The sequence below is a fragment of the Cinclus cinclus genome, chromosome 23 (genome assembly GCF_963662255.1).
Source record: "Cinclus cinclus chromosome 23, bCinCin1.1, whole genome shotgun sequence".
In the NCBI taxonomy this organism is placed as follows: Eukaryota; Metazoa; Chordata; class Aves; order Passeriformes; family Cinclidae; genus Cinclus; species Cinclus cinclus.
In genome coordinates this window covers 8,356,052-8,425,243 of record NC_085068.1, presented here as the reverse complement: position 1 = coordinate 8,425,243, position 69,192 = coordinate 8,356,052, and the positions used below count along the sequence as shown (strand labels likewise).

At 43.6% G+C, this 69,192-nt stretch overlaps 5 protein-coding genes across 11 annotated transcripts in view; 2 read left to right on the top strand and 3 right to left on the bottom strand.

Annotated features, from left to right (window-relative positions):
• Positions 1-17,802, bottom strand: part of UBE4B (ubiquitination factor E4B) — a 33,772-nt gene extending 15,970 nt beyond the window's left edge. The window contains exons 1-11 of one of the 3 annotated variants that reach the window (XM_062507496.1): positions 17,688-17,802; positions 11,407-11,593; positions 8,534-8,669; positions 7,939-8,026; positions 6,589-6,733; positions 5,547-5,775; positions 4,683-5,090; positions 3,708-3,821; positions 1,379-1,520; positions 778-878; positions 1-110 (exon numbers count right to left, since the gene is read on the bottom strand). The exon at positions 1-110 is cut by the window's left edge and continues 5 nt beyond it. In XM_062507496.1, coding sequence (XP_062363480.1) covers positions 1-110; positions 778-878; positions 1,379-1,520; positions 3,708-3,821; positions 4,683-5,090; positions 5,547-5,775; positions 6,589-6,733; positions 7,939-8,026; positions 8,534-8,669; positions 11,407-11,593; positions 17,688-17,711 — 1,684 coding nt within the window. In that variant the 5' untranslated portion in view covers positions 17,712-17,802. The remainder of the gene's footprint in view (positions 111-777; positions 879-1,378; positions 1,521-3,707; positions 3,822-4,682; positions 5,091-5,546; positions 5,776-6,588; positions 6,734-7,938; positions 8,027-8,533; positions 8,670-11,406; positions 11,594-17,687) is intronic. The other 2 variants (XM_062507497.1, XM_062507498.1) reach the window with 2 other exon arrangements.
• A 2,912-nt stretch (positions 17,803-20,714) lies between these two features.
• RBP7 (retinol binding protein 7) lies at positions 20,715-22,191 on the bottom strand. 2 transcript variants are annotated; one of them, XM_062507663.1, is made up of 4 exons: positions 22,119-22,191; positions 21,433-21,611; positions 21,069-21,170; positions 20,715-20,765 (listed from the first exon to the last, which is right to left on the bottom strand). In XM_062507663.1, the coding sequence occupies exons 1-4, from the start codon at positions 22,189-22,191 to the stop codon at positions 20,715-20,717; spliced, it is 405 nt and encodes a 134-aa protein (XP_062363647.1). The 2 variants fall into 2 exon arrangements, with proteins under 2 accessions (XP_062363647.1, XP_062363646.1); XM_062507662.1 differs by lacking the exon at positions 22,119-22,191 and having other exon boundaries at positions 21,433-21,699.
• A 1,958-nt stretch (positions 22,192-24,149) lies between these two features.
• On the bottom strand, positions 24,150-27,077 carry NMNAT1 (nicotinamide nucleotide adenylyltransferase 1). 3 transcript variants are annotated; one of them, XM_062507550.1, is made up of 4 exons: positions 26,912-27,077; positions 26,276-26,459; positions 25,963-26,108; positions 24,150-25,589 (listed from the first exon to the last, which is right to left on the bottom strand). In XM_062507550.1, exons 1-4 carry the CDS (start codon positions 27,033-27,035, stop codon positions 25,180-25,182), a joined length of 864 nt encoding a protein of 287 aa, XP_062363534.1. In that variant the 5' UTR covers positions 27,036-27,077; the 3' UTR covers positions 24,150-25,179. The 3 variants fall into 3 exon arrangements, with proteins under 3 accessions (XP_062363534.1, XP_062363536.1, XP_062363537.1); XM_062507552.1 differs by having other exon boundaries at positions 25,978-26,108; XM_062507553.1 differs by lacking the exons at positions 25,963-26,108; positions 26,276-26,459.
• Positions 27,078-29,215: 2,138 nt separating this feature from the next.
• LZIC (leucine zipper and CTNNBIP1 domain containing) lies at positions 29,216-37,015 on the top strand. Of its 2 annotated transcripts, XM_062507518.1 has the most exons (7): positions 29,216-29,254; positions 29,949-30,090; positions 30,463-30,598; positions 31,093-31,191; positions 31,845-31,940; positions 33,705-33,786; positions 36,584-37,015. In XM_062507518.1, the coding sequence occupies exons 2-7, from the start codon at positions 29,990-29,992 to the stop codon at positions 36,664-36,666; spliced, it is 597 nt and encodes a 198-aa protein (XP_062363502.1). In that variant the 5' UTR covers positions 29,216-29,254; positions 29,949-29,989; the 3' UTR covers positions 36,667-37,015. The 2 variants fall into 2 exon arrangements, with proteins under 2 accessions (XP_062363502.1, XP_062363503.1); XM_062507519.1 differs by lacking the exons at positions 29,216-29,254; positions 36,584-37,015 and adding an exon at positions 34,723-35,123 and having other exon boundaries at positions 29,699-30,090.
• A 17,703-nt stretch (positions 37,016-54,718) lies between these two features.
• On the top strand, positions 54,719-62,794 carry CTNNBIP1 (catenin beta interacting protein 1). Its single transcript, XM_062507639.1, has 3 exons — positions 54,719-54,814; positions 55,284-55,374; positions 60,850-62,794. The coding sequence occupies exons 1-3, from the start codon at positions 54,719-54,721 to the stop codon at positions 60,906-60,908; spliced, it is 246 nt and encodes an 81-aa protein (XP_062363623.1). The 3' UTR covers positions 60,909-62,794.
• The last annotated feature ends 6,398 nt before the right edge of the window (positions 62,795-69,192 follow it).

The following is a 69,192-nucleotide window of genomic DNA, read 5'->3' as shown; positions in this document are numbered from 1 at the left end:
TGAACACCTCTTCATCCTGGTAAGTTGTTCTCACTAATTCAGGAATGAAGCCAGATGGGAGATTCCTACACAGCATATATGGTACCAGCAAAGACTGCTGCTGCAATGACCTTAATTAATATTTAAAAAAAAATTAAAATATACTGCAGTGGTATTTGCAAAAACATCAGAGCAGTCACATGCAAGGATGTGTCTGCAAGCACATTATCAACATCTGGATACACCTATTCCTTTCAGAAGTAACTAATCTTGTCTGCTCAAGTTACTTGGGGAAAGGTTATTCTCAAACACATGCTGCTGCCAACATCCCATTTCAGTTAACAAGGCTGGGAGAAAATAACAGCTTCTCTGTAGTAATTGGTTACTCCTTCTACCCCCTTTAATAAAAAAAAAGCAAACCCTTTGTTAAACTCAACTGGTGAAGGAACATTTTTTTACACGAGTTTTTCCAGATTAAAAAAGAACATAACATTTGTCTTTTCTGAATTAATGCAGTCATTCCTTTTAACATCACTTTTATCTGCGCCTTAGTTTGGAAGAAGTTTCTGTTCTCTTCTCAGTTCCTGATTCCCCATTTAAACTGATTTTACCCAAATGCAGTTAGAAAGCACTCAAACTGCTCCCCACCAACTCATCACTTTTAAAACAACAAACTATTCCTCTGGCACATAATTCTCCTGCTCCAACAACTGCCCTTAGTTTTCTAATCTAATTCTCAGAAGAAAATAAGGATCCTCTGACAGTCTAACTCTGCTGATTAATATCAGCTGGATTTACCTTGGTTGTGTTAAGGATCCCTGTAGCACCAAAGCAGCGTGTGAAATGCACTGGGATCTGATGTTGCTCAGTAACTGGCTAACTGTTGGCTGGCTACACATCTGATAAAAATAACTTCATTTTAATACAAGTCAGAAATTAAATACAGAACACACAGGAAAGACTATAAATTTATTTGTGCAGTATAAATGTAATATGCAAACTAAGATTAGAACTACTCCAGTTAAAACCTTCCAGATTATATATAGATAGTGTTGGTTGGTTGGTTGTTTTTTCCCCAGAAGCAAAAACTTAAAGTAGAATACAGAACACTACAGGCAGCTGCTCTCATAAAAACGTTTTAGCTAGAATAAACTTGGATAAAATGTAGTAGATCAAAAAGGGGATGATGAGTTGTAAGAGTGCTCATTTAAGAGATATAACGTATATGCATCACTCAAATTTGATGAATTACCAAGAGTGAAAGGACCCCAAAAAATTCAATAAATCTATTTCTACAACGAAGTCATCAAGAAGTATCATTACCACCAACTTTCCCCACTTATGAGTCAGAGGAGTGTTTGTGACAGCACTGACACCACCTCACTCATCTCAAACATACCTTTGGTGCTTTTCTCTCCTCTATTCCAACCCTGTCAAAACACTCAATGAGGTAGTTCAGCATCTCTGTCTCCTTACAGTTTTCAATGGTGAAGTGGTCACTGCAGGAATCGGAAACACTCGAGCTGCCAGAGCCCCCCACACTTTAAAACACAGAAAAAGCAGAAACAAAGCATTAGGTAGAGTTCTTCACTTCTGCACAGTCAAACAATTCATCAACACTCCTCTGTCAATGCTCTGAACACTCCATCCCATCACACACATGGTCAGTGATTCAGGTCATTTCTGTGATCTGTGGAGAGCTCTCCATGTAACAGCTTGGCCAGCCCTGGAAGTTCAGAGCTGCAAATGCCTCATTAAATAAGTGCCTGAAAGGACAGCCACAAGGTGCATAACTCTGATGCCAATCAGAAAATCCTGGTCTCACAATGCAGCAGAGAAAACAAACAGCCTTTGAGTGGTACCTGACACTCAGGACACTACAACCCTTCCATGTCACCACTCAGACTGGCAGAAATGTCAAAATTCTGTTACCACCAAACCCCACTCCCACAGCTGAGAAGAGACCTGGGCTGACAGACAGGGCTTACACAGAACCACTTCCAGTGCTCTTAAGGAACAAGAGTCAGTAAAACAGAGGCAATGCATCCAAGCTGCTGCTGCTGCTTTTTACACTCCCTCATTCAAGATAATTTCATTGCAACTCAGTTCATTTCAGTTCAGTAAATAATTTCATTAAGTATCACAGCCTCAGTGGGGAAAACACTGATATTGTAAACACAAAAACTAAACCCACAAAACCAAAACCATCCTTGAGATGGGAGAAATTGAACACAAAAATGAGAACAGACCCACAACTGTGAATCTTAGACTTGTTATCTCAACAAAATCCTTCCCTACATAACAGCTTGACAAAACTAATTAAAAGCAACATCCTCATTTTGCAGAAGAGACTAAAGACATGATATAATGACTTTATGTAAGTGAAATCTAATAACCAGCAATTACTTTGATGGTCTGCTGCAATTCTCAAAGAAAAGTCTGTGCACAGTCAGGACAGATTTGAATGAAGACCAATTTATAAGCCCCAGATCTTAAACTGGAAAATAAGACTACAGGTTTCCTTAAACGCAGGTTTTTAAAATCATATTTAAAACTACAAACCGTCAGAACTGGAACTTCCTTTAAACTGTAAAATAATTTACATTTCTATAATTGAGCCACACAAATCTACCGTGCAAACTTTACAGTCCAACAATGAATCCAGGAAAGGTTATTACTGTTCACATGCTGAGCTACCAGATGCTTAAGAAACACAACATGCTAATAGCAGCCATCCCTGTTTGCAGAGAGATGTTTTCAGTTATTCAGTTAAAACTAATCCATGTAAAACACAGCTCTATTGAAATAGTGTTCAGTAACCACAAAATCATGCACATGGGGCTTCTTAATGGTCTCTTTTTTAAACCTCTGGACTTCTCACATCCAGCTTAAAAAATATTCTTTTAAGTACATAAATTTATATGAAATCCTGCTAGACCTACAGTCATTCTGTTGAAGATTTTACTGCAGCAGTAACTCCATCTACTCTAACACAAAGTTCATACATCCTTCACACACACACACTGAATGCTCTGATGTTTTCAGCATGCCAGTTGTTGCAGAGTTGTACAGCTTCTGTGTTTATATTCTAACAACTTACTGCTGTCTGTAAAATGCCAGGACACAATAAACACACTACAAGCCCAGAAGCACAGCAGAAATCCTATCCAAAGCTTGGCAACTCAATCCAACATTTGGATTGAGTCACCAACAGGATAAAAACTAAACAAAACAGTGGGGGAAATAATCCTAAATTGCACATACACAAAGCTCTCCTAGAACTGTGTTATCAAGTTCACTCTCCTGAAATCAGACTGGAGTAGAAAAGAGAAGGTGCTTGGAAGGAACACATTAACCCTTGCCCTCATTTTCCATATTTTCCTAGGAAAACATGCACATAATGTACCAGGGATTTAAAATTACAGCCATGGGTGAATACTATTCCTTCTACTCATACAGCCCAAGAGGAGCTCCACTCAAACATCATCTCAGAACCACGTTCATTAGGCCTAGAAGATTGTATGATGAGCATTTCCCTTAGTCATGTCCAAAGGAGAGCTGACTAGCTGCACTCATCACACATGTTTACACACCAACGTAACGAGCCAGTCAAGTCACATCCTCAGCTTCAGCTGCTCCCCAAATGACTTTGAAGATCACTTGACACTACACAGGCTGTTAGTTCCTAAACAACCAAACATGCAGGTTACATTCTCTTTCTCCAATACCTGGACCCAAACTGGACACAAGAAAAATCATCATCTTCATTTTCTTCATCACTACTGTCCTCAGACACATCAGAAACAGCAAGAAGGAGGAGGGAGAAAGGGTTGTCGTATAAACTACCACAACAAAAATGGAAAAGGCCATCAGATTTTTTTAAGCCATAAGAAAAAGTAAATGCTAGCTTTTCTTTTAAGGTCTGTCAAAATTCATCTTCTCTAAACATGCAGACAACAGGTAACTCCATGTTAGTAAAACCAGGACCATACTAACGTGCTCTGTTACACTATCACAAGTCATTCAGGTATCATAAATACCACACATTTACAACCCCAAAACTGGAAAAGAATTGTTGAGAATCAAATAAAAATTATGGTTGAAGTGGAATGCTTAGACATGCCTGAATAATTAATATTACAATTCTAAGCTAATGACTTTCAAGTTGTGGTCTCAAAACCTTGTGTCTTTGTTTCTCCCTCCTGCAGGAACAAGGGATGTCAGGAACAGCCAAGAGACGAAAAGCAGTGGTACTTAGCCTGGCATTCTGAAATATGCTGATCTGTAATTTAAATCTGTGCACCAGGGAATCAAATCCAACCCAGCCCAGCAAGTAACAGCATTTAACAAATTAGCTAAGGCCCTACTAAGAAAAATGATTTTGGAGCAGGAGTTTTATGTGGTTTACCATCCAGCAGCAGCAACTGAACAGAGAGCTTGTAGTTTGCCTGGAATTGGACTATGAAGGGGAAGAAATTAAAACCATATTGCTACCTTTAAAGTAATTACATCACACCTCAAATGCACACAAGCGGGTCAAAGACACCTGGTTAGCAAGTCAAGGTATTAGCACAAACCCAAACACAGAAATCAACTCAGAGTGAGTAGGGTGAGCTCAGCACAAACATAAGCTCTTCCATACTACAGGCTGATGCCACACCCTGCAGAGCACACGGCAAACACACTCTGCTGTTGTGCAATACCTAGGAGGAATCCTGCTCTGAAAGGAGGGACGCCTGCGCAAGGCACCGGGTGAAGCAGGAAACAAAGGTGGACCCATGGCTGTGGGCCTGAGTCTGGATGTGATGGCTGGCATGGCTGGAGGGCCAGCAGCCACGGCAGGAGGACTTGGAGAACTAGATGGGATGGCAATGCCCAAGGAACGAGGGATGGCAGCAGCAGAGCCTCCGGAATGGGCCACGGTGTAGGGGTGGTACCGAGGAGAGGAGGGCTGTGTCCACCAGGGGCTGCCTGCTGGCAACTGAGAGCTGACAGACATGGGAGCCACTGCTGGGGTGGCAACTGAACTGGCTGGTGGGGTAAGAGATGAACCAGTCATTGGTACATAGCTTGTGAAATTGGTAGGAGGAGCTGGACTAGTCCCATAGAGACTAAACCAGTTACAGGGGAAAAAGAAAAAAAAAAAAGCAACAATTTAGGATATGCAGAAAAAGGGTGAAAAAGATAAAATGAGCAACAGAAGTTCTTGCCCTTCTGATGACTCTTCAGCAATATTTTTGCAGCTCACACACATCATTCTTTTCTACTGTTGTTGAATAAAACTACGTCACAATCTAGACGCTTTTAAACATCACTGCCTTCGTGATGCAAGTTAGGGATATTTCTCAGCAGAAAACAGTTACATGGCTTGAATCTATCAAATACATGCCTAGCTAGGGCAGTGTAACCAAAAATGGTGAAATGAAGGGGCATTCACATGAAAAAGTGAAAAACTTTAAAAATCCATTCTATTTATTGGTCTTGGGACACTTTATGCCCTTTTCTCTCTTCTAGTCTACCAATCAGTATTCAAGTGAAATCATCATTCAGTTACAATCAGAAGTCACCTGGATAACGAGCTGGAACCAAAGGAGCCCACATTACAGAACATGGGGCTGCTTCCAGGGTTGGAGCCCATGTTCAGGATGAGGCTTCTGTCAGGAGAGCGGGCAGCTGCAGCAATGGGCTGGGAGGTGGCTGTCAGGCTGGCAAAGGGATTCTCATCCCTTGCCTGGGTGGACATCATCAGTACTTCCATCAAAATCTGCCCAATCAAGTCCTTAAAATCTGAAAACACTGTGAAGAAAAGAGAATCAATATCCTCAGCTCTGACTTCATCTACACAGGAGTCAAGTGTAAACATGAGCAGAGAAAAAAGGACAGAAGCAGACTTCTGTGAACTGAGTGCTGGTTTTAGCAAAAACAACCCACTGACACACCTGTAATTATCACTGTCTATATTAACCTAAATTCTGAAATTACAGCTACACAAAAATACAGCCTTTATGGAAAATACAGGAGATCAGAGATGACCTAGTGCTCCTATAGTTAGTTATTAAAGTTGTCTTGTGGGTTGCACTCATATTTTCCCACCCTGCTGTTGAGCGGGGCAAGTTGTCTCAAAGAACTGAAAACAAAACGTGCACATACCCCACACAGATAAAATAACAACTGTTTTGGTCATATCTTACAGCTAACATAGAATATATAGTCTGTAATATAAAATAATCAGGATTTTTTGGCTTAACAAATTAACTGCTAGATGTCTACTATGATGCAAGACAATCCTTTAATTCACTTAAGTGTTTCTGAAGAAATAAACTGAAGCAGCAATGTGCTCTGGATCAGCACATAAGCTTGAGGACTAAAAACACAACCAACAAGAGAGCAATTGATTAAAACAGGAGCTATGAGCCATCAGTCCCACATTCCTGCTCCAAGATTCCACTTCCTGCTACATCTGCTGACAGCAGATGTTGCAATTGAGCAAAGACCACAAGTAGGTGGCTCTGGTATTGCAGCAAAGGGACAAAAAGGTAAAAATACAGAGTGGGAAACATGCCACTCAAGAGAAACAACCCTGCCAGTGCCTCCTGCTCAGGTACCCACCTTCCTTTGGGTTCTGCTTGAACTGGGCAGAGAGTGAATTCAGGAAAATAACATCTCTGTCTCGGTCCTTCCAAGAGACCCTGAAGATCTTACAGACCAGCTGTAGAGCTTGTTCCTCTGACACTTCTGATCCCGACAGAGGCTCCTGGGGGGAAACAGAACAATCACCACCTGATTTGCACTTGTATTAGTCAAAGTACAATCTAGTTCAGATCTTCATTAACAGGCTTCAGCTTAACTCATAATGGCAGATTTTGTGTAATCATTTTCCCTGACTTCATCACTCTATCAATATTCCACAGGTTTCAAGCACTGCTACCTCCTGCCTATTTCTGCAAAAAAAAAAAAGTTTCATTAATGACATCATTGGCAGTGCACACAGCCAGGCAAGAAAACATTCTGCTCATGTATGAGGACAACGTTGTTTCCCATCCACTTCATTTCTGGCATTTCCAAATGAGTAAGAAGTATCAAATCAGGCTGCAAAGGTGTGATTTCCTTTCCCTGCTGCCCCCCAGCCCTGACTGGAGGAGTGCCCTCATGCCAGGCTGCTCAGTGCCCAGGAAGAGCTGAGAGTGCCCACTGCAGCTCAGGATGCCTGGAGCATCCTGGGGCAGCACTGCAGCTCCAGGCCAGCCTCACCAACTGACCTTATTGCTGACAGGGCAGAACAGGCAGACACATCTAATGAGCACTGCAAGCTCTGTGCTAGGAACTCCACTAAACTGATGTCCCATTTCTTTATGGCTCTATTTCACATAGGCCTTGAAAGCAAATAACAAAAAGGGCAATTTGAGGAGTGGATTAGAGCCTTGGTTTTTATTTCTACTTTAAAGGGCTCTACCATCTCTCTCAAACTTGATAGCTAATTCTTACAAATTTTCTTTTAATATCTAGAACACGTTATTACACAGCATTGCTCCAGCACACATAACATACATTTGAAGCAGCATTTTGTGAGTAGGCCACCACATGCTATACAAATAAGATGCAACCATCTTCAAAGATGCTTAAAAAGTATTTCTTCAGGCCTACTCTGTATTAAAAAAATGAAGTGGGCATTAATAGTTCACTTTGTTGTAGGATATAAAACAAATTATTTTTTTTCAGTTTTCAAATCTCTTTTGCAAACCAATTTGAGACATCAAAATGCAGCTTTGCTATTTGACGCTTTGACCTTTTTTTTTTTCCTTCGTGCAAATTTTAATGAAAAAATGCAATGAAGAAATTGTTTGCAGATGACACCTGAGGGCTGGCTCCAGGATTAGTTCCAGCCTCTCAAAAGCACATGTTCACTATCTGGAGGTAACTGAGCTCATAGCTCCTGCAGGCAGCACCACCCAGGCTCACCTTGTCCGTCAGACTCCGCTTCTCTCTGCGGTCGTTCTCATCAACCTCCATGTTCTCAATTCCTGAATCCACATCTACCTGGGACATGCTGGAAGTGCAAATAAGAGAAAAAGCCCATTAACCTGTAGAAAGTTGCAGAAAGTCCTCTGTAAGATGCTGAGGGTCACCTTAAGCAGATGCAGCAGAGAAAGCAATGCACAAACAGCAATTAAAATCACCGATATCACTGACTGATGAATGTTTCTCAAATAACATTTGAGTTCTAAATTTCTTCAGCAGGCAATACAAACTACACAGCCATCACATCCCACAACCTTTTCCTTCTAAATAGAGTAGCTGAATTATTCCCACCAGACATGCTCATCTCTTAATGTCCAAGATAATGCTTTGTCTTTTATCACCTTAGTTCAGGAATTCCCATTAAAACCAGGCTACAAAAAACATTACAGTGATTTAAACAGTGTATGGTTTTTAAGCATTAACCCTACTGTATTAACACAGCTGGGAGGGAGAAAGGGCAGAGCCTTGTCCTGGAAGAGGTCTGAACACCAGCATTGTGCCATATTTGGCAGCTGTTACAAGCTGCATTTTTTACCTTTTCTCACAGGAGACACTATCAATGTCCATGCTCTGGGACCGAGAGAGGGACTGAGATTGGGTTTCAAGGCTGTTTGATGGAGAACTGCTGAGGGAACTCACTCCTTCGCTGCTCTGGCTTCGGTGGGCTACTCCTAAAGAAAAGGCACCACCAAGATTACTGCTACAGCAGTGAGAAGGCACTACACATCATTTGGATGGAAAAGGACAGGAAATACTGTTTTTCAATCCAGCTCTTAGCTATTCTTAGCATTGCATTAGGAAATAAAAGTTAATAACCACATTTGACTACAGATATTCACATCTTCTACCTCCCCTTGCAGCAGCAATGTAGGAATGCTTACCTGCATTAAACAAAGACAAACTTGCATCCATGAAGTGCTCAGAGATTCACTTCTATAAAAACTGTTCTAAGATTGCTCTACTACCTTAAGACATTGTCAGAGCCCCTCTAAAGACTGTCCTATCAGAATAGGAATTAACACCGGACCATTACAATGGAGTTACAACATCAATTATAAAGGGGCAAGAGATATTCCTTGAGTTCTTCATCTCTCCTCCTCCACCTTCCCTAAGAAAATCTAGCTAAGTCAGTGGACAAAAGAGACCAGAGCAAACAAGACTCACCAGGGCAGAGGTCTGCACTGTTCTGCATTCCCTTGGGGTCTTACTCTTATAGCCAGGAAAATGTACTTTAAAAGTGATGCTGCAGCATTAACATCATTAACAGTCCTCCTCAACCCCACCTACCATCTTTTCACACAGATCTTCCAGAATTTACTTACATCTGTACTTTGCTAGATCAGGTACACAATAAAATACCTGACAGCTTAAGCTCCAGTTGTCACTGATAACACTGGTTTTAGGTTCTTTGAGTTACTTTCAAATCACATACAAAATAATGATATTTTCCATGAAATTGATCCCTATGTCTGATTTCACCGTGACAGGCAACTCCTGAGAACAATGGATGCTTACAAGGACACTATTCTACTGGAGCTGCTCTCTGTGTGTCCAAATGAATTAAAATCCTCTGCAGCCACTTTAGTCTGCTGCTGAAAGGACTGCTGAAAACCACACAGCACTAGCTGAGTCTTCATTTATGCTACATAAACACACAAGATAAACTGTTATGAATACTTTTTTCCTGATCCATTCTCCAGTTTAACCATATCTCTTACCCTCATGTGAAAAAGACACACATTATTAAATAGCTGCACAAATGGCACTGTAGAAAGCAAACACTAGGAACTCCTGCTTTGGCTCATCAGCCAATCCAGCCAGTACAGTCAGGTACTGTCCTGGGGAATTCTGAAAACAGAAATCTCTAAGTTCTTCACTGCTGGAGTACTTCAAACCACGCTAAACCTGTCTGCCAATACCTGAACATTTCTACCTTCAGGTACACATTTCCACACCTCCCACTCTGCTAGCAGTATTGCTTATCCAGTTGTGCCCTACATGGATCAGCACCTCCTGTTTGAAAAGTAAACATTTACTTTTCTTGTGTTAGTTTTCACTTGTATTAAGCCCACGATCCCCCTCACCACGCAGCTGCCACAGACAGCAGAGGAACAAATACTCCTTTCAGCAAGAGTCAGAGCTCAGATGGATTAAAAGAGTCATGCAACCCCAGGCTGAGGGAACACAGCAAGTGAACTCTGCACCATTCTTCAAAAAATGAAGTCACCTCCACCTCTGGGTTGCTGTCTTTAACAATGAGGACAATTCAGAGTGTTGAATTCCATCTGCAATGAGTTTATCTCAGGAAATGCTTTTGATAGCTTTTCTCTGTCCTGCTTTGGATGCAAGGAAACAAAACAAGCAGGAAGGAGTCACTGCTAGGTATTTCTGAACAGCACTGTAATTGAACTACAAGACTTAAGCTTATAAAATACTCTACCTGCAAAGAGAAAACCAGAAAATTCAAGAAGCAAATAGGTAAATGCTAGTGAATTCTGCAAGCTCATCAAGGAGTACTGGGAAAGCGTTATTTCTATTAAACTATTAGAAATCATATTGAAAACCTGGTTAGAACCACCTTGACATTTGTTTTGGGATGGTTTTGTGACCCTCTCATCTTAGTAAAATAGCATGCAAAATAATTTAATTTTTCGGATATAGATCACAATACTGGAAAACATGCAAATTTGTCCTGATTTCTAAGTCAGATAATTTGAAATCAAAATTAATTTCTGCTAGCCAAATGTGGTATAAACACATTAATTTTTTCTTCAGCTCTCTATAGAGCAAGCTTCCCAACTTCCCCTGCTTGCTGCATTCGTATGGTTTTAACAGATATTTGTCACATCTTCTGAAATAAATACAATTTCTAAATATCTTGCCTGTATTCCCTTCAGTAAATAGTGAAATTGGAAGAGTAATACAAAGCAGAAAGCAAATACACTCTCACATACAATGCCCAGTGACAGCTTGCTACTTTTAATCCTGCTGAATGCTAGCAACTGAAGATCAAAAATTAACTTGAGACTGATTGCTAAAATGTACCTAGAAACCAATCAATAGAAACTGTGTTGCAAGACTTAAGAGGGATTTTCCGGTCTCCTTGACACATCTTTTCCATAATATTGTGAAATAATAAACTTTATTACAAAGTTCTTCAAGCTTTGGCAACCCATGTTGTAAATGCCATGAGTTTACTCATACCTGGAAAACAGCTGCAAACTGAAAATATGGAAAACCTTTTATTACTTGGAAGATGAAAACAAGAAGTACCTTCATTCACCGTTTTGCAACATTTGTTTCTGAAAATGATTTTCAGTAAGATCAGCAGCAGCAGCGCACTGCACAGGAGGAGCTGTGTAAGGAGGGGCACGGACACACCACGGGCACCAGGAGCTGCCAGCCTACCTGATGCCCCGATGGGAGAGGTAGCTGGGGTCATGCTGTGCACATTGAGGCCCAGGCTGTGCGAGGGTCCCGGCGCGGGGGCTGCGCCCGGCGGCCCCGGAGGGGTCTCTCTCTGCGGGGACGTCAGGGGGGTGCTGGGCTGGGACGAGGAGCCTCCTGCCAGCCGTGCCAGGCGCCTCCGACGGATCTGCAGGGAGAGAAGTGAGTGAAACCTCTGCCTGGAGAGAACTGCAGGGAGAGAAGTGAGTGAAACCTCTGCCTGGAGAGAACTGCAGGGAGAGAACCCGAGTGAAACCTCTGCCTGCTCAGATCTGCAGAGAGAGAACCCGAGTGAAACCTCTGCCTGCTCAGATCTGCAGGGAGAGAACCCGAGTGAAACCTCTGCCTGCTCAGATCTGCAGAGAGAGAACCCGAGTGAAACCTCTGCCTGGAGAGACCTGCAGGGAGAGAAGTGAGTGAAACCTCTGCCTGGAGAGCACTGCAGGGAGAGAAGTGAGTGAAACCTCTGCCTGGAGAGACCTGCAGGGAGAGAACCCGAGTGAAACCTCTGCCTGGAGAGAACTGCAGGGAGAGAAGTGAGTGAAACCTCTGCCTGGAGAGACCTGCAGGGAGAGAACCCGAGTGAAACCTCTGCCTGGAGAGAACTGCAGGGAGAGAACCCGAGTGAAACCTCTGCCTGGAGAGACCTGCAGGGAGAGAAGTGAGTGAAACCTCTGCCTGGAGAGAACTGCAGGGAGAGAACCCGAGTGAAACCTCTGCCTGCTCAGATCTGCAGAGAGAGAACCCGAGTGAAACCTCTGCCTGCTCAGATCTGCAGGGAGAGAACCCGAGTGAAGCCCTCGGCCAGTCCAGCAGGGCTGGCTCCTGCAGAGACAAACACCGAAGCCTCACCTGAAGCCTGCTCAGTGCAGCTGGGCTGCCTGCCCTTCCTTTGCTCTGGGCCACAGCACTACAGTACCCTACACAATCAGATTTTAACTATGTATTTGCTGCCTTGGAAATCCATCTGCGCTGGGAATGCTGCGTGTGTCCCTCGAGGGGTTGTGTAAGACCAGTTCAACGTTTACTGCTCAGCAATTTCAGAACCTGCAGCACTCCTCCCCATTTACTTTGGCATTGACAAACCGCATTAATGTGATAAAAGGGACAACACGAATGTGACCTTTGCTTTAATTTCACACCACATGACACCAACACACCCCTGCTAAAGAAGGTCCAGTTGAAAGCTATTCAAGACCACCACTGTCCAAATTAACCCAAAACAGAACTGCAACTCCAAAACCGTGCATCCTGTGTGCTGGACAGAAGCACCCTGACAAGTAATGACAGGGTAAAAAACATCCTCCCATCACCTAGGCATGCCATCACAAGGAATTTTAAAAACAGTTTTTGCATGTTACTTTTAAAACACTGAAGCATCTGCCTTCAAAATCCAACTACATAAAACTGTTACAAACCTACTTCTTAAAAACTGCTTGTGATCCCATAGTACCAATCTTATACATGAGAAATAAACAGACAAAAGAAAACTTAGAAAACCAGATTTATAATGCCTCACATAAACAAAAATCAGAAAATAAATTTATTATCACAGGCTGTCTCACAGGATCTATGCCCAAAGCTAACATCTCTGACCTGAAATAGGCCCAAAATAAAACTATCCTATTTAAGGATGTCAACTTCCTGCAAAATCAGCAATTCCTGTTATTCTCTTTGTATTATGACACTCAAGCACTGCACACAACTTAGAAGTTTTCACTTCTGCTCATAGCCCTAAAGAACTGCCAGGCAACTGAAAGAGTGAACAAAAGATTTGTGTCAAGTCAATGTCTACATTACATTGCTGTATCATTTAATGGCCCGTGAAACTTACTCCAACAGGAGGAAGAACAGATCAAATTAAATCAGACTTCAAAAACAGTGGGAAAACAGTGCCTGGAACTACATCTCCCTCCACGACAGGTGTCACCACATGAACATGGAAGGCAGCTAGAATTTTTTTTAGCACTCAAAAAAATAGCTATGAATAGAATCTCTATTCCTTCCTCCTTGTCAAGCAAAATAGGGGAGCTTAACGCAGAAATAAATTGTTAAGTAAAAGTAATACATATTAGGGTCTCCCTCTTCTTCATTTTTACCTCATATTTCAGTTTTTCAGTTTTCCATCCAAGTACTTACCTGAAAAAACCTCCAGAACTTCCTCAGCCCTCAGAGGTTTAACTGGGAAAATGCCAGCTACATGTCCCATATCTGAATCCAAGTGTTCACAGCTCACAGATACAAAAAATACACACACAAGCACTCCATATACACACCAGTGTCTGAAGGAGAAAGATGGTTTATTTTTCTTGCTTTTTATATAATTAATGTGATCTGGAACTCTTCCACAACTGTTCACATTAATGCTTGCTAGCTAGTTCCAAATCAGGTGTAAGGAAGGAGATAGATGAAGAGAAAAAGGCAGAGATGATACCCCATACTTTTATTAATTAATTCACAAGTATAGTCCAATTGATTACTCAAACAAGGACCCCTCTTCATCCTCTCCCAGGGTCAGGCAGATAACTGAGGACACTGGTGGCACTTGGCATCCCTTCCCTTCCCTTGCTAGGCAAGATCCATGCCCAAGTCACAACAAATCCACCTGCAGTCAGCACTGCTGAAGCAGGAGGACACAGATAAATCTTCTGCCTTGCATTTGTCACTCTCAGTCCATCAAGCACCCATCTTTCTTAGGGACCAGTCCCCCAGACTGTAACCTGCCCTGCAAAATAGTCTGAAGAAGGCCTAGAACAAGGAATCTGCAGAGACACTGGGCTGCTTTGAGTTAAGAGATTGCAATAAAAACTAGTGCAGTATTTTTCCCTGCCCCTTTAAGGATGATGGGCAAATTACACTCACTTACTGCTGAACAAAGTGATGTTAAAAAATACATAAACTCTGAATATTTTTACCACTGACAGATACAGTTTTCACAACCGACGATACATGGAGCACGTTAAAGGACCAGATCTGGTTCTTGGATACCCCAAGCTGTCATATTCCTCCAGGTTAATATAAAATGATTACAGGAATCTGAAGTTTGATCTGAAGACTAAGAAGTTTTAAGTAAGAGACAAAAGAGGAGAAACATACTGTGCTAAAAAGGCCAAGCACAGGCTGAAAAAGGTTTGAAAAGATGGCATAAAATTGGTGGACACATTCTATGCAGTTAATTCCCTGTATCTTCAGGCTGAACAGCAGGGACAGGAGGGAAGATGGGCTTTATGCTGCAGGCACAGCTGGGGACTCAGAAGACACAGTTTGTTTGCACAACACAAGGGACAAACGAGACCCCAACCTGCTGCCCTCACATAACACAAATACCAGGTCAGAAGTGTGGGAGTTCCCTCCAATTAACCTGCTCCCATTTCAAACTGAATGAATCCCCAAATTACCATGAAGCAGCACAAAACTGGGGGCTTTAAATAATGTTTTAGGGAAGTTGAGGGTATTTGAATAATCCCCAACCCTTGATTTCAGACCTCAGCCAGTGACATATGACAAAGCTGTTATGTGTCATTATGTTACCTAATAGTGACAAGGTTTTCAGCCCTGTTACATGGGCATTGCTTGCTCCACAGCCCATCTTCCCTGCAGAGCACAGCTCCAGACAGAACACTCAGTTTAAAAGCCTAATTTAGAAAAAAAACCCTAACTGACTGAATGGGAAGAGCATGTTGCTCTTCAGCTAGTACAGTCTAGTACAGTTTTTGCTGGACACATCTGGACAACATCTATAAATAGCAGTTTCCAGAAATACATTTTTGATCTAAATGGACTTCTTAAAAGCTGTTAGCTATATGCACCACTACATAAAAAACGTAAAAATAGCACCCTGCTAAAGATGGTTGACTGCTAATTTAATTTTGCAGCAGGTAATAAAGATACAACCAGGAAGGCTAGTCCCTCAGGCTCACACATTCCCAGTTAAAAAGAAAAACTGTATCAGTATCTGCTACAGTGGCAACTGCTTAGTGAGACTCTACAGAAATTTCCTATTCAACCATAATGGAGAATAGTTCCAAATCTGTACAATAAAGGGCAATTTGAATTGATAGCTTCATTTTTCTTGCATTCATTAAAGAATGTTAAACTGGTTTAAGAAATGCTTCATTGTTCTGGTGATAGTGGTCATGTTCTATGCTCAGAAAATGCCACTCAAAAGTCACGTATATGTTGGAAGATAACAAACTCATATCATTCTTTCCCACTTTATGCTACGCTTAGCTGGATTCTGCTTTTTTTTTGTGAAGTCCCTGTTCTCATCTTGTGCTATCCACTGTGCTAAAACATACTGAGAAGGAAATTTCTTCCCCCCCCCGCCCCCAATGATTTTACTATGGTCTGCAATAAACTACAACTTCTGGTGCATTAAAGCAAACACTGAGAAAACGTCAGTGAGAGACACTGTTAATAGGAGGGGAAAATATCTTCTTGAAACGAAAATATATGTATGATCAATTGTGTATCTCTTCTTTTTAAACTGCAACCGTTAGTGTTATGCTTAATTATGTTTGATAACAGAAGATAAGATTATCTCTAAGAGCCTTGCAATTAAACTTCCGTTAACTATTTTTTCACCTTCAGTCACTGCCTGTAAAAAAGTGGAAATCTGAAGAAGCCACACATAGCATATTTCAGAAGGTTATTTTTTACTATAGTCTGATCCAGGCCCACCATGCCAAGTAATAGCAAAGTGTAGATGCGGAAGAATATTAAAATCTACTTGGCTCTGACTTTTCAGTGAGAGATCCATTAATAACAAGTGACACCATGACTTTGTTAAAATGATACAAGATTGTCACAAGCAATCACCTAAAAGACCATTTGGTTTGGTCCTTGCTGCACTGGACAAGGACGTGGAAAAGTCACTCAAGACAAACATTTGGCCAAAAAAGGTGGATGAGTCCTCACTGGAGAACTCCTTTCCTGCAGCCTCAGAACCATGATGCAGTGGTTTTGATGATGTCAGTAATGTGCTGAGGCAGTGACACAAATAAGCCTACATAGGTTAAATAATTCTGAAATTAATCATTAAACACCTCAGGATTGGGGCAGTTTAACAATGAGAAGAACTACATGTAAACAAAGCACTCATGAAATACACCTGTAAAACTGGAGATCCTTTTTCACAGCAGACTTACACTACCAGTGTCCCATCCCACCCCTCCAAACATGGGAAATGTTCTCAGTGCCTCCACAGAGTATGAGGACCTTCAGCAAGTAAACAGTACAAAGTATTTTTTTCCCTAGTTCATGATGCAATACAGCAGGATTGCTAAATCGTGACAGACAACATCAAAAACACCCCAACTTTTTGGAATACAAAGCCAAGTGACAACAGCAGCCACCCTGCTCTGCTATCCCACTATAAGATATAGACAGAATAAAAATAACTTCTTTTGATCCTCCCTGGAATATAAGTACAGCATTGAGCCTGTATTGCAGCAGGTCCAATATAATACATTTTGATTTCAGGATTACACTGGGATAGTGGGAAACTCCCTGGATCCTGCTATAATACATCCAGGATATGATTAATTTGGAAATCCTCTAATATATGGGCAAAACTTAAGACCTTATTCTATATTAAAAACCAAACAAAAGCAGCATTCTTTGAAAGAAAGAAACAAGGAAGAGTTCACCTTATTCTATGTGAATAGAATTTATACATTATAGATAGATGTTTGCCAATTACAGCATAAGACCAGAATTCTTCAGTGAAAGATGAAGAGCTGGAATAAAGAAAAGAAAATCAAAGGAAACACTGGAAAATTGACAAGCCTGATTCAAGCTGCTTCAAGAAGAAATCAAACTACATATAAGACCACGAACACACCCATCTTGCCTCTCAGCAAAGAGTCTAGGAAGCAAAATTTTAAAGTGTTTCGCTATGTTAAAAGGTTGGGTGTTTCAAATCACACACAAGGAACGCACAAACGCCTAGTATTGGACACAGAGAGGGAACACGCTGCAGACAAAGGCTACCTAGCAGATGGAAGCGGAGAATAAACAACCAGGAGAGCAGCAACCCAGCCCCACGGCCCAGCCGGGGGCTCGCAGGTCAGGGACAGCCTGGGGACAGAAGTAAAAACACGGAGCACAGACACGGGGCGAAGGCAGAGCATTTCAGGACCGTTCCTTGCACACCCTCGGGTCCGAGCAGGGCCCGGCACAGCCCGGCGCCCCCTCCCCGCGGGGCCCACCCGCCCCCTCAGGCCCGGGCCCCGCGCACTCGCCTCGTCCGCGCTCAGCTCCTCCATCGCCTTCCTCTTAATGGTGCCCGGAGAGGGGGCGCGTTCCTCCGCCCCGCCGCGGGGCCGCTCCGAGGCAGCGCTCTCCTGCCGCCGCTGCCCCCCGGGCCGCCTCACAAGGGCATCTCCGGGGCGACCGCGCCGCGCCTCGCCCGCCGGCAGCACCGCCGCCCCCGGCCCGCTCCCCGCCGCACGCCCGCGCGCCTGGGCTGCCGCCGCGGCCCGAGGGGAAGCCGCCCACCCGGTGCCCCCGCGCCCCTCAGAGCTCTCGACCCCGGCCCCCGCCCGCCCGCGGCCGCTGCCCCGCGCAGAGATTATTCATCAAAACAACAGGGCGGCGGCGGCCATCTTGGGGATCACGTGACCCAGCGGGGGGCCGGGCACGCCGGGGCCGCGCGCGCGCCGCGCCGACCAATGGCAGCGCCCCGAGGCGCGGGAGGGGCGGGGCCAAGAAAGGCGGGCCCGGGAAAGGCGGGGCCCTGGGGGGCGGGGCCCGGGCTCGTGAGGGCTCCGGGAACGCGGGCGGGAAGGGGCGGCTGCCGTGAGTGGGGCCGAGCTGCTGAAGCCTTCCCTCTCCAATGGGTCCGTAAATATTAACCCCTTCTCAGTGATGAGGGATTGGGAATTCACAGCTTTTCTAATTATCTACACGGTAATCTAATTATCGCGAGGTGAGTAACTTACCAAGGGAAAAAACCAAGATGCCAACTCTCCGTTGAGCACTTGGCCTCGGCCTTTCCTAAGTGTAGTTTGAACATGAAGGTTTTTGTTTGTTTTTTTTTCCTTATTACAGACTTTTCTGCACCTAATTCCCTCATTATACCACAAAATACTATGTTTGTGGAAGACATCAGTCTTTTCCCTCACACTCCAAACTCAGCTGCAGAACAAAGGCCCACTGACACTGTAAGTACACTGGAGACTCACCCACAGCTCAGCTTGTTTAAGCTATAATACACATAGATGAAGGAGGAAAAGATTTTTAAAAGTTGCTCCTTTGGCAAAGGATAAACCAATTGAGAGTTGCATCAACAAGTTTTTAGCCTGGAATGAACAGTCACTAATAATATGACCTGAACAGTAAGCTGTGCACGGGGCAGTGTGATTTGAGTCAGCAAGGGAAGGAATCTTGTAAAATTGTTCTTCGAGCAGCTTTGAACATGAAAAGAATGTTCTTTAGATGGAACTAAACTGATCCACGTGAGCTATTAGGATATATTTTCATAAGCGCTGCAAATAATTATAGAGCAGTAGAATTGATCCAATTTTTAAATGCATGGATGAGGCAGCAAGGCTATCTGGCCTTGTGTTTTTATATATATATATCTTTAATGTACTTTATTGATCTAAATATTTTGATGACTTAAGCAGGGTGCTCAGAAAGGAAACCAAGACTTGGATCATAATATATATTGCCAGTCTTTTTATAGAATAGATGTATATTGTTACCTTTGATTTTTAGATTGCACTTCATTTTGTGTTTATTTCCTTAGGATTTTTTTTTAAGATAATTGAAGTGATCTCAAACACCTTTGAATAAAACCCTTCAAGTGCTTCTCTGGGGAGCTCTGTTCTCGTCCTTCAAGGTCATTGCTGCCTTTCTGTGTTGCGTCTCAGGGCGGTTTTCCTGGAGAGCGCCGCTGGAAGCAGCGGGTTGGGAATGCCTGCGCTGCTCGAGGCTGGAGCCCTTGGCCCGCTGGGATCCTGCCGGGTCCAGGGAAGGAGCAGCGCTGCAGAAGCGCCATCCCCTGGTGCAGGAATCTCCGCCTGCTGCTGGCTTTTATTACCGGGTGAGAGCGGGGCTGCTGCCCCAATTTGTGATTTTTACTAACGTAGCACTCTAGCCGCAATTTTTTCAAGCAAATGAAACCACTCAGTTCCAGAAGGAAGGCGCTGTCAGGATCCATAGCATAAACATGAGGCATTTTACTTCTGGGCCCCACATTTCCCTAACTGTATAAAGACTCCTGGTCCTTTTCTCTTTCTTTTGGAAAACAGATTAAATTTACACAGGTTTAGTAATTAGGGGAGGGCGTCAATCTAACCAAGAGCCCTCCATGCTTCAATGGATTTTGTCTAACTCGGATGGTGGCTTTAAGCATTTTGAACCCATAAGAAGTATCAGAAAGGTGGTGCTACTTGTTTCAAAATGTCAGGGATTATTTCTTTCATATGAAGTAATTAAGCTACAGTTCAAGAGTATGCAATGAAGAATATGCAGCAACTCATTTCATTTGTAACTACCTAGTTTATCTTACATGTTCACACAAGAAAAGCTTTTCTATGCAATACTGCACACTGTCATAAAGAAAAATATTTAATCTGATTAACAGTTGCATGCAAACAAAGCTTAACTGAAGCAGCATTGCTTTCCCTCTGTATAGGTGCTTACAGAGTTCAATTATTTTGAATTGGAATCTTCATGGATCACTCAGACCCATCTTCATAGTTCTGGGATTTGACCACAGGCTTGTTTCCTCTGGTATCTCAACTTAATTATTTTTGGGAACAAGGCAGCTCTGGCACAATATGGGGCCTCACACCACAGTGTGAAAGACACAAGCAAGTAAAGTAGTAGTCTACACCTTAAAGAAAAGCATTTTGAAAAATAAATCCATACTTTTTGTTGTTTTCTTCATTATTTGCTATCTTCCTTTCTCCATTAGCACCCTACTCCCCCTGTTTTATTTGATAATGACACACCTCTTAGAATTGGCAGGTTTACTTTTAATTGACTTTTGATTACCTAGAGACCCTAGAGGCCTCATCACTTATGTTTTGGGTTGGGTTTTTTCCCCTCCAAAAGCATATTCAAAAGCAAGGTACTTAAGATTTGTTTGGTTTGGGGCATTTATTAGCAAAAACTAGATCTTTAACACTGGTAACAGCAGACTTATTTCTGGAGCCAGAAACTTCAGCTCATTCAAGTTAATAGGTACAGGAGGCAGTTCTTTCCCTTCCTGGACATGAGGCTCCCGTGCAGAGCTGTCCCTGGCAGGACCCAGCACAGATTCAAGCTCTCTTGAAGACCTGTTTGCATACTTGATTCTCACAACGAAGCTCCTACCAAAAACAAACCAACAGAAAAACAGAGTATAGATACATGTAGTAATCAAAGGAACTGCTTCTAAAATTGAACACACATCCTTTGCCACCGCTCTGGCCATGCTAATTACTCGTGCTTAATATTCCAAATTTAACTGCACATCACAGTGAAACAATTAAGCTGTTTCAAAGCAGAACGTGCTCACAATGTACCATCCATTACACATCCTACAGAGCTACACAAGACCTGTGCACACCATGACCACATTACAAATCTAATTTTTGCCAAAGATCTAATTAGTAGAAATCTGAAATCAATACCAGGTGGAGGTCATCCCCTTCAAGCCAGTGAGTCCAGCCCCTGTTCTTCTTCTCCCCAGTCTGGACACACACAAGTTTGTCATTTTCCCAGGTAACGAGGCTCTGTAGAACAGGGAACAAAACTGTGTTTCTGCATGTCTGTCTCATACTTGTATGATGTGGAAAATACTTGAAGAAAATGTGAATTTTTCTGGACAGAAGAGGAACTAGATAATACTGAGTGAAAGTAATGCTCCTTGCTTATAACTCAGGCTCCTACTGCTGTCTTGCAGTATGAATACTACTCCTGAAACATTTTCAACTCAAGTATCTGGATTGATCATGGCACCCTAATTTTGTTACCACCTCATATATTCACTCTTACCTTGCATTTTCTGTTATCCAAGCCTTTATTATCTTCCTCAAATTCTTCTCCAACTTTGAATTCAAGCAGATAATCTCTGAATGTGCTAGTGGTATGGATATAGAATGAATCACCATCTTGTTTGATCACTTTCTGAGGCTTCAGCATTTTTGCTATTTTGCGTGTTGCAAAATCAATACCTTGGACAGAAGGCAAAAATATCAGAGTTTTATTTATCAGCAGCCATTCTGGTAGCCAGGAATTAACCTTTATTACTACCAGAAGCATTTCTTTGGTAGTTCTGACCTTACTGCTATGCAGCATTTTGTTGTTTCATTGGAACCTTTTGTTTGATTTCAAGCTTCATCTTGCACAGATTAAGTTGTCCTCTTCTACTTTTTACTCTTTGAAAACCAGTTTACTCAGCTGTTGTACAATTCCTAAGTAAGATTTCCAGGACTTTAAGCCAGAAGACTCCTACAGAGAATTGGCTTCCCCCACAGAGACACCCAAACTTGGTTTCAGACTTCACCCCCACTTAGCACGTGGTTAATGCCCATTCTCATCCTTTGTCAGAGGAAAGGCAATGAAAGAATTAACAGGAACTGTCTGCATTCTATACCTTGAAAATGAAGAGCATTCCTTAAAATTTAAGCAGACCCTTAAGGGAGAAGGGAGGAAGGACAAAAGCAGGCATTTTCACCTACCTAAGGCCACCATATAACCTTCAAAGTTGTCATTGCTGACAAGGCTCCAGGTGCCACTGAAATCCACAGGCATTGCCAGACAGTAGAAGGAAGATCCAGACAAAAATGCAAGTGTGGTATTCTAGCCAGGCCTTTTATAAGGCAGCCCATGGGTGGGATTACATCCCACCCCTTTCTGCTGGAGGGGAAGGGTGCTACTGCTGAGCCAGTGGGTGAGAGGGTATTTGCAGAATGGCTTCAGCTGTGTTGGAGGGAAAAGTTCACCGTGTCTGAAATCTTTGTGTGGAGCAAATGTTAATAGCCCAAGAGCCACAGTGCAAGCCAAAAACCATTTTAAACCATTTTATCCACCTTGTATACTTTAAAGGGACTGATTTTGTCATTACTAAGATTTCCTGCAAGTTTATTAGATCTGGGGCTTTATGATCTGAAATCCAGATATTTGTTGAAAAGGTGATGTATCCCTGTAAAGACATGCTGTACTGGAAGACACAGATTGACTGTTAAACTGTGGATTGTATTATATCAACAAACTTTAAAGCAATACTTATGGCACAGAGGTAAGAAATATGTTGGTTTATATCTGGAGTGAAAGTAATCTTATGTATTTAGGAGATGTAGCTCCTGCCTTTGCTTTCTGTTCTTGACACATAAAGGAAAGCTGATACAGGAGCTGTTCCCACTGATGCTTTATTAGATGCTACACATTGCAGCAGAACAACCAGGCAGTAGAGCACATGATGCAGCAGATCAGCTTCAGTGTTGGACTTCACCTTCAGTAAAGAAGTTAAAGAAATCTCTGGTTGACCCAGCACTGTGTTTTGAAAAGCAAATTAAAAAATGCTTGTCTTTGAAGAGAAAGCACTTAGTGAACTTGTGAGGAAATAAGTAAATAGAGGTAAGGAAACACACCTATACCTACATTTATTTATTTACTGACTTGTGTTAGGCTGAGTAAGAAGGATAATATTGTGCAGAGAAGTTTCCCCACAGTTTAGTTCTGCTTTTGGAGCTGGCAGTCTGATCCATATGACTCACAGAATCATGCAAGTAGGAACTCAGGACGTCAAAGCTTCTTTCCTGTTTGCAGCTGGATATTGTTCTCTAACCTACACCAAACCAGGAATGGCACAGAGAAATTGAAATTACTGTTTCCTCTCCACTCAAACAGTAACACTTCACCCACAATTTGGTGTTCTGAGGTTATGGTAGTAAAGCACTGTTGCAATACTCCTGACTCTTGCAAGCAAAGAGAAGTCAGTACTTAGTAAGTCCTGTCAAAGTCCAGATATGGTATTTTAATTTAATTTATGCAGATAGTCTGGGGTGTGGTCATTCTTTCTGCAAATTGGTACTTAAAACTCACACAAAGTCCTCTAAAGGGCACCAGGATTACTGTCTAAAGTCTCAGCCACAGAATTGCCTACGGAGCTCTCAAGAACTGCCTATTGCCCTGGCCACATCCTACGATGGTTCATTCCTTTCTCCCTTCAAATTTCTTATTTTATTTTTGTGGAAATACTTTTTTCCATTTCCATCCTAGTTGCTGTGAAGCACTGAGCATCTAACACATTCTCTTGGGATGTGGCTCAATTACAGAAGCAGATCAAGTGGGTCCTGCTGCTGCTGCAGCTTAGTTTGAGTCTAAATGATGTGTGGTGACAGGGCCCCATGCTCTCTTTAGGGTCTGACAGGAGTCCACTCCTGAAAGTTTTACCTGTCTGACATCCACAAACAGCCCCAGCACTGACTGTGGTGTTTCTGACTGACTGGAACAGGAGATGGCCCGTGTGCAGTTACTTCTAGTGCTGTAACAGGCTCCTGGATCCTGCCAGAAAAGCGAAGGCTCCACAGCCAGCAGTCAGCCAGCATCATGGAACACGTCCCTGTTCTGGCCTTGCCCAACAGCCTCTTGGCTTTGATCTGAAAAACGTGACCAGAGTCATCCTGTGGAGCTCCCATTAAAGAACTGTTGACCCATGCGAAAGTGGCTTGTAAACCTTGGCATTCTTAATAAGGCACATACTCCAAACAAAAATGAGATAGCAACAAATAAAGGGAGATAGAATTCCATCACCACAACAGTCACAGTGCCTCTCAGCTTAGGTTCATACAATACAAACAATACACTGTTAGATTCAAAATCAGATTTCTAGCAAAGAAAAATATTTCACTTATGGTCAGTATTGATATCCTACCATTTTCTCTCTAGTAACAGAAAACAATTCTGGCTATATATAATTATATTCTACTTATGGCTCAAAAGTAAAAGATACTTTATTATATGAAATAGATGTATTATTTGTAATAAAGGGACAAGTGTCTGAGAATCAGTGCAATGACACTATTATTAATTTCTATCTATTAAATCAATGGCTTTAAATCAGTTCTTGAAGTAGGTTTGTCCTTCCATCAGAAACAATACTGAGCTTAACATTACAGCCCTGGAAACTTGAATAGAAAAGTCAAGTACAAGACATTTCTGGAAGCAAACTGCACAACAGCAAACAAGCAGCTGCATATCTCAAAGGCAAGCAGCTCAAAGCATGCTATACCTAGAACCTCTTCAGCCAAGAGGAAATTCTTCCTTTCCAGGATAGAGCTAAATAATTTTTTGGGGTGAACCACATGCTGACAATTAAAAAAAAATTTACATAGATTTACTCCAAGTAAATGGTACTTCTTGAAACCAGGTAACTTTGTTAAGACACTAAGTTATTAAAAATATTTGTGTTATTGTTTTATAAACAACAAAGTAGTCTGAGTTAAAACTAATCAGAACATTTTCATTTGTTTTGCTTACACATTTGCAATTTTCACATACAAACGTGAATTCTTATACTCATTTCAGTGCACTGGGACAAAACATTAAAATGTGAAAATCTTACCACCGAACTTGAAAAAGGTTAGGTAGGTCCAATCACTGAGTGCACCAAACCTCATTACCAACTACACACGTACACAATTAGCCCACTACGTACCTAAGAAAAACCCCCAGCCAAGCCCTGGAAAACACAGTTTGTTGTTCTGAAATGCAGCTCTTCCCCCAGCAGCCAGCTGCTCAGCGCCTGCGAGCCCCCGGGTCACTGGCGTGTTTCTGCAGGGGCGCCAGGAGCAGCCCTGCATTCCTGTCCTCGCTCTCGGCGCCGTACAGCGCGTTCTGCTCGATGTACGCCCGCACCACGTCAGGCACCAGGTAACGAATGCTCTGGCCCCTCCGCAGGGCCCTCCGGATCTTGGTGGAGGAAATGTCATTTGTGATCCACTCCTCCACCAGGTGGATGTTGTTCTTATGTCTCCACAAAATGTCAGACTCGTAGATGAATTTCTGGACGTTGTTTCCAGCCCTACTGATGCACACAAGGCCGTGTTTTTCCACAATTTCGGCGATGTCCTCCAACTTCCACAGATTGGGGACCCCAAAAGATTCCAGCATGTCACTTCCACAGAGCAGTTTAACCTGTGGGACACCTTAAAGAGAAAATTAAATGAGAAATAAGCCTTGATTTAGGGCTTGGCAGATTTTAGCAAACTTGACAGGGACATTTAATTACTTGGCTCGCTCCCTCTGTACCTTTGGTTAAGATGAGACAATGGAATGGAATTTTTAAAAAAGATTCAGAGAATATAATTGATAATTAGTAGCCATCACACAGGATTTTTCTGAATAAAGGTTACAGGAGTCCCTTCATTAAAGGGATCTAATGCCTTATGCTGTGGAATTTAAGGGAATAAAGTTACTGAGAGACATCAGAACCAAGAGAAACCATAAAAATTACTCATCCGTGCAATTCTCTTGAAATAACAAGGATCATTAACCATTTCATTTGCAAACAGACTTAACTTTTTACAGCTGGACTCTGACTTTTCTTTTTAATGGGCTCGTGCCTATTTGGTTCCTGTTTTCTCTTCCGTCCCAGCTTTGTTATGGGTACAGCATCCTGCAGACTATTACTGACACCAGCAGATAAAAGCTTTTGATGATGATGCCTGCAAAACAGATGTATTTTAGGTATTTTAAAGATGTAAGAAAGAACTGGGATAGCATGGCGTACCAAAGAACCCATCTCTGCAGTTATCCCAACTCGTTGGAGTTAACACCATTCCTAATCCTTCTATAGGTTCACGAGACATTTTAGAGGTTGGCTGAAGAGTACCTTAAAACCTTTACTGTTTCCAGCCACTCGCTCTGGCAGCTTTCCCAATCATCAACTTCCACCCAATCTGAGTTTTTTGTAGCCAGTTTTGCCATAGCCACTCGGTGATCTGCACTGATCAGACCTTTCTTCTTATATGCATCACCCACTGGTGAAATGATGCCTTTGATTACTTTGTATTTTCCTGTGGAAAAAAACACATCACACAAGAACATGACAAGTGGTTGAGCAGATGTTACTTCCCCTGCATTGTATTTAACCTGTGACATAACCAGTATCCAATGCAATGGCAACTGATAGCCAGCCCTGTGGAAAAATACAGGACACTTCTGCACTGTCAGGGCAGCACAATGAAAGAGTTAGTAAGATGTATCAGAGAGATATATTTCTATAAACTATAGGCCCTGTGCTTTAGCTCATTAAAATCAGTAATAAGCAACACCTATATGAGTTCTCTCATAATGGCCTATTCAGTTTTGTATAAGACATAAGCACATATCAGTTTCAATATCTGATTAGCATTTGCAAAAATATCTGTCACTGTCAAACAGGCATTCACAGACACAAAATATTCACCCTAACATTTAAGTGTCTGGTTACCAAAGCTATTCCAAACAATATAAATTACCATCCCACCTGTTTCATGGAAGTAGTCTTTAGCCAGCTCAAACAGCCTCAGGTGCATGTTGGTGATGGGATTGAAGGAGCCACAGGCCAGCAGTACCACTTCAGTCTTTGTGTCAGGATCTTCCATGGCCATTCTTCACAGCCACGGAGCCAAGTGGAGAGTGCTGGTGCCAGGTACCAGCCACTACAGGAAATGGGAGAAGAAAGAGTTCTTGTTGCTTACTTGTGTTGCCAATAAGCAGAAGATAAAATTTCAAGATCAAACTGAATTCTGTATTTTTCTTCCATCAACCTGGCCTGTGACTGTTGATGTGACATTCTTCGTCCAATTTCTAAGTAATCAAAATATGAAATCACTGCCCTCTCTGAAAAAAAGCAGCTCATGCCTTTAAACTTCATGTGGAGAGGTTATCTGTCCTGATTGCAGGACAAACTTTATTAGAATTTTGCACCTTTTTTAAGATGACAGTGCCAGTCAACTGCCAGGAGTAACTTCCTTCTTGTGCTTATAGAGAGAACTAGAACATCCTGTGACCAGTCCTAGTCTTTCCACTCTAAAGTGCAGTGAGCCTTTCCAGCATGATTTATAAAACCAAGATTGTGTCACATATTATATTGTATTAAATTCTGGAGGAGAACAGTGTCAACATTTCTTCATTTGTGATTTATTTACATTTTCTGAAATATAAAATGTAAAGGGGGTCATTTATATAATTCAGCATGATATGTGCACTTTCTCGTGCTATGGACTAAACATGAGAAAAGTCAGTCTGCTTTGTGTTGCAGCAAGTGTTAGGTGCACCAGTTGAAAAGCTGAGAGAAAAATAGTAAATTACAGAAGTTTAGTAAAAGCTGCAATGAAATACTGGGGTTTGCCCCCTTTTTTAAAATACAACAGTTCTGTTCCGATTCTGAGCTTCATTTTCAGAAAGCTGTTTAAGAATTGCTGGAAATAATTTAATTAAATTTAAATAATAAATTTATCATTCAATTTCTCCTCACACTTCACTTTCTCCTCGCACCTCACACACGTTTTTGCTTCTGTATTTTTTCCTGAGAATATTCTGGCTTGCCAAGATGTTTTCCCACACGTGGCCTAACAAAGGAGAACTGCAATGGGCTGTTGCTGTTTGCGAGATGTCTGAGACATCCTGAGGTGCACAGAATTGTCTGCTATTGTTTCTACAGCAACATCACCACCTGGAAAAATCCCACAAGGTCACCCTCACATTGTGTCTCCCTTACAGAGCGGCTGAGTGATGTTCACAGCAGCCACAGTCCTGAGACACCATCACAGCCAAAGGGGACTGTGTCCTAACATCAAACAGCTGCCGATAAAAGGAGCGCTTGCAAAGCTTCCTATTTTGTAAGTGCTAGTACTCTTCTGTGCTTTCAATAGCTTCGCGAACTTTTCAAATGTTCTTCATTACTGCAGAGTAGCTCAGCAGTGGAAGGGCTGGTGGTACTTGAAATGCAGCCTTCACGGGGCACGGCTGGGAGAGTTACTATGGGAACAGGGAGGAGAGGAATTAGACTCTTTGTAATGCACAAATGCTACTTTCAAGAGAGTGACTCATGCTGTAAAACTGAAAACGGTTGATTTTTTTCCTTCAAAAAAAAAAATGCAAAAAAATGTAGAAAAATTTAGGATGGAAATATAGAGTGCCTTTTCGGGAGTTAGTCAAATGTCCCTTTCCATGCTGCTAATTTTACAGTTTACAGAAGCAGGCAATCACTTCCTTATAAACTCACCTTGCACTAAAAGACATCAAAATATGCCTCCAGCAGATCTTGGGATGGCTCCGGAGCCCAACCTGCCAGTCGTCTTCCGGGGATAAGCAGGTGAGGATGCTTTGCTCAATCTCATTTATGTTTCAGAGGCAAATATCTGTCAAATATGTTTATATATCAGTATATTTATAAAATACAAGCATGCTGTGGGCGTTCACTAACATCCTCCCGCAGCTCTGTGCCCCCGGGGCCTGCACGGGGGTCCGGTCCCCACCCAGCGACCGCCCCCCGCCCATTCCCGGGGAGCGGCGCTCCCCGTCCCAGCTCCGTGCCCGGGCCGAACCCGCTCCGTCCCCGCTCGGTGCCCTCCGTGCCCGCTCCATGCCCGGGTTGTCCCCGCTCCGTGCCCGGACCGAACCCGCTCCGTGCCCGCTCACCCCCGGCGCCGTCCCCGCTCCGTGCCCTCCGTCCCCGCTCCGTGCCCTCCGTCCCCGCTCCGTGCCCGCTCCGTCCCCGCTCCGTGCCCTCCGTGCCCGCTGCCGCTCATTGGCCCGGGCGCGGCGGAAGCGGCGCCGCAGGTCCGGGACGCGCCCGCCTTGACGCGGCCTGCCCGGCTGAGGGGTGAGGGATGAGGGGGCCCGGGGCCTGGAGGGGGAAGAGCGCGGCCGGAGCCAGGCCTGGAACGGGCAGGCGAGCCCCGGGTAGCGCCCGAGTTCCGCCTTCTGCTCCCCGCAGGCCGCTCGGCGCTGGGCCCTGTCCGGAGCGAGGGCCGCGTTCTCCGTGCCGGCCGTGCTGCGGCCCCTCGGAGCGGCCGTGAGGCCCGCGTGTCCCGTGCCCGTGTGTCTGTCTGTCCGTGTCCCCGTGGGTCTATGTGTCCGTCTTTCCGTGTGCCCATCTGTCCATGTGTCCATCTGTCCGTGTGTCCGTGGCTCCTCTCGGGAGCGCTGGTTCTATGCGGCCGCCGGTGCTGCTCCCACACCTGCAACCCGGGCTGGCTCCTGAGCAGTTCCAAGGGGCCGCCCAAGTGTGGAATCTTGTTTCAGAGAGCGGGGCCTCTAGTTCAGAAATTGCTGCTTGATTTGACACTCGCTTGGTTTTATGTGCTGTGCCTGTTGGAGTTCCTTGCTGAACCGCCTCTTGCTATCAAGATAATCCTGTACACCCAGCCTTGCATTTCTATATTTCCACTGCAAGGATCTCCAGGTGTTGTGATTAAATGTTCCATCAGCAAGATATTGCATAGTTTTAATAGTTAGAGCATTTAAAATATGTTTTAAGCTGTTGATACAAACAATAAAAATATACTTTCTCTTAGGAGTGTCATGTGAAAACAACAGTTTCATATGAAAACAGAAAATGGCTTCAAGAGGAACAACAGAGACCAGTAAACTAAAACAAAACTTGGAGGAGCAGTTGGACAGATTAATGCAGCAACTTCAAGATCTGGAAGAATGCAGGTAATAAAAATAGTTGCTTTCCTCTTATATGGTAGTATTTTTCTTAAGTGGTTGGTAGAAGAAGGTGTACCTTTCAAAAATCTTGGGTGGGGGAAGCTTATTTATTTTTTGTGTTTTGCTGTGGCTTTCTTTTTTTAAATTAGGTAAGATATTGGTATCAGGTAGTAAAAATAATTTTTAAAACTTTTATTAAGATTGCTTTATACGTCTGAGAAAAATGCAAGCCGAAATACTCAGTATTTTCTTTGAAATGTTATATTTTAGTGTGACTTTTAAACTTCTAATAGCTGAAATCACAATTTTGCCCTCTGCTCCATGGGATGTCCCAGGTTAAATCCTGGGAATCAATGTGTCTTCTTGGGTCCTCCCTAGAGAGGAGCTGGACGCAGATGAGTATGAAGAGACCAAGAAAGAAACTCTAGAGCAGCTGAGTGAGTTCAATGACTCCCTGAAGAAGATTATGTCTGGAGATATGACTTTGGTGGATGAGCTCAGTGGCATGCAACTGGTAAGGATGATGTGTTGCTTGAAAAGTTCATGTTCTGCCTGGAGCTGATGAAACACCAAAAAGATACAAGTGAATCACTATAATTTTTATGTGATATGTAGGTCTATGTAACTAGTGCTTTTTATAATTTAATACACTTGTATATGTAAAAAACTTGGATAGGTGTCTTCATTTTAAAAGGGAAAAATCCCATTGATGAATTACTTAACATTGTAGTAAATTAAGACCTGGACAGTAATGAAAAGTTTCACAGCTCTTTCTCAATCTGGTTACATTAACAAGAGGATTATTTAAGCCCTCCATAAAGGTTTTGTGGTTTTGTTTTTTTTTTTTTTAAATTTCACTTCCTTAGTTACAAAATTAAAAAGATGAGCTCTGTGTATCAGATGAGGCAGAGGATACTAATGATTCTCTCCAGCCCTCATTAATCTTGTCCTGCTGCTGTAGTTTGTGATTCCTATTAGTCCTGGTCATTCTTGCTCTTCTCCTTGCAGGCAATACAAGCAGCCATCAGCCAAGCATTTAAAACTCCAGAAGTGATTAGAATGTTTGCAAAGAAGCAGCCGAGGCAATTGAGGACAAGGCTGGCAGAGGTGAAGACTTTTGTTTCACTGCAAAAACTGTTTATTTGAGGCAGACTGGTTTAAGCATGTAGTGATTGCAAGGAAAGCCCTGAGTGTGCTGGAAAACTTGGTTGTAAAGTTCAAAAGAGATGGAGAGGTTCTCTTTCAGAATTTGTTCAGTTTTAAATGTGTATTGAGATAATGGGAATAGCCATGTGGATTTTTTGTTATCTTCTGTCTTTCTGCTTCAAAGCAAAAATGGGATTAACAGAGTGAACTGAGGAAACTGCAAATGGAAAGTCTGTGATTGTGTTGAGGGCTGGAGAGTTGACTCGATGTTTCAGAGATCTAAAATGAAGATCCAGATAAAGTAAAATCAAATGTGGTTCCTCCATGTACCAGTGATGTGTGAATACATAATTTTAAATGATTATCATTTTTTGATAAAAAGAGATCCAAGTTTGGAGAAATCAAATAAGTCAAAGTTAGGGGTAAAGAGTATTTGCTCAATGTTCAGAAAAACTTCACAGATATCTTTTAAATCATAGATAGCTCTGTCCCTTACTGCTGTGGGTCCATGACTACTGATGATATTTTTAGGCTGTTGCATTTCTCATGCTACTGTGTTGGATGAAATAATGAAAAGCTTATATATTTTGACTTTTTTTCCCCCTGGTGTACAGATGGACAGAGACTTAATGGTTGGGAAGTTGCCACGAGACCTGTACACCCAACAGAAACTGGAAATCCTGACTGCCCTCAGAAAGCTTGGTGAGAAGGTAAGGCCTTGGTAGGATAAACAGGTGAATAGAGTCGTCTGCCTATTTAGGAGGAATTAGAAATAATTACAATAAGAAATTACAATTTTATGAGCAAATAATAAAATGTAACTTGCCTTTATATTATATAACATCCTTCCATTTTAATGCCAAATTTTCTGAAGCTGAACATGTATCAAATAGTTTGGTACCTTTCTCTAAGGCTGTTTCTACTTTTAAATACTTCCTTTGGTGGGCTGTATGCATGAATCACACACCAGCTGGTACAAGGTGATGGTATTTATAAAAGCTACAAAACAAATCTTTTACTGTTCATCTAACACCAACTCATCAGGAACTATTCAAGACCTCTGACATGTATCCAAAGACTTCACTTTTACAGTGTGGGTTATGCCTACCCCTGGGTATGAGAGAAAGAAATTGGAGAGATGAGTGATAAATTCATTGTTGCCCCAGTGATCCACCAGTGGCAGAAAAAGCCCTGGGTTTGCCACCAGAGGGAGGAAGAGGAGTTACTTTGTGGATGGTATATGAAGAAAATGGGTTGCTGTGTATCTCTGTACTTAAGCTTTTTTAGGAAATTAAGGAATGTAATGGAAAAGATCAAGTGCAGTACTTAAAGGAGCTGCAATCCAAGTAGTTTCCAAAGCAAAGGCTTTTCTTCACAATATTGTATTGCTTGACTGTCAGAGGAGAAAAACATGTTTTGCAATTATGTAAAGGCTAGTTAAGATTGTGAACTGAATGCATGAAGCTGTCTAATCCTCTTGGATTGGATGAGCTCCTTGGACCACAACATCAATTCACCTCACCACCTCTGACCTATTCTCTTCATCTTTTAAAATGATCAGCAGCCTGCTGCACAGAGGGCTTGCTTGGACAGTAATCTCACATCTGTTCTGGATGTGAACAATGACAGCAAATATTGCATGTTTGTCTGCACAACATTGCAAAGTGCTAAGTAGCTGTATGCTTGCTTACAAAGCCAGCCAAGGCAGGTAAGTAGTATGTTTTACTTCATTCCAACATAATCCTGAATGTCTGTACCTGATTTTTATATTTCTAATAAAAAACTGACGCAAACCCTGTGAAGGGTTTGACACACGTGCTTTGCTGTAATAAAGATGTGTATCTGAGGCTAATTAAATGAGTGACTTAGAATATCTGAACCTTCCAAATGTAGGTTACTGCTTCATTATTGTAAATATTTTATGGGCATCTGTCACAAGGCATCAGAGCACATACATAAAAGTAAAATATACATGGGGAAATGTCACTTTAAAGAAGAGAACCATTTCTAGGTCATTGGCTCTTAACATGGTCAAAGCTGGCAGTGGCTGCTTCTTTTTGCTTTCCTCAGTAGATGATAGGAAGTAAACTTAGATCTTAGTTCATTACTGTACTGACCATGTTACAGAAAAGTTACTGACACCTTGACATAGTTTAGGTACACAGGTACAGTGTGACCTTTTAATAGAAAATGCTCACTGGAAATCAACTTGAAACTTGTGTGTGCAGGCATGTCTGGCACTGCATATGCTGTCCTGCCTGGGCTGACAGGAGCCAGGGAGGGAAGATGCAGTGCTAGGGGAAGCAGCATCTGGTTTTGGTTTAGCTTTCAGTATGGTAGATAACACTGCCACTTAAAAGCTGCAAATGGACAGTTGCTGTAACCTGTTGTAGCTCCTGTGGATGCACAAGTAGATGGTGAGATGTGCACAGTTAAGGTATCAGCTGCACAGTTGTGGTGTTTTTTTTATTTAGCTCACTGGTGATGATGAGATGTTCTTGTCAACAAATGCTGGTACAGCCCTGAGCCAGTTTGAGAGAGTCTCCACTGACCTTGGTAAGTTTTCATTCTCAGAATTTCTGATTCCTTTTCCTGATTGAACACTGATTAATAGAAATATGTCTGGTTCCCCTATGAAAGAGAAAATATGAACAAGAGATTCATGCCATTAAATGTTAATATATGTTTTATTAACCATGAGACTCTGATACACTATCATGAGGAAAAAGTATCACAGTAAATAAATCCAATGCCAAGGGTGCCAGTTATACGGGAGGCCTGAATAGTCTGTCTCAAGCAGAGATGCTGCTCTTAGGATTAAACACAGATCTTTTTTGCATCAAAGACTCTATTCAGGAGAGCCTTGTCCTCTGCTTGATGCAGAGAATTTGTGAGTTTCTGGCACATTGTCAAAATACAGCTTTAAAGCACTCTTCCTGCCATGATCCACAATCATTCCTGTGATTGTGTCAGATCAAGAGTTCAGTTACAAAAGGCATTAAATAAGCACACCAGATCATTGTAGCAGTAGTTCAAACTGGCATGGAAGAGCTATGAATGGCAGGAACGTGCCAGACTAGCTCAGGGTACAAATAAACTGAGTTTCAGCTTTGAGCTCTGCTGCCCTGCCAGCGTGAGCCAGCTGAGAACCCTCTGTTCAAGAGGGGACTTTGGTAGTAGCTCTGTGTCGTAGTAGCTCTGTGTCAGGGTTGTTACCAACACCACTCAGCTACAAACACAACTCACAGCTCTGCAAGGGAAGCTGAGGGAAAGGGAGCTCCATCCAAGCCAGGCCCAGTGCTGCTCTAGCCATAGCTGCTCTAGGACATGACAAGCCCATGTAGGTTTTTATTTTAATTAGCTCAAGTGTTCTAGTTTTCACAATGAAGCTTTGATTTCTTTGGATCTCAAATGTCGTGCTTGATTTAAATTGTATGTAAGGTAAGTCACAATTTCCACTAATACTTACTGAAAATGCTTTTCCCCCCTCAGGATCAGGAGACAAAGTCTTTGCCCTTGCAAGCGTTGAAGTAGAAAAAGCAAAACAATGAAGAGGTTCATGAGGCTTGTGTCTCCAGTTATCAACAGCATTGGATTTTGGTCATACTGCGTTTGGTTTTTCTGTTTCTAGCATGTTGAGAAAAAGCAAAGCAAAACAAAAAACCCAAGTCCTAAACTTACTGGGTCCTTAACCAGAAGATACGAAGTAAACAGCCTTAAGTGCACTTTGGAACCTTGGTGTCTGTACCCTTTAAGTAATACAAGCTCTGAGGCTGAACACTAAGTGGAATTCTAAAACAAAAGCATGGTATGACTGTCTTTGGAAAGAGGCAGCTCTTTTGAACTTTTTCGGATGTGTATTTCTCTAACTATTAAAACTTAATCTTTTTGCATGTGGTTGTAGCAAGCAGATCTTTTTAAGAAGTGGTCCTGATGATTTTTTGGGGTGATTCTTTCACGTTGTCTTAATTTTTGTCTGGACTCCCTGCTAAGTAGTTTGTGCTAGGAAAGCATTGAAGCTTTGGAATATTGATGTAGTTTATTGAAATGCCATCTTTCTACAAACTGTTTGCAGAAGACCCAAAAGGAGCCTGGATGCTGATCACTAGCCCTTGGCTGCTTGTTTGCCGAGCACATGAATGAGCACTTTGTGTCCCAGCCCAGGCTGAGGACAATGGCAGCGCTGTGGGGAGGCTCTGGAGTCGTTTAACCTTGGCTATTGAAAGGACAGGGAATTGATAGGACATGGCAATGAGATGCTCTTTCGGTGGCTCTTCCTTCAGCTCTGGTGTGTAACTGCACGCTGCTGTTATTTCAGAGGGGGCATGAAATAACTTGCAAGTAGAAACAAGTTTTAAAAGCGGGGGGGAGAGCTCCCCTTATGTGATGAGTGCAAGTGTTGCTCAGTCTCAGTGGCGGTGCTGTGGACAGGGAGGCTCTGTGTCTCCACCAGATCCCGAATAAACTTGGCATAGGAGGATTTGAAATCTCATGTAGTTGAATTTTTAGCTCAGAGACTAAGTGGGTAGCACAGACTATAAACAGAAAATTAACGTGGTCAGTTGTCACTTAGAGTGCATTTACAGGGCATAAATACCCTATAAATTAGCAAGTTTGTCTAATTGTCGACTAGGACTGCGGTAGACTAGAAAATGTGTTTCTAGACTGTATTTTTATTTAACTTTTGACATCTAGCATTTAAGAAATGAAAGTATACATGGTATAGACAGCATAATTTGTTTTTCACTGATAGAACTTTTTTCCCTGTTTTCAAAAAGCCTTTATTGAGGAGGGGTCTTTTGTCCATTCCAGCAGAACTATTTTCCTGTCTGGGACAGCACTGTGTTCTCTGACAAAGGTTGATTGCAGCTTCATAGCTGAGAGCAGCTTATTAAAAGGCATTATTAGACTGAAATTATGGGAAACAAAACAGTCTGTGGGGACTGAAGCTGCCTTCTTTTCCTTTCTGCTCATTACTGGTGCTAAGGAACTCTGTCCCCATACTCCCCCAGCCTGCTTGCAGCATTACTATGTAAATTAAATCTCTCAGCACTCACAAAAAGTTTACAGTACAATGGCATGGAAATCTTTTTCCTTGTGGTTTGAGAGGTGTAAGTTTCCAGGAGAAACCTTTTTTAATTGGTTTGTAAATATTTCAGGATTTTTGCAAGTTCCTGTACTGCGGGGAGTTGTAACATTCCAATTAAATTGATCCTTGACTGAACATCGTTCCAATGCTGTGCTGCTTCTGCTCTTGGAAGGATCTCTAGTGGTTTAGATGGACAAGGATGAGACTGAGATCAGTGACCAGTATTGCAAGATGCAGTGTCTCAGGTCAGTCTTCTCTTCTCAGGAGCTGTGAAGGGTCAGAAATCAGAGCTCTACCCGGAGACTGGTTGTGTCCTGCAGAATGCCCTGGCCATAAATGTGATTTAACAAGGAAGCTGCTGCTGATGTGAAGCTATTCATGTGTTGACCCTCACAGATAGTTAAGTAACCTCTTGAAATAGTTAGATTGATTTCAGGCATAGTAAGTTAATTGGTGAGTTGTGCTAAATATTTTTCTGAATAGTCCTGGGGTGTACCTCAACCACCATCTAAAATGTTTCTGCAGGGGCTGGGAAAAAAAGCCCATAATCTATTTATTATAATAATGATTTCCTCAAATAAAAACTGGTAACAAAAGAACAACTGCTAAATGAAAGCATGGGTTTGTGTTGAACAAAAAAGCTTGTGATGTGTGAGTTCCATCCCCAGTTCAGTGTTGGACCTGGGCAGATCACTCATTCTGTACACATCTTTCTTTCCTGGAGTAAAATACAGATTATGATCCTTAAATATTGAGTGCTGTGAAGTTGTTATTGATCATACATTGCTTTGAAGATTAAAAGTGCTTTGTTTTTTGTTTACCATTTTACTTCTGAAATAAGAATTGTAAAGTACAGTAGCTTTAGACACATCAGGAAAGTTCCCAGAGTCCTTTCTTGGCCTGGTATAAAACCTCCTTTTTTTAATCTTCTTTCTATAGAGTGAATTCAGTGATTGTACTGATCTGAAAGAAAAAGTGTTAGAAAATTTAAGCTTCAAATATTCTGCCTCTCTTTCATTCTATCTTTGTCTCCTTGTGTTATTTCCCTTCTTTGATCTTGAATGGAAAAGTAGCAAGTTATCTTTGTGTTGAAGAAAAAAATACAAGATTTCTTAAGAGATACCTTAGTTTCTCATGCCTGTAGAAGTCCAATTCATTTTGATAGAGAGCTCTGTGTTAACAACATAACAACACCCTATGGTCAGGCAGTTCAGGCTGTATCGTTAGTGGCTGAAATGGGATTGATGCATGATTTTGATGGATTTGAATTATCAAACTAAGTCTGACATGTAAAAGATTAAGGAAAGAAAGTGATATTCCAAGCTAAAAACAAGTCCTTCATTGGGTACCACACACATCCTGGAGAGAAAGAGTTTTCATTATTGCTGTGTGTGGTTGGATCCTGGATAATGAAAGCAGGGATTGTGTGTGCAGATGCTGCTGGAAGCCCTTAATGAGAGGGGGATGCCAACAAGTACAGAGGGACTTGGAGGGTGGAAGCAGCGGTGCTGTGAAGGAATCCTGAATAAATTTCAGAGCTGATTAATAAAGAACTGAACATCAGGAAGGATGGGGTGAGATGAGAGAATTTTTCTAAGTCAAGTAGGGATTCGGAGGAAAAGGTTTTGTGAAGTTTTGGGTTACTAGAATAAACAGCAGCCTCATTAAACAAGAGATTAGCTATTGAAAAGAAAAATCCATCTAATCTGATAGATTTCTGTAAAATAATGTCAAGTCTCTATGTCAAAATGTTAGACTTAACATTTAGATAATTAAACTTCTAACATTCCCTTGCTGAGGGTTAGGTGTGATGATTGGGAAGGAGCAGATTTATTCAAGTGCAGTTCTACCTTCTGTTTGCTTTGGGAGGCTCTGTGCATTCCCATGAGACATGAACAATATTTTACTCTATCTCTTTTGCAGAGCTAGCATAGTTGAGAGGCCTCTTGAGCATCCATCATGTCTTAGGATGATACAAGTGACTGATGGCAAGATGTCACCTTGCTTGATAGCTAAACATCTCGGTAAGCGTGAAGGGAATAAACTAAGGTGGGGCAGGAGCTCAGTTTTAAGAAAATAAATCTGAAATTCTCCTAGGCTAGAGGAAGCCTTGTGGTATCTCTCCCTGCTAAAACCCTTTCTAAATGAATGCAGGCTGTTAAATTGATGATCTGTAAGATTGCATTGCACTGCTGTACAGTCAGCCAGCTGAATGAGGAGAGCTAGACAGTACTTAGTCATAAAATGGTGTTGTGCCCATGATGTTATCAGTAAGGAAATTCATACTATTGCAAAGATGCAAATGATGGCTTAATTATATGCTCCCACTAGCATAAGATGCTTTTAGATCTTTCCCTCAGACTCATGTACTGTGCTAATTAACAGTAATCCAACTGGAGGATCCCAGAGCAATGCTTCTGCATATTTTTTTCAGCTTATGCTGGAGCTCTTATGTTCTTTTCTTAAATAATTAATAATCATTACTGCCTGCTGTGCTGTGGGTATGTGCCAGTGATCTCAGATCCCAGCACATTTGCACCATTCCTGTTCCTGTCAGGGGCTTGGGTTTGCTCTTTGCAGTGGCTTTCATGTTAAGCCCTTCATTAGCTGGCAGTGGGGTTTGGATTTCAATGGCATTGGGCTTTGATGTCATTAAGTATCAAGCTGTTAAAGGAAGCACCACCTATTTCATTACTGTGACTATGCAATTAAGTTAAATGCCGAGTAGAAAACAGATGCATTTTACTGAATTACACTTGGTACGCGAAGCGTTTTTATCTCCAGGAATTTCGTACTTAACCTTGTTGGCCTCACCAATGCACCCTGTAAGGGTTACTGTTAACCTAGTGGGAAACCATAATGCAGATGAGTGATGGAGCAGGGTGAAGAGCCTTTGGTGGCTTCTGTCTTGTTTGGGTTTTGGTTTTAATTAATTCGTCTCTGCGTTCACTGGGGTTTTTTACTCTTCTTCAGTCAACGTAGGTGAAGCATTCCTTTATTTTTGAGTGCTTCAATGACCAAATGACCATTTATTCCAGTTGGAGGGTGGCGGTTTCTGTATTGGCTGAATTCGCTTAAGCTGTACTGGATGTTGCAGCGTCTGTAACTTTCTCAGCGCAGCGTTACCGAGCAGCGCCCCGCTGAGATGGATCTGGGCTGGCCGCAGCGCAGCAGCCGTGCTGCCCCGGAGCGGGAGGGCCGGACGGAGCCCCGGGACAGCCGGCACCGCGTCCCTGCTCGGGGTGTCCCTGCTCGGGGTGTCCCTGCTCGGGGTGTTCCTTCACGGGATGCTCCTGCACGGGGTGTTCTCCAGGTGAGTCCGAGCCGCTCCGGTCCGGCCGGGCCAGCGTTGCCCCCGCGGGCGCGCCCCTTGCCCGGGCCTGCCCGCCCCTTCCCCGGGCCGTCCCCGCGTCCCCGCCCCTTCCTCCCGGCCGGCTCTCGGCTGTGCTGCCTGCGGCGCCGCCGCTGCCCTGGGCGCCGGGACGCGGCGGGTCCCTCCCCCGGAGCCGCCCAGGCACCTCCCTCGGGCCGCCGCGGTGAGTCACGGCGGAGGAGGAGGAGGAGGAGGCTCGGCTCGGCTCGGCTCGGCTCGGCTCCGCTGCTCTCGCCCTCCCGTGCCGAGCGCGCCCCGCCGCCGCCCGAGCCGCCGGAGCTCCGGGGCCGCGGGCCCCGCACCAGGTGAGCGCGGTGCCCTTTGTGCGCGGCCGCGAACAAAGGCGCTCGGCCGGCCGGGCCTCCCCGCTCCGCGCTCCCGCCGCCGGCCCCCGGCAGGCCCTGGCTCCGCTCCGGGTACCGGAGCTGCCTTTGGAACCCGCTGCCATAGCCCCTTCCGTCCCGCCGTGTCCCGGCCCGGCCGTGGCTGCGCTGCCGTGGCAGGTGAAGCGGCCCCGGGTGGAGCTGCCGGAGGTGCTCCGGGGCCGTGCCGAGGGACCGCAGGTGTCCGCGGTGGCTCTGGGGCTGCACGGCCGGCTCGGGGCAGCGCCGTGTGCCCGCGGTGCTCTCGGCATCCCGGCCCTCGCCTGGGAGAGCGCCTCTCGGACAGTGCTCAGTAAAGGGCTTCCCTCGGGGGTCGGTCCTGCCTCGGCTAAAAACGGTGTTTCTAGAGCCTCCGAGGCAGCACTCGGTAACTTTCAGTTTGCATGGACGGTATCTGTTGGCACACATTAGTTTTTTACCTGTTGGGAAGATAGGTGAGAGAGGGACAGCATCACCCTGCGGATCAGGATGTGTTAGTGCTCCAGAGACCTGATCCTCGTGTCTGCTCAACATCCAGATGTGCTTCATCAGGGCATGTTTGCCTCTCAGGCTCGGGTTTGCTCTCTCTTCAAGAAGAGAAGATTTTGCTCTGTTGTATATCATGTTTTATTTGTCCGTTCCTCATCTTGGCGTGTTGAGCAGGACGAGCTTTGATGCTGTGTGAGATGAGCATGAGACATTCTGCAGATGTGAGAATTAAAAAAAACAAAAACAACAGAACACCAAGCTCCAGCATACTTTGGTGGCAGGTTAGGTGTGCTAGTTCACAGTCCTGGTCCAAGCTGGTTCCAGTACAGTTAGAGGCATGTTTAGAGAGTATTTAAGAACGTATTTTTAAATACATTTACAAAATCCTGCTATATTTGGTTTTTTTGGCTTCTGAACTTGCAAGCTTTCAATTTCTTTTGGCCTTGGTTAGTTTTGGAGCTCATGTGTTATGTGAAATAGCCTGCTGAAGGAGAACCTCTATGTAAATGGTGAAAAAATGAGGCTAAATGTGTACTTCAGTGGGGTTTATTTTGAAAGAACAAGTATTCAAGGTGAGGGAGCATACAGAAAGCTATGTATTACTACTTTTGAAAATACAGGCTGGTTTTCTTACCACGATACAAGCTACTTCTGCCTTGACAAACAGATTCATCTGGAAAAGGGTGACAGGTGTACTTCAGATACATTTCTGTTGCTTTATTTTGCCTTTAGCTGAAAAAGCATCATCAGTTTTTTGCATCTTGGGAGAAACTGGCAGCTGCCTCAGTATAATTTAGAGTTGTTGGGGATTTGTGTGCTGTCTTAGTTGATGTGGTACACAGAAATAACAAATCTATGAAGAAGTCTGTAGGACTGAACAAATGCAGGAGCAAAGGCCATTTTGGAAAACTTAATTGTTAATGGGTTGGACCCAAATCTGCTTTAAAGCAGTTTTCTCTTTTAGTTCATTGTGAGCCTTGCAACAAGTTATAGGAAAGTTACACAGGGCAGAAAAGGTCTTTCAGGATTCTTCTTGATGTCCAGGTGGGAAGACAGTGAAATGTCCAGCAGGAAAACCATCCCCAGGGCTGGCAGGGGTCACTATGCTAAATCCCTGAGAGATCCCCAGAGCTGGATGGGCAGCAAGGGCTGACTCCCAGTGGAAGGGAGCCTGTCCCTGTCTTAACAAAACTGCTCAGTGTTCCTAAGTGTCACTGGACAGAGCATCGTGCAGTGTTTGGGAAAGCAACTCCTGAATCCCAGTTTTATGGGAAATCTGTAGCTGTATCAGTTTCTGCTCCCTTCCATCCTTTCCCCCATCCAGGGTTTGTGAGTATTTCACTTTGCAAGACGAGAGAGATGTTTCCACAACAATTTGTGTTGTTTTCTAAACAAAGCCAAAAGTGAAGGGAAACAAAACCTAGATTTTGTAATTGCTAACAATGGCTGTGATACGTATCTACTGCCAAAAATTAAAAAGCATCCTGCAGTTGCATATGGGCAAACAGAACTAACACCTAAATGTGCCCGATGTGGTTAAGCTGTTCAAGGTTGATACTTTGCCTAGGAAACAGCTTGTCAGAAATAGATCTATTTATATGTGTTTAATATAATTTTTTCCTCTCCAAAATGTTTGTCATCTGTAACCAACACAAACATGTATGTTTTTTACTAAGTGTTTCAGTTCCTAAGTTGGTTGTTGACTACAAAGCACCCTCCTGAGCATCTGACCTAGTTTGAAGCATCAAACATCCACCCAAGTTTTGTGCACAGGGAGGCAATAGGCTTTTGGAGGCTGCTGTTGGAGATGCTGGGAGAAACTTCCAGGAGATTTTTTTTCCAAAAAGAAGGATTTGGTCTCAGAAATACTCCTATACATGCACAGGCAAAAGTGTATTTCTTTTTACTGCGAGCTGTCATCAGATTGGACATCAGCAAGGACAGAGGCAGCTGCTACAGCTGCAGCACACCATCAGGTGTACAGAGCAGAAGTGATTGGGAAAATTGCAATCCTAACAAATCCTAACAAATGTGCCAACTGTTTATGTTCTGGGCTAAAGCTATTGCATGATACAAGTGTGTGACTAGGCCCAGTTTTGATGGTGATGTGCACCAAAGATGTAAATTATTGGAATGAAAACACTGTCACATATTCCACATCCAGTGTTGCTAATTTAATGGTCTTGCTTCTAAGTACAAGGGAGAAATGATATGTAAAAGGTTTGAAATGTGTGAACAACTTTTTGCCAAGTAATTTAACTTCATTTAGGAAAAACCCACCCAACCACTTAGTTCAGTGTTATGTGTTTGAGAATGGAGGACTCATAGAGTTCTTTTTCCCTTTGAAGAGCTGTGCCCTGTCCATGAGGCTTCCATTGGCAGGAGAGTGCAGATAGAGCAGAGTGAGCAAAACTAGAGGTGAGAAGAAAGCAAAGATCACCAAATTAACCAAAACCCATTAGTTAGTACTAGAGTAAGGAGAACACTCTCCTGACTCCCAGATTTATTTTCATCCTTAGTGTTGAGGCAGCATTATATAACAATTGCTCAAAAAGTGAGGAAAGCTCATTTTTGTTTCTGCTCACTGCTGGTGATCTGACAATGTTACAGAGCTTCTGTATGGTTTAAATGTCAGTCTGAATTCAGAAAGTGGAGTCATACTTCTTGCTTTTCAGTGAATACATCCAAGGTTTTACAAGTATCAAATCTGCCAAGCCTATTTCTGTTTTCAAAAAGAATATAGATATAATTATTCATGCTATTTAAAAACAAACAAAACAATCTAAAATCCCCCCCAAAACCCTAATGATTTCAACTTTTTGTGTTATTGGAATTCCTGTGACTGACTAAATGAGCTACTGATTGGGGAACAGAGATGGAATCAGGAAATTTGTGCAATCATTCCACTTGTCTCAGGACGTTCTGATTTGTTCCATGCAAATACACAGACCAAGAATTGATTTGATTTGATTTTTCAGCAAGTCCATTTTCTCTGTGTTATGACTAAGTAATCACCTCTGTTTATGACCATGACCAAGCTCAGATGCCTTCTGACTCAGTTTATCCTTCCATTAAATTAGTTGACTACTTCACATGAAGGTGGAGATGTTTAATTAAAGTGTAATTGTTTTGCCTCTGAACTCATCCAGGTCCTGATTCTATGCACAGTGAAGTCAGTGAGGAGCTTTTAATTAATTTCCTTGAGCTTTAAGTAAGTACACATGGATGTGCACCCTTAAAGGAAATGTGACCTAAATTTTTGCAGCAGAGTTGGTGTAAAGGAGGAATAGAAATCCTGAACCAGCTTAAGGTCAACTACTGAAGGAAGGCTTTTTGTAGAATTGAGGAGGGGATAGTGCAGCTGCAGGGATCTCTGGTGCCTGTTGCCATATTAATGTAATTTTAATGGAGTTTCCTAACTTTGGGTGTGTTGGATCTTATGTGGAAAACTGGAAATTTCTTTGTGCCTTGGCAGCTTGCTCAGTTGGTCGGGGGAGGCAATATCAGACTTCAAGATAAACATAGCTAACTGAATGTTTATGCAATACCAATCAGCAATAACACTTACAATATAATTAACTTTTAGAGTTGATGCCAAATTGAGAAAAATAGGAGCATTCATGTATTCTTAGCTGCCTTTTTTCAGGAATGTAGATGCCAAATAATATTCGGTTTATATGGAATTTATGAAAGGTTTTGCCTGACTTCAGAGGTCAGAAGCATCAGGTTTTGCTAAACAGAACTTTTATTGCTGAAATCTTGGTCAGCAGCTACAATGAACTTGGTAAAATAACCCTTTCACGTTCCAAACTGCAACCATTTTCTAACTGTTTCACCGTCAAATTTTTAGTTTGCTAACCTTTACAAAATCCATTTTAATCTTTAAGTAAAGTAGTGTGTGTGAAATAGCAGCACGTGAGGCACTGGAGTTTTGGCCCCTTGTTTTTCACATATTCCTTCCTTTGCTCTTGGTGGCTGCAGTTTCAGATGGAGTTGCTGTCAGCTCCTTCCTTTTGTTGAGCAGCTAACCATAATAGAGGTGTATGTAATTGTGCTTATGGTTTGGGAGCTGCAGAAGTCTGGCTGCACTTCCAGTCATTCTCTTTGCCCTAAAAGATAATTTCTGCCTTAAATTGGTGCTGGCTGGGTGCAGTCCTGCTCTTGGGAGCTTCCTGGTGATCTGGGATCTTGCAGTGGTTTTAACTGGTGTCACAATCAGCCACTCTGGAGCATTGTTGTGAATGGTCTCTGGGCTAACTCCTGTTGTTACTATTGTTTTGTGGTGCAGTTTGATTGATCTAAATTACTATTTTTACATATGGTTGCCTTTAGCATATGTGTGTTGTGTCTTGCCTGAGACTCTTCCATTGTGCTCAGGAGTTAATCAGCCCCAGAAGTGATGGGGACTCACAGAGCCCTTCAGCCCTGCAGTCCCTGGGTTCTTGCTCTGCAGCCCAGGTGTGTTTGTTCAGTGCTGAGGAGACTCGTCAGCTCTCACACCACTGACCTCATGCAGCTTTTTGTCACACTTCATGGCTCATATAATTTAGGGAACATTCGGAATTGTGGCTGGGCAGGAAGGAACTTGCATCCATTTTCCTGAGAAATAGGAAGTCTCTTGAAGGCAAGATTTCCTTCCTTGCAAATCCCACTTGGCCAAACATAGGGAAAGCAAAATGTCTGTGGTAAAATTGGTATGTATTTAAGAATTTGTTTTAAACTAGTGAATGTTAAAAGTCCTCTCTTAAAACTGACAAGGACTTTTTTTCCTTCCTCCCTCCTCTCTCCATCAGATATCTTCACAGCACAGTCTTGTTTGGTGACCTAAGAAGGGAACAAAAATCCTGTTCTTGTGCTTTTTGTTTCTAGCAAGTCCTTCAGAGAAGAGAGAAGCTGGCATATTTGGCATACTCTACTGAGACCAATCTATGGAACACTGTCCAGGAAAAGTCTCATGGATTGTTCTTGTATGAAGGTCTTAGGGGCAAAAGTCTCATGTTGCCCATGTCAGGTAACAGTGCTGCTGCTCACAAGTCACTGAGAAGGCAGAGTTTGTGTTCTGCTTAGTACCAAAGAGATGATCAAGGCATGCAGCCATATTAGACAAAGAGCCATTAATTCTGAGTTCAACTCACAGCAAGAGTGATTAATAATAGATCTCTTTAAATTGTTTTGAAAACTAAACCTTGATTCAGAGCTGAAACCCCTTCTTTGCTTCTTTTGGTTATTCAGAGTATCCGTGTGGAAAGCAGCACAGAAATTGTTTTGTTTTTTTTCCTAAAGAGGTAAGATAAATGGGTGATATGAGGGCTGCATTTGTCACATCTTACAGCGAATTTTAGTGATGTATGAGGCCAGAGCGCTATTTCATGTTGTTGTCCAATGGTTACACAATTTTGGTAATAAAGAACTATTAATCTGAGAGTCTCTGGTCCTAACAATATACTTTGATAGACTATTGCAAAATACTAAAATGCTAAGTAGTCACCAACCTAATAACAGCTCACATTTTAATTGCTTTTAAAAATCTAGTTAGCCATAATCTATCTACTATAAAAGATTTATAGGCATTTGCAGTGTGAAATGTCTGTGCCCTGGCAATAATGACATTCAGATGTCAGTAAAAATTACAGGGCAGCACAGGTCACGTTTTCATTGAGAGCTCTCACTAATACCTGGCTGTAGATCCTGTGTTGATGAGTACCAGAGAAGTGCCTATAAATATATACTTATATAAAATGTGTGGGGATATACACACACACAGTAGACAGAAAGCCTTTTTCTGCCAGCACCTGTGCTCTGCCATTCCAGGTTAAATGCACCCAGCACTGAGTGCTTGGGCTGGAAGAAGTTGATCACTCCAGAAATGGCACTTCTGGTCTTTGGAGGCTTTTACTGTATGATTGTGAACTGAAATTCAATGTCATTGTTATTTTAACTGCTTACAGATACTGAAATTCTCCTGTTCTCAATTAGGATTTTGCCTGTTCTGATTAAGGACTTGTGCTCTAGGATGACCTTGCTGGAGCAGGGAGGCTGGACCAGATGACCCCACTCTGGTCCCTCCAACCTCAGCCATTTTGATTCTTTGATTTTAGACTGGTCTCTTTTCATTTGAGAATAGTTAATAGTGTCATTTGCCTTTTTGCTAAAGTTGCCTGAAACACCAGATTTTTTGCCCTAGGTGCAATTTAATATCAAAAATCTGACAATGAATACACTATTAATGAAACTGGTTGGGAGCATACCAAATACTGAAGTTCCTCACCATTAGCAGTGCTGGTAATTCTGGCTTTCCTTGTGCATGTTTCTGTTTCCATTTTAAGTTCCATTTTAAGTCACTTGAGAATTGCTGAAGAGGCAGAAAGAGCACCTTGGGCACATACACATACCTGCATCAATTTTGACATTGTACTGTATGGCAGAGGCTTCTTTGAGGTTCATGATGAAGAGTGAACCAATGTCCTCCTGCTGTCAAGTAACTTTATCAGTGGTTATATTTCATGAGTGCAGGGTGTTTATGCCCTGTGTATTGTTATTTTTTACCCTGTTGACTTTAGCCTCTCTATTGCAAATGTCCATCTTCAGCAAACCCCAGATGTAATAGGAATGATCTGTAATTCCTCAGGGGATCCTGACTGAGCCTGGTGTTGCCACTTCGTGCAGAGCTGCTTTGAGAACGTGGCTTTGCTCCTAAAGCTGATTGGTGTGACCACAGTGAGTGGTCTCCACGTTCCTTGTGCATGTTTGGGAATTGACTTTGGCTCAGGTTCTGCCATGACCACAGAACAGACCTGGGGATTGTCACTGGTGTCAATAATTAATAGTCAAGAAATATCACACCTCATAGGTGTTCCATGGGTAGCTATTTGTACCATGCATGGCATGTCAACCGTATGAAGGGGAGTGGATACACTGAAAAATCATTTGTTGGTTCCTGCAAGTAGTTGGTAATTTTTACCTATTATTGGTGCTCCATTTTTTCACTAGTTTGTGTTCCAAGTTAATATCAAATTATGAAAATAGAGATAATTTCTCAGAGACAAGAAGAGTTTAGGTCTGTGTGCTGGAAACTTCCTGTTTCTGAAATCTTTATAGATAGATCCATACAAAGCTTTGCTGTACTCTTCTGGTTTAATGATGGATGCTGAACACTTTTTACAGCAATTCTTCAATGGGACACCTGGTAGTTAAATCCTTGGCTATCTGTCATTAGTGCCTAATTTCCTGCCTGGAAGATTTTAGCTTTGGTTTAAATAGGAAAGAGGTGCCTCTGTGAAAGGTGCCCATGACTGGGAGGAGAGCAGCACTGAGCATCCAGCTGTAGGTGCCCATGGTGAGTAAAATACTGGGACATTCTACTGGGATGCAATTTGTGCATAAACTGCTGTTTATAAAGTGTTGTCAGTTTTTAAAGAATTTTTGACACATTAATCTTTGAAGTGTGAATACCTTTGTGAAATGAAAGGCTTTTTTTTCAGGTTTTGTTGCTGTTACTACGTTTAATTTCAGAAGCTTCAAGTTGAGTGACATGAACTACCTAAAACCCTGTGCTGCCTCTTTTAACTGCATGAGATGTGAGAGGTGTCTTCTCCTTGATAGAAGGGGGGAAATCATTTGGTTTGTGTGTGCCTGAAGGTCAGGAGGCAAATTTTAATTTCATGAAAGTGGTGATTATGATTGTAGGATTTTTAAAATTTATTTTTTTAAGTCAGCTTGAGCTTTGATGTAAGAACTGTTTTGGTATATTGGGAAGCTCTATGGAATGCACTTCATTGCTACTTTTGAAGTCCAGTTTGAAGCTCTGAAAGGTGATCCAGCATTGAGGAGAAAAACCCCTGCTTGTGTTCATAAATGTTTCATGAATAAATGGCAGTGTTTGAGGCTGTTTCCTGTCCTTCTTCAAGAAGGAGGACTGTAGTGTTTCGTTAAAAATTTAAATCTAACATTTAAGAGATGTGAATCTACCACGGGAGTTCCAGCAGTAAATTGACCTAAATCTGACATTGGGGTTCAGATTCTGAAGTCAGCTAAAAGGTAGCACTGAACATAGAAATGAAGACAAAAAAAAAGCCTGTATTAAATATTTCAGTTCTTACTGTTCACCTATAAATAGGTACCTGTTATGAATTCTTCATTGTATCCCTCTGGAGATGGGAATTAATCCAGTCTCCAGCTGCCTGTGACTGAAGGTCATGAGCCAGAATGAATTAGAGGAAAATTTGTAGCAGGTTTTTTGCAGACTTTGGCTCCTGAGTTCAGGTTTCAGGCTCCAGCTTGGAAGGTTTTTCGGGCTCTAACTGTTCTCTGAAAAATGTCATTTGAAAATTAACAAGGCTTAAATTAGGGGCAGCATCCCCTTGCACTTCCAAGCTTCCCAGTATGACCATGTTTAAGCACTGAAGTGCTCCATGGTGGAGCTGTGGAGGGGAATGGCTTAACCTTGGATAATGATATCAGAGAGTCAAAGGGACCCTTCCTGCTGCTCTGAACTGCACTTGTGTAGAGCAAAGGGAACCTGCAGTGCTGGGGTTTATTCACTGTAACTCCTTTTCTGAGCTTTATAATCCTATCCCATTAATTGAGGGCTTTAAGTGCCTTGAACAGAACCAGTCAGATTCCACAAAAAAATAAATTGTAGCTGAACTAACTCCTGTTGTGTTTCTTTTGGCTATAACTGGCAATGCTACAAGATATTAAAGAGGTAGTCAGCTGGGACTTAGGTTTTAAAGAACTTGCCAGATGGCTGCTCTATGTACCCTAAATTGTTAAGACTGAATATGTAAAATACTATATTTTCCAACAGCTTAATGCCTTTTTGTTTTCTTTCCCCTTAATTTAGGCTGTGCAGATTCCTCAGTTGCACTTTGTGTTTTGCCATACCAGTAAAATGTGGTTGTTGGGAATTGCAGCATTACAGAGGACTACAGTGTTGGGGGGAGTACAAAATTTGAAGGAACAAAAGCTCATGTTGCTTTCTCATTGCATTAAATAAGCATGGCTTGAAAACTGAATGGGATGCTTAAGTAACTTCCTTTATGCAAAATTTATAAAAATGCATATTTTTAGTGTCTCTTTTTTCTGTTGAGATGTGCCATTTTTGTTTATTTTAAAAGATGGCAGGAGGGGAGTCAGAAGAATTTAATTATGAACTAATCTATGGCACTGTCCAGCAGAGAGTCCCTTCTAGGTTTTGAATTCATACCAGTGTAGGTGGAAGTGAAGGAAGTACAGTTACAAATGTGTAATTTTCAGTTGCTGTGTGTTGGAATCTTCTTCTGAAGGCGTTCAGTCAAAACAGTTCTTGCTGGTGAGGCTTGAGTTTCCTGAGGAGCTGTTTCCATCTGTTGGTAAAACAGACAAGTTAAACTGAGACTGAGTACAGATTTCTCCTGTCTACATTTTTTTGAAGTGAAATCCCAGTAGCTGATGTTCCACACCAGTTAGGAAAAAAGAATAAAAAGGAAAGCTAACTACAGTTACAGTATTTTTTTCATTATGTGCTATTGTGTCTGGGGTTAGTAATTGAAGGGAAAGCCACTGTGGTCTTTTAATTCATTTTTGGGAAGAAGTACATTTTATTTCCATTAGAGACTTTTCAGAACAAATAGCAATGAGGAGAGGTGAGGAAGTATCTCTTAATGCCAGTGGGAAAACTGGAAGTACTTAGCTTTACCTGACTTGGGTAATATCCTTGCAAAGGAGCCCAGGTGTTTTCAGGTGCAGAAGGACCTTCACCTTCTCATTCCCAACCCATGTCTGCTTTCCTGATCTCTTGACTTGCAGCCTTGCAGAGCCTGCAGTGTTCAGTGGGCAGGTGCTGCTGGAGCTGGGTTTGCCAGGGGCCAGGGCTGCAGCCTTTCCCCAGCCCAGGAGAGGGTTTGCAAGGAGACACATGGGGATGGCAGGCATTCCTGGCTCTGCCCACTCCACTTGTTGGGCCTTGCTGAGCTGCAGGAATTCCTGGGATCCTCAGGCAGCCCAGTGCAGGCAGCCTGGGGAGGGAGGTGCTGGACTGCAGATTCAGATAGATGTCCCATTCAGACAGATTCCCATCTGGTCCTGCCCGACCTCCTGGACTGCTTGGGAAAGGGAGGGAGTTTTCTAACTCACATTTATTGCTTTGGCAAAGCTGGGCTGCCAGTGTTGGCTGTAATATGTAGATCTTGGTTGTTTGTTATTCTGTCATGTGAATCATCTTAGAAATAAATGAGAACTAAATTTCCTTGCCTGTGCCTGGCAAACAAGGGGGAATGAGGTGACCCAATTATGTCCATTTGCAGCGTGTTGGATGCAGCAGGACAAGCTTGAAGCATTTATTCTTTTAACACAGTTTAGTGAAAAATGCAATTGTTTCTGACACTGCAGCTTTTGAAACGCACAGGTCAGTCTTCTTTGTGAGAAAGGAATGGAAAACTGGCACTGGGGAGCAGATCCACATTTAGCTGCCAGAGATAAGCACAGGCAGCCCAAACTTTCCTGTTGGCTCTGCACATCTGCCTCACCCTTACCTGGAGAGACCAGTTCCAGATCTGATAGAACAGTGCATTTTCTATGGCTTCACCAGCCTTTGGCCTCTCTTCCTGCAATGCCAGCATCCAGGACACTATTACCAAAAATTCAGCTGAGACCCCATCACTGCTTTGTTGAGGCCAGGATCTATCAGTTGGGTTTTATCTGAAAGCTTCCTAAAGAATGCAAAGCTTGAATGCAATTCACTCTCAAGTGATTGGGAGTGTCATTGGTATGGTCAGGGTGGAAATCTTGCAGCTGAAGAACGGCTTGATTTTTAAAAACTTTGAACATGAAAAGGTTCTTGCATTTAACAGCTCCAGAGAAGCGTGCAGTTGTATGAATTTTACCTGAATTGTGTTCTGAAGCAGACTGGGAGTGAAGGTGTATCAAATCAAGGATCTTTCTGGGGTTCAGCTGTGGATGTTCTGTAATTCTCTGCTCATTTGTTTTCACAGGGCAGTTCCTTCATACATTTTTCCCAGCTCCAATCACTGATCAGGACTGAACACGTGGATTATCTGATCTCCTGTGGTTTCTGGAAGCAGGTACGTTGGTACAGAAATCTGGTGTTTTGTTCATTGGGGATGGGTCAGTGACCACTCATCCATGTGCCAGAAAGATCTCTGAGAATAAGCAGGGAAATGCTGCTTAAGGAGCATTTCATAATATGCAGCATATTAATGCAGTTTTCTGGAGAGGACCAAGTTAGTAAGTACTTTGAGAAGATTTTTCAGTCCTTCATTTGCAAATGTGGATCATGCTGTCTTCTGGGCATGGACCAGCTTTGTACGTGGGTTTGGAAATTTTCTCTTGTAGCATATGCTGGGAAATGTTATCATCCTAAACTGTGTCTTCTGAAAGCTTTATGTAACCAGAAAACAGAGATGTTCACATTTCTCATGCTGGGGTCTCAGTGCTGGTTTAAGACCTTTGTCTTTCCCCTTTGATGTCATGGAGTGGAGTACAAAGAGCTGTGGTGGCAGGGTAATAGTGTGGTGCAGGGAGAGCAAAGTGCTGTTGCTCTGAAAGCTTAGTTTTACCTCTCTGCACATACTTTTTGAGCCATATTGAGTGCTTTTTTCCCCCCCTGTTGCTTACTAATTGCGTGAAGCATTCACTGAATGGCCAGGCTTTAGGATTTTTTTATCCTTCCTGTTGAATAGGTGGCTTTGTGACAAACCCACCTTGGCTGAAGGTTACTTTAAAAGAACCAGGCTTAGATAGGGATTCCCATCACCCCTTTTTAAAGTTTGAAAATTAATAAACGACTAGAAGACAGCTGTGGAAAACAACAGTAACCAAGCAGGTCTTGTAATATGTGATGTGCAGAGGAGTGCTGAGGTGGGGTCTCCCTCGTGGGCATGGGGGCAGCTGTGGCATTTTCTTGGTGCTTGTGGATGGTGCCACCTATTGATATCCCATCCATTTTGTTTTGTTTTTAAACAATAGATGTCTTACTACATTTCAGCTTTTGTTGTCATGATTTTTCTTTTCTAGGTTGGTTGGTTACTAGTATAGCAGCTTCCCTTTCCCTTTTTCTTTCGAAAAGTGTTTATAATATTAAGAACTAGTCACAACCTTTCCATCTGACTGGGTATCTTGGTCAGTGTTTATTGTTTTATCACTCTCTGGATGTGTGTAACTTAATGTCTCTTGCTCACGATCTTATTTTGTTCATTGCCTTACTCTTGGCATCGTTTGTTAGCTCTCAGTAAATTGCACTGTGGAGTATATACCTAGTAGCATAATCCAGTTTACTGACTGGAGTTGACACTACACAAAGTTATGGGATTGTTTAATTCCCCCTTCAGAGAGCAGTTTGCTGGTTGTATAAAAACCCCAACATTCATCACCTTGCACATGTTCAGGCTGCAGGCTTCCAAGCAGAACCATCTATAGCAAATCAGCTTCATGCAGATCTTCCCACTGAAACATGTTCAAGAAGGACTGGTGATGGATCTTTCTCACTTTTTACTGCTGTTATCTCCATGCTCAGTAATGTGGGTGGCAAAGCCTGTCCCAGCAGCTGCTGCTGAAGTTTGCATTACTTCTGACTCACTCAGGAGGGCCTATGTGTAATTTTAAATGGTTTCCACACCCAGATTACTTTCCCTTAAAAGCAATAATGAAAATGAAGTGAGAAGAGAGGTTGGTAATGACTGCAGGAAAACATTACTAGGAAAACTGTGTTTGAACCTGCTGGGATGCAGCCTTCCCTCTGCAAGCCCTGTGTAGTGTGTTCCCTTCACTACTGAGGTTCAGGAAATCACATTTCTAGTTTGGTCTAGGAACAGACCCAGTTCTGGGAGTGAAAAGTGATTGAAGACCTGTTTTGGAGCCACTTCTCTGAGGTGTGCGTGGTACAGGAGTGGCTGGGTCACACCTCCATCCACTCCTGGGAGCATGGAGTGGTTTGGGTGGGAAGGGACCTCAGAGCCCCCCAGAGCCACCCCTGCCATGGCAGGGACAGCTCCCACTGTCCCAGGCTGCTCCCAGCCCTGTCCAGCCTGGCCTTGGGCACTGCCAGGGATCCAGGGGCAGCCACAGCTGCTCTGGGCACCCTCAGGGATGAGCTTCTTCCCAAAATCCAATCTAAACCCACTGTCAGTAATTGTGAAGCCATTCCCCCTGGTGCTGTCACTCCAGGCTCCTGCACACAGCCTCTCTCCATCTTTCTTGTGGGGTCCCTTTGGGGGCACTCAGGGGTTACATTTCTCCAGCACACAGCACTGCCAAGGGCTTGGATCAGTTTGGGACACTGCTGGAATTGTGTGTTATTTGAAGCATCATTATTTTTTACATTTCAGGTTAAGGTTTTTACTATTGTTGACTTAATAAACATGGTTCAAGATGGTTTTTAAGAGCAACTGAAGAGAATGCATGAATGTTTTTTGTTTTTTTTTGTCGTGGTAAACACCTTGTTGTGGAACTTAAATAATTACCAGATACTCATATAATAAAGTATAATCATGCTTTGTGCTATAGAATTTGGATAGCACAGTCTGTTTATTCCATAACATAATTATTTTTATTAACATAAGAAGCAAAAGCTCAGCTTTTCAATGATACTCTTTCCCTGCTTCTCTTAGCTCTGCTTTCTCTCCAAAACCATTTCATAAATTTTAATAACTTTTACAGTAACACAGTGGCCTTTTTATATGATGTATAAAGGAAAAAAGAAAAGGAGGAGAAAGACTTGAGAGTTTAGATTTCATACAGCTTTTGCTTAGCCACTGCAGGCTTGATGGCTGTGCATTCTGCATCCTGTTTTCATTCTGCTTGTGCTTATTTATGGAAAAAGCCCCAAACCACGGACTCTTCTGTCAGGGTGGTTCTTTCATCTGGTTCTGAGAATTCCTTCTCTACTCATGCAGTAACATAAGCACAGATAATGAGCTGTGGGGATGTGAACATGGGCTCTGTGACTGTTTCAGTTCCATATGTAAGGCCCTGTTCAGCTGCTCACATTTTTAAAGGTTTCTCTGGGGAAGGATGTGATTCCTTACTCTCCCAGGATATTCAGTGATCTGCCACTGATGAAAAACAGGTATTTTGGAAATGAAACTTTTCCCCTATTTCCCGTTAGACCCCATTGCCTATTGTAGTTTGTCTTTTTCTGATTTTGTATCCACAGGAAATCCAGGAGCTGGCAGGAGGGGAATGAACCGAGAGGGCGTCCCCGGGAAGAGTCCGGAGGAGATGTACATTCAGCAGAAAGTGAGAGTTCTGCTCATGCTCAGGAAGATGGGCTCAAACGTAAGATGCACTTCATAGCCCATCCTCTGTGGGTTTCTAGGCAACTTTGGACTAAGTGGGACAGTGCTTGTTGAGGTGGGCAGGTGATGGTCTGGTTTTAATGCTGAATTGTTTTAGCCATCCTGGATTTAACTCTTAGCAGTTGAACACAATTGATTTTTGCTTAAATATTGTGAGGACTGCGATACCTGGAACTGCCATATATAGATAAATGATTTCAAGCTTTTCATGACTGGAAAAAGAGCCAGGTGAAGCAGCTGTTTTAAGGTGACACTGAACCTGCCCGTGAGTTCATGGCGTCCCGTTCGCTGCTGTGCCCTTGCTGGTGCTCGAGGAGCACAAACGAGGGGTGATGCAGGTGGTGGGGAGTGGGCAGAGGCTGCTGAGGTGCCTGTCCCTGGCAGCCGGTGCCTGCAGTGTGCTGGTTCTGCTTTTGCTGAGTGCTGAGGCATCTCCTCTGTGCCCCCAGCTGACGGCCAGCGAGGAGGAGTTCCTGCGCACGTACGCAGGGGTGGTGAACAGCCAGCTGAGCCAGCTGCCCCAGCACTCCATCGACCAGGGTGAGTACCCCTCCCGTGCCCCCATACCCCCTCCCGTGCCCCCATACCCCCTCCCGTGCCCCCATACCCCCTCCCGTGCCCCCATACCCCCTCCCGTGCCCCCATACCCCCTCCCGTGCCCCCATACCCCCTCCCGTGCCCCCATACCCCCCCCGTGCCCCCATACACCCCCCATACCCCTCCGTGCCCCCATACCCCCCCCCCCGTGCCCCCCTCTGCCCTGGACCTGCCTCCCCTGGGCCAGCAGCCTCAGAAAACACCACCTGTAACCTCCTGTGCTTCCAGAACAGTGTGCCACCTGCTGAAACCCATCCTGCAGCCCAGGATGTTACCGTTTATTCCAGTTCTGTGAATTCTCTGCAGAAGTCTTGGTAAAGGGTTGTGTGGAGCTGCTCTGAGTCCACTGATCTCTTCTGAGCCTGAATGTTTCTCACTGGATTCTTCTCCCTCCCCTGCACAGCCCTCATGCCAGGTCACGTTCAGAAAGTGCAGTTTGGTATTGAAGGAACATTGTAAGGCTCGTGCCAGAAAGAGCTGAGCAGAAACTTAGTCTAGACCTGAGACATGAAGAAATCCATTACAAACACAACCTGCACAGACTTGCTGCTGTGCTCATTCCTTGCATAGCTGGGGCCTGATGGAGGTGGATATACTTGAAGAATTCTGAGCCAAAATACACAACTTTTCTGCCAGTCTAAAGTGAGAATTCTCTTGTTTCTTGTCAGAAACTGAGGTAGTCAGCTAAGAGAGACTTAGTTGCAGTTGGCATTTTTCAGCATTATCCTTGAAAGGTACATTTTTCACAGTGAAATCTATGCTGAATTACTGTCACTTTGGCAAAGAAAAGGTGATAAAATCAGAAGTCCAGCCAGAGGACACAGATACTTCCTGCACTGGTGCTGAAGCAGTAGTGTGCTCTACAGACAGCGATATAATTTATTGCTCAGTACTTGGATTTTCTTAGAAATCTCTCCAGGTTCCTAACAGTCAGTAATGATAATGCTCCTTGCTCTGCTGCCTGTGCCTTCTGCTGTGTCCTGGGGTCGGTGAAGCAGGACCAGCTGAGTATGAAATTCCTGGAAGCTGGGAATGCCATGACACCTGTGCCACCCTGAGGGAGATCCCATCTCCACTAGATGGCATTGCCTTGTGCTGGAAACCCCTGCAAGCCCACACACTCTCTGTGCTCTTGCTCCAAGATTGCTTAAAGGAATTTTCTTCCCTACTTTTCTGTTTTCACTGAATCTCCTCTGGAGGATTTTTTTTTCTTTTATGTAGCTTGTCTTACACAACAACAAAAAGGTATTATTTAGGGAGTAACTTACACCAGGTTAGTGCTTCAGTGCATTTCAGAGTCTTTTGTTCCACAGTAGGACAGGTTGCTCTCAGCCTGACTTGTCCCTGATGTATCTTTAGAGCCATTTTCCTCCAGCAGGCACAAAAGACACAAAGCTAACTTCACATCCCCATTTTGTTCCAAAAACCAGAATGACATTGTTGGCCTGAGCACTCCAAGAGCTTTGTTATGGACCTGCAGGTTTCTGTGTGTCCCTTGAAATGCTGCAGCCTGGCTCCAGTTCCAGGAAGATTGTTTTGGTTTGTTGGGGCTGCCTTGACAGAAGAGTAGAGGGTGATGGTGTAGAATTCTGTAGGCGTTTTACTGTCTCTATTGCATTATTTTGTATTTCTTTTCTGTGCATCCATGACCCGTGTCTGAGGCTGGTGGTCCCACAGCAGTGACCTGGGCAGGATTCTGAGCTGGTCCCTGGGGTGCCCCTGCTGTGATTTCTGAGCAGGATCTGTGGCTCCCTTTGTTTGGCCACTGGGAGTCACTGCAGCCTCTGTGGCCATGGTGTCAGGACGTGGCAGTGCACTGAAGGAAGGAGTTCTTACTGTCCCTGCTGAATTCAGGCTTGTGCCTCAACCCTGCAGGAGCCACTGTTAATTCCAATATCTCTCACAGCTCAAGTTCCTCCATGAGGCTCTGTTGTCTAAGGATCCAGCAATGGAAGCCTAATTTGGATCAAGAAGCATCTTGGAATATCTCTGTAATTTTAAATCATGCCTGAAGGCTAAGTCTCCCCTTCATTTTGTGCTTATTTTTATTTGAAGAGGAGATATGATAATGTCATGCCCACATGTTTTATAGCCATTTAATTTTTCAGTCATTGTTAATGCCTATATGAAAATGCAAAGTCCAGGGTGTTTTTCTTTACTCCAGGAGCTCTTTAGCTGACATCTGTGGAGTGCTTGCTGTTTGTTTTTATGGCTCCAAGAATAACTGAGGAACCCTGAAGCATCTCAGTTCAAGCAGTGTGTGTGCTGGAGAGGGGATGTAATCCTGATCTGTTTTGGGATATTCACACATTGGCCCTGCCTGCATTGCAGCAAGAGCTAACACAGCTCACTCTTGATGAAATTCAGGCTTTCTCACACATTTTTGAGTACAAGCAAAATGCCTGTCGGGAAGTTCTGTGCACAGAAGCCTCTCCTGCATAACCCCATATTCCCTGTTCCCCAGCTCCTTGCATTTCCAGAGGGTGGGCTGGCTCTGGGCTCACTGCAGGGCTGCCCTGGCAGGTCTGGGAATGGAAGCAGTGCAGGGAGGAAGCACAAGATGGGAATTGTGCTGAGACCTTGGTGATTGCAGCTCTGGTGTTCCTATAGCAACAGCAGTGTGGTGCTGGTTCCTGCAGGAAGCTGGTCCCATGGGGAGGGCAAGGCTGAGATGCAGACACGTGCCTGGCTGGCTGAGATGTGTTCTCTGGGCACCAAAACCACCCCAGGCTGCTTGGGGGGCTCCAGGGCTCAGGACTTGGCAGAGGGTGATGGAGAATGGAGATGGAGCTCTGCTCAGTGCACTTTCATTTTGTTGAACACAAGGCTTGTTTGAATGTGCTGCTGCTCTCAACAGTGCATGGTGTATTTTTAGAATGCCAGACTAGGATGATAATACTGGGGATTTCAGGGAAGAGTTAATGTTTAGAAGATTGTTGCTGGAAGGTGGTTGAAGGAATGTATGTATGTATGCAAAGATCTTGTGTGAAGAATTCCTTTTTTTAAATTTGGCAGCCTTTAGAAATTCCCAACAGGCTAAACCTTCTGATATCTAAATGCTTTTGAGTTTTAATTAATTCTGCAGGTGACTACAAGCAAATCAGGTGTACATATCTATTTATCACTCCAAGAGCACTTGGAAACAGTAGTTGGTGGAGGTGTCAGCATCTTCTCTTGTGTGAAGGTGGTGTGGTTTTAATGCAGCTGTACCTGCTGGGTTCCTTGTCTGTAGCCAGGTCCTTGCTGGGCAGCTCTGACACCAGCCCCCCCTGGGGAAGCTTTTTGCCATGGAGGTGAGCTGGAGAGAAGTGGGGACACAGAGCTCAGGGCACCTCTGCAGCCTTCCCTGCCCTGCAGGAAAGTCATTTCACCTTCAGCTCACCTTGGCTTGCTATGACTGAAGAACAAGTGGTGTAAAAGAACTCTAAAATTCAGCAATCCAAATAACTGCAATTGGAACATGGTCTCAGTGGGATTTTTTTGGAAGCTAGTGGGGTAATATTGTCACTGTTACTTTCTAAGATAGAACATAAGCCCACCTGTTGGTTATTGTTCATTTCTAGGAAGAATGAGAGTGAGAAAGCATAAGGCACAAGCAGTGAGAGAAGTATCTGAATGTCTAAAGTTTGTGACAATTAATGCTTTGCTCATAAAAGACAGGGAATATTTCACTGGATGTGTTTTAAGTCCCTATTTCAGGGTAGAAACGTGTGCCCAGAAAAGGGACAGCAGTGGAGAAAGCAGCTGTATGTACAGATGCAGGTCAGGTAAAAGTGTGCCTTTGCCATTGTTCTATACATTAATTGCTGGAAGTGCAGGATGTGCTCAGAGCAGACGTGGTTCACCATCCCATTGTCTCAGTCACAGGCTCTTGGCCATGTGCAGCTTAACTTTGTAACCTGGGCTCTGCTTTTTGCATTATTTTACTTGATGAGGAAGAAAACATCCGTGGTGAGAGCCAAGGGGGCCTGCAGAAGCAGCTCTGGTACTCGAGTCCCTGCTCTCCCTCCAGCACACAGGAGGCCCAGCTCTGTTCTCTGGCAGTGTTTGTGTCTGTCCAGCAGCACTGGAGAATTGCTTCACGAGCACCTTGTTAGCTCTGGGTGCCTTGGGTTATAGGACAGGGCTGGAACAAAACCTGCTTTTGTGCTGAGAAACGTAGATAAGCTTTTTCTGGACAAGTGTCACCCAGATTCTTTTGCTGGGGGACACCTGCAGACGTGGCCAGGTGCCCCTGGGAAGATGGAGGCTCAGGGCAGGCAGGAGCACAGAGCTGTGGGCTTACCTGGGATGGATCCTCCTCTCCTGTGTGGGATTGCAAGGAAACCTGTGAGGATTTTGTTCCCATTGAGACACTGGAAAGGGGAGCCCCAGGAAGACTCAGATGTGTCCAGGAGTGCAGCTCTCCCCGTGCTGGGTGATGTCTCCGTGGTTCTGCGGTTTCCACGCGACTCCAGCTGCTCCTGCAGCTTCAGGGATGTGTGGAGCACTCAGTGCCAGAATGCAGCTGCCTCTGCCTCCTCCCTGCTGCAGCGTGGGGCTCTCCCTCCCCAGGCTGAAGGGCTTGTCACAAGCCTTGCAAGTGAAACCCTTGTTTTTGTTTAGGGGCTGGTAGCTCTTGCGTGGTTTAAGATCAACAAGGCAGCTTGTTAATTCTGAGCTGGATCCTGGTGCTATATATCATTTATGTTTTGATCAAGGAAGAAACAGTTTGTGCAGGAGATGAAAAGGGAGATGACTGCAGGGCTTCTGCATGCTGGTAAGAGGATGCATCAGAGCAGTTTTTGATGTAGTTTTATATAAGATAAGGGCCCTACACACAAAAAACAAACTACTACTGCTGGGTCCTAATATTTCCTTCTTTGAGTACATATAAGATATAAATTGTGAAGTGTATAAAATTAAGTGCAGTTGCATTTCATGAGCAATGATTTAGCTTTAAAGGATATTAGCAAGGGGAATTTACAACCATTTTGACTATTTTTCCTGCTGTATTGCAACTGAAGAGCAGATTAGATAACTGAAAAATGGAATTTATATAATGAGAACAGATGAGGCATTTTTATTAGTCCTCTTTTACTTGTGTGCAGATGTATAGGCAGAAGTTGCTTGGGGCACAAAACTGAGATTTACTTCTTGATATGCTTCAGGTAAAAGACTGGAGGAATTTTACATGCTGATGCTCCATCTGAGTTGAATTTGGACTTTGAATCCTTTGAAGAGGATCTGTGGAGCTGAGCAGTTACCTGACTGGAAGAGGCAGTGGTGGTGGTGGTGGTTTTGGCATCCCCTAGTTTGCCATTTGCTTTCCTGTTGGTTGCATGGATGTGTAGAATGACACTTGGGTACTGCCTCTCTCCACTGCTCTTTGAAGGAAGTAATTATGGCACAGTTTTCCTGTACCCATTGTTGTTGCAGGTGCTGAGGATGTTGTGATGGCATTTTCCAGATCAGAGACAGAAGACAGAAGACAGTAACTACAGGACACCTGAGCAAGACAGAACTGGAGAGGACAGTGAGATTCCTGAAGATACAGGAGGATGGCTGAGCATTAATAAGTTCCTCTGCCCACCCTAATTATTCCTTGGTATTCCTTCTCCTTTGTAATGTTGTTTCCCTTTGCCCAACCCTCAGAGTGCATCTCACAGCCATCTCTTCCTGTCAGATTTTGCAACTCAGCCGGGCTGTGTTCATTAAGGACAAACCTAAAGGTGTGGTTTTGGTTGGCTCAAAGGGACAGGCTGTGGTTGGATAAAGGAAGGCAGTTTTTCAAACTTGACCAATGGAAACCTTTTATCTCACATTTTATTTTATATTTTAAACAAAGTCTCTTGACATCCTACTTCTAAATAAGCTTTTCATGCTGTGGTGCTTATTTAGGTCAAACTTGTGAATTTGAAGAGGTTTGATTTGGCTGCATAGAACTGGAAGCAACTTGTGATTGGGTGACAATGCAAAAGCTTTCCTTTCAGCTGGCTTGCAGGTATTTTGCTGACTCCAACATTTTCATTGCAGGAAGCTGATATTTTGGTGCATTGTTTATTTCTTTATACTTACTGACTTGGGGGAGAAAAGACAGATGTGCTTTGCAATATTTATTACATCTACACACATATAAACGCTTGCTTTTGGGGGGTTGTTTTGGTTTTTTGATTGGCTTTGAAGTCATGGTTTGATTTCCTTTTGGCTGCAGTGTTTCTGATGCAATCAGTTTTTCCATACTCAGCTGCTCTCTGGCCTCGAGCTCTTTGGGGAGCATGTGTCAAAGCAGATTTGGTTCAGGAAGTGCACCTGGCCAGGCTGGGGATGCCCAGTCCTGGTGGGCACTGGGGGCTGTGCCCGAGCCTGGCTCTCCTGGCTGCCCACAGAGGAGCTGGAGATGCTCTGCAGGAATTGCAAGAATGACATCTAAGGCTGTGACATGAATTTGCCAAATTTGTATAGAGAATATGTGAACTTGTTTGAAATACTAGAGTTACACTTTAACCCTTTGATTGCTGCACAAGACTAGCTCTCACATTAGGAACAATTAATGATCATTAACTTAAACCCAGCTTGCACTGGGCTGTAATAAACTGAAGTTTCTAGTCACTTGAAAAATTGTACGTGGTTTCCATCCTTGCAGCTGTGTGGTGATAGGGGAATTCTCTGGGTCCTAGGATAACAGCACGTTCTTGAGGCACTGTTGCAGGAGCAGCAGTGCTGCACTGGGCTGTCCAACACTGAGTGTACAGGTGACACTCTCAGGTTTGCTCTCTCTAGCTGCAGGGCCTTAAAACACACACAGACCTTCACGGACTGAACAACCTGCAGTGAAATTCCTGAGGTGCACTGACTGTTCAGGAATCTGCACATAATCTCCAGCACTGCTTCCGAAACTCAAGCACTTCATTTTCTCTCATGTGTGCAGGTGGTTTTTACAAAACTTCTGGATTTTGCTGTGGGTTGCACTGACTTCGAGATGTTTCAGAATCTATTAAAGCTGAACTCCATTTACCTGTTCCTGGTTCTTTTCCTATGGTTGTTAATTATTTACAGTAACAATTCTAGAATCTAACTGTGAGAACATGACCATTTTCGTGGCCAGAAATTCTGCTGACAGGATGCTGTTGTGGTCTCAAAATGGGGGAAGAGCTGGAGAGAAACCATGGACTGTCTGCAAAAGGAAGAATGGACTTGTAAGCACAAGGAAGAAATTATCTTGAGCAAATAAATACTGTAATGAGAGCAATTGTACATCTATTTATGAAAACGCTCCTTTTGATTCAGTTGCAGCTTTGTAAAGTTCTTTGTGAAAGTAAGTCTTTTACCCCTTTTTGTTGGGGCCAGATAAGAAATTTCTTTATTAAAATAAACCAGGAATGAGCCCAAAGGATTCTCTCCATTTGACTTGGTTGCCTAAGAAGCACTTCAATGTGAATTTGGTGCAGAGGGGAGCAGTACCTGAGGGGAGGGGGTCTCTGTGGCTCTGGCTGCTCTCTGGTGGCCTCCCCGTGCTAACGTTCCCCTCCCTGGCTGTCCCTGGCACTCCTCAGCAGCCAGAGCTCTTCAAGAAGAAAAGTGAACTGTTCGTGGTTTAATCTTTTTGCTAGAAGTGTAACTGTTGGGGAGGGGGGGAAATACAGTTTTTAATAGCTGCTCTTGTTTCATATTGATTTATTACACTGCTCAGCTGCCAAATGAAAAACACTTGGCTTCACCTTTGAGAAAGACACAGGGCATCAGCATAGTGGACTTGTTTATTGTTTGTACAAATTTCTCTAGCTTTGCTGTTGTGCTTTTGCTTTCTCAAGTAAACCATTACTAATAAAAGCAGGAAATCAAATGTTTTAGAGGCCAGAGTTGAGCACAGATCTAATTTAAAATTGGTTTGTAACTAGAAAGGGCTTTGTAGTCCAATTATGAAGCTTATAGTGCTTAAGGCATTCAGAAAGGGAGTGCAAAAGCTTTAGAGGCATCTTCCAAGAAGAGCACATGCTCTTTGGGTGGTCTTTTGGGGAAGAATGTTCCTTTAGAGATTCAAAATGTGCTATTGTACTTTGGCTGCCAAGCTGCTCATCCCTCTCATAACACACTGTGTTTTGCAGAGCTTGAGGAGAAGATTCAGAGCTGAGCCCCACCCCTCCTCTCTCCCCAGGTGGGCAGCAGGTGCTGCAGTTCTTGGAAGCTCATTGTGTCTGAGCATGGGCTGTTGTAAATGGAAATAGGGCTCCACCATTCACACAGGCCTTGAGTTTGGTTCTCCCAGGTCCTAAAATAAACCCTGGAGTGACAGAACATGTGAGCTGAAGGCACAGCAACACTTTGGAAGGAGATACTGCTTGAAAGAAGCTTGGATCACAAATTAAATTTAAAAAGCTCTTGAGACTTTTTGTTCTTATTCCTACCTAAGGTAAGCAGTTACTAGAAGTTGTACCCTCCGTGGCCTGTGTGTGACCATTAAATCTGTTTAGTTCCACAAAGACTATTTTCTAATTCACCGGCAGCCTGAATAGTTATGTTAAAGGCTGAAGATTTAATGGCCCATGAAGTAGAAATACCCATCACCTATAGCAGAGATTGTCTAAATGAGACATAGGGATCAGATGTGGGATCCATTCCTATAGCTATTGAGAATCCCTCACAAGAATAGAACAGTGCCGTGTCTGAAGTTACCAGTGTTCTGCACTGCAAAAGGGAAAAATAAAGGCTAGAAGTTAAAAGCCTTGAATTAAATGTATACAATGTGTTAGAAATTATTTTATGAAATACACTGGGTGCCCTGGCAGGGAGAGGAATGTATAATTTGGATTCATTTAAGATCAGTCCTTCAGTTTTATTTTTGGTCTCTTGCCTCCTCAAGAGCTGTGACAGAGCTGACAGCAAAAAAAGCTGCAGGGCACTGGGACCAGCAGAAACCAGGAGTGCAGGAGAGCAGTTCCTGGAAGTTTAAGGAATCTTGAGTTCTATTCAGTCTGCACAAAAGGAAGTCTTCTGTGAGTAGCATCTTTTCCTCGCTGTTACCATCAGAAACAGTGTTCCAAAGCTTGGATGTTAATAAAGGGTGCTCAGGAAGCTCCATGAAAGCTGCAGAACACTTACTCTGGGTGCAGGAGTGGCAGCAGTGAAGGGATTGCTGCCTCGGTGGGATATTTGCTGGAGGCAGTTGACTTTTAAGCCACCTGACAGATGTGGTAAATTCAGCCTGGGCACCAGCACCTCCCTGAAACCTCCTTGTTCCTGATGTTTTTCAGAGTTTTACAAATACCCAAGTGCTGTATGACAGGGAGGACCTTTGTAGTTATTTACCAAGGCAGGAGCTTGGATGTGTCCCCTGCCAGACTGAGGTAGGTTCCCATCCAGAGACAGAAATCATCTACTGCCTTCTGAGCTCTGCTTTCATTTGTTCTGCAGCTGATTTGCCCTAAGCAGGATTCCTGCTGTATGTTGTAAACAACCTGGCTGGTTTCCTCTGTAGTCTGACAACTTCAATTTGGGGATTGTTTATTTTGGAAAAGAGAAAAAAAAATTGAAGCTTTATAACCTGGCCTGCTCAGAAGCTGCCTCGTGTATCAGCATGAAATGGTTGTAAGCACAGAGCTTTTTGCTGCCTTGACATTTTCCAGGTTGACTCTCCTTGGTGCTAAATGGTGCTCAGTGACCAGAGGCACGTGAAACTCAGAAAATAAACTTTCCAGCCCTTGTTTTACAATTGTAATAGTGACTCCAACCCAGATGGGAACTGAGGCCTCTGTACTTTAGTTTTTCTCCAGCTCCTCTTCTTCTGATGCAGTTACAAGTGCAGCAGTCCCCACAGGGCAGGAGAGGATCCTGTCTGTCCCATGAAATGGAGTGCAGGGAGTAACTCCATGGAGGGACACAGGAGCTTGTGTTGCTGCTGACTGTGCACTGTAATCTATGTTCAGCTTTACTGTGACCTCCTAATCAGAAGGCACAGTGTAAATTGCCTTGGACATGATTGGAACGGACAGTGGTGGCTGAGCACTGGCCTTCAGCCTTTTGTGCTGTACCTCGAGTGCCTGGGGCAGCCACAACACCGTGAGTGCCCTGCTGCTGTGTGCAGGCAGTGCCAGGCTGTGCTGCTGCCAGGCTGGGAGGGAGGGAGGGAGGGAGGGAGGGAGTGCTGCTGCCATGGCTGCAGTGAGTGAGTGAGAGCTGCTGCCATACTTGCAGTGAGTGAGAGCTGCTGCCATGGCTGCAGTGAGTGAGTGAGAGCTGCTGCCATACTTGCAGTGAGTGAGAGCTGCTGCCATGGCTGCAGTGAGTGAGAGCTGCTGCCATGGCTGCAGTGAGTGAGTGAGTGCTGCTGCCATGGCTGCAGTGAGTGAGAGCTGCTGCCATGGCTGCAGTGAGTGAGTGAGAGCTGCTGCCATACTTGCAGTGAGTGAGAGCTGCTGCCATACCTGCAGTGAGTGAGAGCTGCTGCCATGGCTGCAGTGAGTGAGTGAGAGCTGCTGCCATGGCTGCAGTGAGTGAGAGCTGCTGCCATGGCTGCAGTGAGTGAGTGAGAGCTGCTGCCATGGCTGCAGTGAGTGAGAGCTGCTGCCATGGCTGCAGTGAGTGAGAGCTGCTGCCATGGCTGCAGTGAGTGAGTGAGAGCTGCTGCCATGGCTGCAGTGAGTGAGTGAGAGCTGCTGCCATGGCTGCAGTGAGTGAGTGAGAGCTGCTGCCATACCTGCAGTGAGTGAGTGCTGCTGCCATACCTGCAGTGAGTGAGAGCTGCTGCCATACCTGCAGTGAGTGCTGCTGCCTGAGCACACCTCATTGAGCACAGTGAGCCATGGTCCTGCCTCCTGCCAGGAGAACAGCTCACAATGTCGTCTCTGCTTGGTGGTGTTTTTTTTTAATGGCTTGATTCTGCTAAATCTGTGGGGTGTCTGGGGAGGGAAATAGGGGCAGGTCAGGAAGGGATGAATTTCTGTAGGTGGAGGCACAGGAGGAGAATTCCGCCTCAGTGTTGTGCTCTCATAAGCTTCTTTGAGCCTGCAGAAGGATGATAATTAAACTAGACAGAATCTTAAGCATTTGCCTTGCCAGCAGCACCAGACTTCAGAGTCTCCCTGTAAAAGGAGCTGTGCCTTGTGCTGGTTCTGTACATGCTTAGCTGCTCTCACACCATATGGATGTACAGCCGTGCCTTTGAGTCTGACCTTGACCTTGAGGTCACAGGCTTCTGAAACTATATGGGACATGTGGACTTACCCTGGCTCTTGTAGCTACATGATCATTTTTACCTGATTTTTTTTCTTCTCTCTAAATGTAACAAAGTTTAGACGTCAGAGGATTGGAGCAGTGGAAGGAATTAAATCTTTTCATTCTCAGTGTCATTGTCAAAAGGAGGAGGGGAGACTTGGATAACTGAGAAGTGTTTAGATAAACTACATCCCAGTAACAATAAGGAAGGGCTTGCTGAGGGTTTTTCAGAGACCAGAACCAGCAGAGCTCAGAGTGTACCTGCTCTAGTGAGTAGCAGACTAGCCTGGTACCACTGTGCAAAGACTGCCAGCTCATATCCTTCTGCAGAGAAGGTCCTTGGGGGTGTAAATAGAGAATTTGTCAGGACCAGCACCTTGACTTGGGTACTGGTGAGAGGGATCACACAAGATGAGATCTTTGACATAGTCAGATCCTACACCTGGTCATGCTTAAAGCTGGAAGTCAGCACTTCCAATTCTGCCCTGACAGAAGGAATGTTAAATTCAGCTGTGTCAGGCTGCAGCAAAGCGAAGACTCAAAAATACTTCTGAAACACAAGTACTATTGAATATCACTGAGGGATCATAACATTCTATCTGTGGGATTGGGTTGTGACTGAGTTGAGCCTCAGTCACAATCAAATTGGTTCTGTAATTCTAAAATGACACTTACTGACATCTTTACAGGAGAGGCCACGCTGCTTTTGTGATGTGTTTGAGTGTGTTTCTACCCTCACCTGGGTAGAAAGAAGAGCTCCTGTGTGTTGTTTTTTTTTAGTCTCCTGTCTTGACAAGAGTGCAGAGAGTTGGTTTCTGTCTGGACCTGAATAAGTCTTTGTGAAGGTTGTTAACACCATTCTTGCTCAGAGCTACTAAAGAGAGAGGGGGAGCAGTAAGGGAAGAAAGAGAGAGATTAAAGGGGAAAATCCAGTAGGTTGTAAATGCATTTTCCTCTGTGCTGGAGGTTAAATAATATTTTATGTGTGTGACAGATACTGTGATTAAGGAGCTGTTAGGCAGAATGAGAGCTGGGCAGCAAAGGGAGCTTGAGGAAAAAGGGTACTAAGATGTTCTAGTGCTGAATTCTCTTGTGCATATCTACTGTGTGATATGTGGCTTTGTATGCCTTTCAGTGGAAGAAAAAAATAGAGTATTCTACAGATATTTAGGGTGTTTTTCCCTTTCATTGCTTTAGCAACTTTTCTGCCTGAGATGTGTCACTGCTTACTAGTGACATTACTTTAGAAAATGGTCAGAGGCTCTAATCTGCTGCTACTTCAAGGTCTAGGATTAGGACTGTAGAATGGGATATGATAATCTTGTACATAAATCATGGCTTTACCAAATGGAAAAGGTTTATCCTGTTTACTCTGTTGCAGGCAGACTCGCCCCTCTGCGTCTTGCTCAGTTTGAGGACTCCTCAGTCACTGCAGAGCCTCTGGAGTTTCAGCTATCATCACATCCCCTCATTCAAATCAGTGAAACCTGACCACTCAGACTCGGTTTTAGATCAGGTCAATAAATACGTGACCCATCCTGGGTTGTATTTTTGTGTTCCACAGACGCCTGTCATTCCCAGAGGCTCTTCCTCACGCCGCACGAAGCTGCCTTTGTAAGCTGGGCTTCAGACGGGATGATATGCCTGTCTCATCTCATAAGCTTTTTACTTCCACTCAATGGACAATGTCTCATTGAAGCAACAGTAAACAGGGAGCAGTGGGTGCTGTTAGCATGCACTACAAAGCTCTAGACTTCAGTCATTTAACACAACATGGGATTTAAAGCCCCCCCTGCTTCCTTTTGCAGAAGACAGTGTGTCATTCCACTTATTCAGCTGATCCACTTCTGACAGACACACAGCAGTGGATAGAGCAGAAGGAGGAGAAGTAACAAGTCTCTGTTTGGAGGCTCTGTCCAGATGGAAAATAAGAGAAAGCCTGAAACGTTAAAAGGTCCCAGAGAAGTGGAAATTCATGGCTGTTGAATGTTTGTGTGAGTAGTGGCATGATCTTTGAGTTCCTGTGGGGTCCAGCAGAAGTCGATCCCATGAAAGAGGTGGGCTTACAACCATTCCAAAAGGTTGTTCACTGGAAATGTTTTATCTTCCCTCACTGGGCAGAGGAAACCATGGAGTTAACAATCTAATGGATACATTAAAGCAGCACACTATGGGCTGGGGTAATTATTCTAAATCCCTCCTATTCGTTTGCATATATTGGATTGGCTGGGGAGGGGCCGGCTGAGCACCGAGGTTTGTTCTGCCTGGTCTGTGAGCCTTACCTCAGTAAATGTTTGTTTCCTGCTTTGTTAAGGCAAATCAGCTCTTTGCTGGCTGCCTTTAGGATTCACGTGCTCATAACACCTATTGAAAGCCACAGGATAGAATTGTGTTTTCGTGCTACTGGTGGGTCAGTGGCTGAGGCAGTGATGGCAACAACGCTCTGCACCTTCCCAGAACGGTGTTCCCTGCTTCTCCAGCACCCTCCAGCCCGGACGGGTCACTGGCAGCGTGCAGCCACGGCTCTGCTCAGAGCAGCGAGGGAAAGCGGCAGCCAGGGGTGCCCTG

Coding starts and splice junctions, on each gene's coding strand:
- RBP7 (XM_062507662.1), bottom strand. CDS start 21,699: ATGCTTCTGGTAGTAATAAAGGTTAATTCCTGGCTACCAGAATGGCTG. Junction 21,171..21,432: donor TGGATAACAGAAAATGCAAG/GTAAGAGTGAAT, acceptor CCTGTTCTACAG/AGCCTCGTTACCTGGGAAAA. Junction 20,766..21,068: donor AAGGGGATGACCTCCACCTG/GTATTGATTTCA, acceptor TGTTTTTGGTAG/GAGCTTCGTTGTGAGAATCA.
- NMNAT1 (XM_062507550.1), bottom strand. CDS start 27,035: ATGGCCATGGAAGATCCTGACACAAAGACTGAAGTGGTACTGCTGGCC. Junction 26,460..26,911: donor AGACTACTTCCATGAAACAG/GTGGGATGGTAA, acceptor TTTTTTCCACAG/GAAAATACAAAGTAATCAAA. Junction 26,109..26,275: donor GAAACAGTAAAGGTTTTAAG/GTACTCTTCAGC, acceptor TCTGTTTTGCAG/GCATCATCATCAAAAGCTTT.
- LZIC (XM_062507518.1), top strand. CDS start 29,990: ATGGCTTCAAGAGGAACAACAGAGACCAGTAAACTAAAACAAAACTTG. Junction 30,599..31,092: donor AGCTCAGTGGCATGCAACTG/GTAAGGATGATG, acceptor TTCTCCTTGCAG/GCAATACAAGCAGCCATCAG. Junction 31,941..33,704: donor TCAGAAAGCTTGGTGAGAAG/GTAAGGCCTTGG, acceptor TTTTTTATTTAG/CTCACTGGTGATGATGAGAT.
- CTNNBIP1 (XM_062507639.1), top strand. CDS start 54,719: ATGAACCGAGAGGGCGTCCCCGGGAAGAGTCCGGAGGAGATGTACATT. Junction 54,815..55,283: donor TCAGGAAGATGGGCTCAAAC/GTAAGATGCACT, acceptor CTGTGCCCCCAG/CTGACGGCCAGCGAGGAGGA. Junction 55,375..60,849: donor CCAGCACTCCATCGACCAGG/GTGAGTACCCCT, acceptor TTGTTGTTGCAG/GTGCTGAGGATGTTGTGATG.